This window comes from Xiphias gladius, chromosome 14 (genome assembly GCF_016859285.1).
Source record: "Xiphias gladius isolate SHS-SW01 ecotype Sanya breed wild chromosome 14, ASM1685928v1, whole genome shotgun sequence".
Classification (NCBI taxonomy): domain Eukaryota; kingdom Metazoa; phylum Chordata; class Actinopteri; order Istiophoriformes; family Xiphiidae; genus Xiphias; species Xiphias gladius.
The window spans coordinates 11,984,132-12,056,220 of NC_053413.1; the positions used below are offsets into that span (position 1 = coordinate 11,984,132).

Consider the following 72,089-nt stretch of genomic DNA (forward strand, 5'->3'; position numbering starts at 1 on the left):
ACCGCCCCATAGGCCCTCGCTGTACGCTGCATGATGCGATTGGCCGGTCGGTCCCCAAGCGAAATCGTGATCTCCCTCCTGGCTAATTGGGTCTTTGTGATTGCGCAGTCTGTCGTGGCGCTGGGGGAGAATGAAACGTGAAAACGGTATTATGGTGGATGGGGGAAGAGTGGCAGGTCGAAGCAGGGAGATCATTTTTGGCATCTCAAAGCACCAGATGCTCTTCCTGGGTCCATTATGATGCCTTACAGGGGATCGAGATGGTTTCGGCATAGCAACTGTGAAGACACAAAGCGAGATGGAGACCAGCCCGAGATGAGGAATCACACAAACAAATACATACAAATGCAGGCACACCATACACTTACACATGCACTCACACATACAGTGCCCTGTTTAAAACAGTCTACTTGAAACCAGCCAAACAGTTGCTATTAAGTGTTCTTTGTTGGTCTTTTTCAACAGAGCTTATCAGAACCTACCTTTGTATATGTTAAACAGGAACTAAACAAAGTGGAGCACGTAACTGTTTCACCTTTTGTTGTTAAAATGTACATCATGAATGGGGAAAAAAAACAATGGATCAATGGAAATGAAAGTATTTGCTTCTTCAAGCTGTGCTTCCATCGAGAGTGATTGTTCACCAGAGTCTTTGAGAGAGGGAGAGTGTAGGAGGACAAGTCATGAGTCTGCTCTTTGGTAGCTCCACCACACTTCTACACAAGGCCGTAGTCCTGCACCTTCCTGTGTTCTTCTAGGGTTAGCCTAGTTGAGAGACGGCGGTGGAACACTGAAGCTCCTTATCCTCATCTTATTAGGCTCAAAATATCTGACAGAGTGTAATGAAATAGCCCTGATCAGTCATTGGGTTTCTCCTCCATCCCTCAACAGCCATCAACAGGTGGCGCTGTCGTCACACTCTTCAGTGTTAACGCTCCTCAGGACAAAGAGCTTCCCACAACCTCAGCTGCCATGAAGGCACCTAAATTCAAGCTTTATTGGGAAATCGTGACACTTTCGGGTTTTGAAATTCATGCGACAGCCTGCATGATTTTTGGAAAAACGCGATGGTGTGACGTTAATGACCGCATGCCTGCTGGCGTCCTTAAGGGCAATCACCTCTAAATGTCACCTCTGACGTGCGACACCGACTGTCTAATGGACGGTGAATTGATTAACTGTATCCTCCATTATTTACCTTAGATCAGTGGTTTCAAAGTGGGGTCCTAGCTGGTCCTGTCGGGGGTCGTTCAGGGGAGACCATCAGCGACTCCCTGGAAAATCAAGGAACAATCTCGCGATTATTTTATCAAATTAAAGTTACTACAGTCAGATATATACAGGAAAGTGTTTAACAGTGTCCCCTGTTTTAATCACTAGAGCCTACGAAAAAGTCTACAAAATTATATCCACTATTTCCAAATTTCCCTTCACGATAATATTAACCATATAAAACACAAATATGACTCTAGAGGAGACACATTGACGCTGACATGGACCATATGAATGTGTGTCATTTTCCTGATGCCATTTGAATTACCATTAAGAGAAGCATCTGAGTGGAAGAGACCGCCCCAGTGTCCGCTGCTGCATCCAACTCGTTTTCACACTTGGGTTCATTCACACACACTTTTCCCATCGGGATGGAGCCGCTTCAGCCAGCGCGCAGAGCCAAAGGGGGGAACGCACGCTGCCACGCTGCACACATGGCTGCAAATTTATGGCGAATATTTTACACCTTCATTTGGATAATAACACTGGCTTCAAGTTCGAGGACGAGGATTTATCCACCAAACGAAGGTAAGTACGGAGGGAATGGTCTCGAGCTGTGCGACACATACGGGTTTTCCGCTCGTGGACGCTGGGAGAGGTACCGGTGCGTGCGCTCCGTGCGCGTCCTAGGATGGGAAAGAGCAGGTCGAATATACATGAAACTTCGGCAGAACAAAAGTTGGATTTCGGGAAAAATGTCCACAGTTGCTGTTATTTCTCCTGCTTTCACGCAGAGTTGTGCCAACAGGGACTTCGGCTGCACAACCTCTCTTTCTGGTGCTGACACGAAAATCTCGTTTCTTGGATATTTTCACATGACACGGCCACTGTAGCGCACAGTGTAGTGTTACAGTTTTAGTGTGAAAGACGTATGTTTTATTCATGTGTAGTTCAACCTCTAAACTCTACTTTTTGGTTGTTTCTTGATGCATGAATCAGATTTGACGCCTTTAAATCAAAGTGGGATTTCGAAATTACATAGACTCTATCCAATATTATGTAATAGAAACGACAATAATTAATACAAGTAATTATAGACTATAGCCAATTAACTGAGGTAGACCTCCTGCTAATTCCAATTGTCCCAATCCTAGTGGTCATTTTTCTAACTGCTAAAGAATTTAATTTTTTAAATTTTTATCGAAACACTGTTTTCCCTTAAACCACCTATGTGTGCATTTTAGTGACCCTGCTGGATACCAGGACAGTGCCAGGAGAGCTGAAATGGGCAGCCAGTCCTTCAGAGGGAGGGGTGAGTGGGAGCCTTTTCTTTTTACTTTACAGATACACTGTTTACAACCTGTTCTCTCTTGAAAACACACTATGTCTTTCTTTCTCCCTCCTTCTCTCTCTCTCTCTCTCTCTCTCTCTCACACACACACACACACACACACACACACACACACACACACACACACACACACACACACACACACACACTTGCACACACTTGGTCTGGAAACTGTAAATAATCATCCAACAGATTATTAAATGTGCTGTTTTTCACCGAGCCTAAGTGCTAATATGAGAGGGCTGGCATTGTGTTTGGCACAAGAAAAAGCATAAACCAGCTTGGTGGTGGGTGTTATTTTTTAAGGATTTTTACTACCATGAAGTTGGCGGAATTAATCCTGGAAAATATCTATTTAATGTCATCTCCTCTCATCTTTTTGTACTTTTTATTGATGGTACATTGCGATCTGCCATCTATATGTCCTCTCTTCCTCTCTCTCCTTCTCTCTCTCTCTCTCTCTCTCTCTCCCATTTGCTTTGTGTCTCCCTCACCTCTTTGTTGGTTTAAGAGTTATTGGTGAACTTGACTCTTATTTCTTTAGTCACCATGCTCTCATTCTTTCACGAGCTGCTTGATTGACGGGGTCCTGGTCTGCACGCACTGAGCTTTTGATTACAGGCACCCCCCACCTTCCGCATCCCTTAGCTACACACACACATATACACAAAACACCATTTCAGTATGGCTGAGGCAAGTGCAAAGCGCTTTTTCCCTCTGACAGCTGTGATTTCTGTCTGCTGACAAAGACTCCAAAGGAGACCAAACATGGAGACATCATACCCCACGACAGCTTTTTTACAGCTTTCTTCCCCAATACATGCATACCCTACGAAGACACCCACATATAATAAACACGCAACAACACAAAGTACACAAAGACAAAACCATGTGCTCATGGGACTTGAGCATGCATACATGCTCTTTTATTCACATATTGTACATAGAGGCCACAGTTACACTAAAGAGCTGGACCAGTGCTGGATTTTTGAGGCCGACATTATGAGAGGGTTTGATATTAGAGAATACTAAAAATGTTATAATGATATATCAGCCAAAATATATTATTGAACTTTATTGTCAAATATGGCATTAAGACGTTAAATTTTCAACAAATTAAAATTTATTAGAAAAATAGTGAGAATAATACAAGAAACCTACATAATACATTTGAAGTAAGAGAAATTAAGGTGAAATGTACATTAAAATGAAGCTTATAAAATATTTACTGCATTAGAATGACTTTTTGCATTTTTGCCAACATACACAGCCATACAATTATATGAATATATCTGTTTATAAACCAATATCAGTCAATAAGACTGGCCATGACGACATATTGATCAGGCACAATTAGACACACCCCCCCCACCACCACCACCACACACACACACACACACACACACATTCTGACATTGTCTGACTCTCCCTCTCTTTTTTTCTCTTCCGACACGGCGCATTTAGTGTGTATAGAGCTCTCACTAGTAGGGAGAGAGCGGATTATTATTCAGTGGCAATAAAAAGCCAATTTGGAATTGGGAGGCTCAGCGGTCATTTGAAGGGTCACAGTACAAGGCAAATAGTCAGCTGTATTGAGATGGATGGTGCAGTGAAGGTTGAGCCAGTTCCACTTGTATGAAAATGTCCCTGTAAAAAACTTCAGAGTCGCAACAAATCTGATCAATGTCCACTGCAGAATATTGATGCATGAACAAATGTTAGCCTGTGAGGTTTCAAATGATAGCAGTGAAATAGAGGATGCTCCTCGGCACCTGAAATGTGTTTGAACTTGTTTTATTATATTTATGAGGACAAAAAAATGTTTTTCCCAAAGTGTTTAATAAATGAACAAGATGAATCCTACACAGTGAGCATGTTTTTTCTAGTGACTTCTGACAGAGTATTTTTGTGTTCAGGCTTGTGCATTCAAGGGCTAAAGACTAGAGTTTGGTGATGAAGTTTAGGTTTGGTCAAACTTTGCGTCACGTTATCAGTTTCAGTTCCTGCCAGTACAGTATGAAAATCAGCTTTTAGAGACTTTAACCTCGCTGTAATCATCCCAATAAACATTTTGTCAGCTTTATTTTTGACATTAATACATTATCATCTGCAGCTGCCACCAAGGACCCTCTTTGTTGGTGCATTCAAGTACTTGTTACAAACTCTGACATCTGAAACCTGCGTGTCAGCAAACTTTAAAAATACAAGACACATCCATAGTCCCATTTACCTTTTCATAATATATTTGTGTATCTGTATTGTTCCCCAGTTTCATTTTCTGTAAGCATAATTTGAAAGCATTGCTACTTGGCATCTGAATATAAGAAAAAGTTTTGAAAACCTTCTTTCAACAGCTCTACCACATGACAAGTTCACAACTTTGGCAATTAATGTTCACTGATTAATGATCACTTTAATGGAGCATCTGTTTCTTCATATACAAGTTGATTTTCTTACTGTTGGCAAAAACTGAAAGCAGTGGATGCCTGGGAAGTAGGACTGAAATCTAAATATTTATGGAATGTGTTGTAAATTGGTGGCCGGTAATCCTGAGTGTACACAAATGAACCAAAACATACAAAAGTGCAGTCATTATATGTCCTCCCAAGTGTAATAATACAGTTGTATGTGTGTTTGTTTGCAGTGGGAGGAGGTGAGTATTATGGATGAGAAGAACATCCCCATCAGAACATACCAGGTGTGTAACGTCCTAGAGCCCAATCAAAACAACTGGCTGAGGACAGACTGGATCCCTCGTTCCGGCGCTCAGCGGGTCTATGTTGAAGTCAAGTTCACACTGAGAGACTGTAACAGCCTACCAGGGGTCACTGGCACCTGCAAGGTACAGGAAAAATGTATAATTATACTAATACTGTCTTGGCAGAGCATAATGGCGACTGTACGGTTTGGAAGCAGTGGAGAGTTCAAAAAAAATTTGACTTTTAAAGGCTGGACTTTTTTTAACCTGCTAACTTTTATGCTAATTAGTCAATGGACAGACTGCTGCTAATGGAGCTTTATTATATATTACAGCTGCTGGTTATTCAAGTACAATCCCCTCTTTGACTCATTATCATATTAAGAGAAAAGATGAGCCCTGATGATGATAAATGGACACTTCAGTCTTTCTTTTGTTTTGTTTTTTCTATCTCTTTTGTCTTGTAGGAGACATTCAATCTGTACTACCATGAGTCAAATGAAGACAGAGAGAGCTACATCAAAGAGAGCAGTTTCATTAAGGTGGACACTGTGGCAGCAGACGAGAGCTTCACCCAGGTAACACTAAACAACTGAGTCAGGCTTTGAGTTCTTTATCCTCCCTCATACACTCACTTTAATTTGCTCTTATGTTGAAAATAAAGTCCCCTGGCACTTAGCTCTAATTTTTAAATTCATTTTACAAGCATTTTTATCTTAGATGTCCATTTCACCAGCCCAGGAATTTTGGCAAGGAGCTTTTGCTTAGTCCTTACTAAAATTACTTCTGGTTTGATCATTGTATGCATTAAAGCTTATTTTACCATTGAAATCAACAGAAGTCAAAATGAATGAGAGCTAAATTCTGAAAATGTGAAGATCAGCCATGGTTCAGTAGCATCTCCCACTTTAGGTTAAACGGGCAAATTAAATTAATAAAAGCTGACACACTTTACTGCACATTTCATTAATGTAGCTCCTTTCTCTTTCCATCCAGGTGGACGTTGGAGACCGCATCATGAAACTGAACACTGAGGTGCGAGACGTAAAGGTCACGACCCGGAAGGGCTTCTACTTGGCCTTTCAGGATGTTGGCGCCTGCATTGCTTTAGTTTCTGTCAGGGTTTTCTACAAAACCTGCCCACTCACCATCCGCAACCTGGCAACTTTTCCTGACACCGTTACCGGGGCTGATACATCCTCCTTAGTGGAAGTCAGGGGATCTTGTGTCAACCAATCAGAAGAGAGAGAAGAGCCTAAAATGTACTGCGGAGCAGATGGAGAGTGGTTAGTTCCTATTGGTGGATGTCTCTGCAACCCAGGATATGAAGAGACGGGGGGGGCATGTAAAGGTAAGTGATGCAACAGCAATACTTGACCATGATTTGTTGTTTGTTTTTATGATGGTCTCTCTCATCTGTTTTGGACTCCTTCTATAAGTTTTCCACTCCCCTTGTATCGCCACTTCAAAGTCCCATGTCTCTATGAGTAAAGAGGGACTCTCACATGTTTGGCAGCTGGTAATGGCAGAGTTTAAATATATAGTATGTTGTGCAATGCCACGGCAAAATTTATTGATGTACATGTTTTCTCCACCCATTACCGAATGACAGTAAATTGTTTCAGAACATTGTCCAGTACAATTGTTGTTTGGACATGGGTGGGCAATACATGACTACAATGCAAAATGCAATCCATTACAGCAGAATTGAATTGTTAAACATATTTGAAGGGAATTGGCAAAGTCAGACACCTTATAGGAATAGTTAAACATTTTATGAAATTTGCTTATTCACTCTCTGGCCAAGAGTTGGATTAGTTTAATATGACTTGGAGCCAGGAGATGATTAGCTTAGTTTAGCTTAGAACAAAGACTGGAAACAAGGGGGAAATGGACTAGCCTTGCTCTGTCCAAAGGTAACAAAATCCAACTACCTGCACCTTTAAAGCTCACTAAGTAACACATTATATTGCTCCACTCGTTGCAACCTCATGGTGATGACAAGCCTCCAGAAAGTTACTGCGCCCAGTCAAGAAATAGTCAAACACACCCTCATAAAACCACAATATTTTTACATTTAGATTTTTTTGGGAATGTGTTAGTTAGAGATTTTTAGAGTACTGGTAAGTGGAATTTGTTACCTTCTGACAGAGCAAGGCTAGCTGTCCCAGTCTTTGCGCTAAGCTAAACTAACCGTCTCTAGGCTGCAGCCTGATTTTTAAAGGACAGTCATTATAATTGTATGGGTGATTTTTTCATCTAACTCTTGCGAGGAATCAAATAAATGCATTTCCCAAAATGCTGACCTATTACTTTGAAATATTCAGCTGTATTGGTTGTAGGAGAAAGCAGTAACATTTGTTAAATTGTTAGTCGGATAACTGGAAGACATTTTATTGTTGAGTCTGCAATGTGAGCTTCTTTCGAATAGTCACTCAATATCACTGTGTTTGAGTATACCATTATGTCATGTATCGTTTAAATATTCAATATCCTTCATCCATTCAGTTTATTCATTATCTTCTCTGTAAACAGAGTTTTAAGTCTTTGTGCTAACACAGTCTTTTTAGTATCAGTAGAAGCTCTCAGGTCTCAGTGTGAGATGTGCTGACATAACAACAGCCATCTGGACAAAAAAGTCTTTCTATCACTTACGAACTGGTCTGAACGTTACGGTAACAAATATGCAAGCTGTTCACATGTCTCACCAACATACATGTGGCGTAGATGACATGTAATTTTTGGAAGTGGCTGTTTTAAACTTTTTAATTTTGCGTGTGTATAAGAAAGTGGGGTGAACGGGGAACAACAGACTTGGTGGAGACACTTTTACAATGTGGCTTCATTCCCTCTATTTAGTCACATACACAACAGACAAACAACATGTTCACTCACACACACGCACATATGCAGATGGACAGAAACCAATAGAGAGACAGGGGAACGCGACTCACTGATCTGCTCCCTCGGTTTTATTTATGAAGCCTCTCCCAGCAGGCTAATTGTATAACAAACAGACCCATAATTCAAAGAGAAAAGAAGAGATCCTGAGAGAGAGAAAGACAGAGAGATGGAAATAAAGAGAGGGATGCAGTTGGTGCCAGTTGGCGATAAAAAGAGAAAAAAACAGTAGCCAAAATTCTCGATGTGACAAACGTTCTCTAAAACCTTCACCCCGCTTGCCCCGTTTGTTCCTTCTGAAAAGAGGAGGAGGTTTGCGGGGTGGTCCCTGGGGCCTGAAAGATGTTCCTCCTCAACTAGATTTAGGAGAGACCCTTGACTCTGTTGAACATCCAGCAGATGTGAAGTGCCATCTATCTATCTGCAGTTCTCTTCTCCGTCTCCCTGCTCTCACTGCCTGTCAGGTTGTTGGCCGGGCTCAGCTGTCTTTGTGGAAATCCATCAAAGTCTGGATGAATACCGAATGCTGCTCAGCGAAAACTCTGACCCTGCAGTATTGGATAGACGCTTCTCCCATTTTAAGTTTGAAATTTCGCAGAGAAAAAGAGAAGGGGGAAGGCAGAGCAGGATGGAGGGTAAAAGCATATAGATTTGTGAGGAGATGTAGATGATCTGTCTCTCTTCCCTTCACCAAGGTCAAATGGTTTCCTGAACTTCTAGACTCACATGTTCAGTCAGTATACCAGAATTACACTGACAGACAGACAGGCAAACTGAGTGAACATAGCTTGGACAGAGACACCTGTCATTACAGGCTGCATTGATTCAGAACAATAAATGCAGACAAAAAGGGAATCATTTACTCTCACTTTATGGACCCAATAGTTTAAAGGAATAATGCACCATTTTGGGGAAATGCGCTCATCCTTTTTACTTGATGAGAGTTAGCTGAAAAGAGTCAAGGAAGTGACTGCTCATAGCCACGTAATAGTACCCCCCCCCTTGTAACACCAAAACGTATCATTTTTAGTCTTTGGTTTTCATAGAGATTAAACAAACAAGATGTAACACGTTTATTGGTAAATTTTTGAGGTTCTGGTTGGTGGATTTTGTTCCCTTTACACAGAGCCAGTCTAGCTGTCGACCCCTGTTTCAAGTCTTTGTGCTAAGCCAAGATAATAATCTCGTGGTTCCAGCTTCATATTTAATGCACAGATATGAGAATGTGATCAATCTTATTATCTAAGTCACAAAAAATGTCAAACTACTTCTTTAATCCTTCAAAATACCTCAATTTATATTAAAGATTCACAAACAAATCCAGACTTGTATAGAGGCTAAATCATAGAAATTGTTCATTCATCCTTGTGTGTTGTGTAAAATCTTTTCAGATGTCCACCTGTTATATAAAGCATGTCTCCTTAGTTAGATTGAGCATTTATTCATTTAACTTTTTTTCGTTTTTCTCAGATCTTTGGTGCAATAACCACAATTTGCTTCTGCAGGAATACTTTTGCATTGTTAATGCGTTTTAACATCCCAAAAACTCCTGTTGAATTGAACTAAAACAAGAGGAGACTTAGCTAAAGCGGTGAAATGTGAAAAGTTCATTTTCATTGTTGACACAGAGTAATGAGGATGGAAAGGATGAGAGGAGAAGCTCTGGAGAGGAAGAAGGGATTAGTTGCTGAATGGGGCGAGAGGGGGTTGAAAGAGGGCCACTGACAGCAGAAGGCATCAATGCAGAGCTGCCCCCTCCCCTGTTGGGGGTTCGTCATCGGGTGCAAAGGAGACGAGTAGAGAAACACAAGAGAGAGGGAACTCCCCCTCTTTTCTAAAGCCCTGGTTAAGACCGAGGTCATGACTGAGCCTGATGAAGACGTCAAAAACTCTGACTGACAGCCACACACACATATAGAGCAAGAGTTTAGCTGCAGAGTGCAGGGTCATGACCGAGGTAGATGAAGACGTCAAAAGTTTGACAGCTGCGATCCGTCTGGGAGGATCGCAAACGATGGAGGAGAGACAAGAGGCGAGCAGAGAAGAAAGAACAGAGAGAATTTGAAATGTGAGCGGCTGGAGAGGCGGAATGACAGAGGAACCTTCCACTTTTTGTTTGACTGCCTTTCCACTGGCCTCTTTTTTCTGTCGTCTGATTCTGCTCTATTTTGCTCACTGCCTGGGAGGGTTGGAATGTTTCTCTGTGTGTGTTCCCTCCGTCCAGAGAGATTTCATGGCTATGCTTCTTTCCAACACACCTGCAGTGTCTTGTCAGCAGTAGAAAGCATTTGGACGAGAGTGATGAAAAGAGGGAGAAGAGAGAGGCAGAAGGAAAGACAGCCACACTGAAAGTGAGATGACAGAAAGAAAGAGGGAGGGGATGATAGAAAGAGTGCGTAATCGCCGTATTCAGTCCCTCTAATTATTGCATCGCATTTCTGGATTCTGGACATGTTGGATTGCTGATTAAATGTGTGTGTGTGTGTGTGTGTGTGTGTGTGTGCACGAGCGTGCAAGTGTGTGTACTGTATCTCCAATTTTCTGCCTAACAAAGCCCTCCCTCCCATATACTCACAGCTTGGAGGACTGCCCTGGAATGCCTAGGGAAGAGTGTGGTGGCGCAAACAGAGAGGGAGGAAGAGTGCGCGTGTATGTGTGTGTGTATATGTGTATGTATGGCAGGTGACAAAGCAGGCAAAGACAGTGGAATGGTACAGGTGATTTTCTGAAGCAAACCAACCCCAGGTGGCAGTGTTGGGGGTGGGGGTTTGCATTCCACCATCACAATCAAAGAGTGTGTGAGCTATTGTCTCCCTCTCCAGGTTCTGCTTAATGTAGAGGAGGTTTGCCAGCTCCACCACGCCGTCGGTAGCTCTCTGGCATCGGAACAAGCTCAGCTCTCCCTCTCTGTCTCTCTGTCTTGCTCCCATTTTTCCTCCTTTCTCTTCTCCAACTCTTCTCCCTGATTCTCGGTCAGAAGTGGGGGTGCTGTTACTGGTGGCGGGGGTGATCCGAGTGTGATGGGGAGGGGGGCGGGGGTATTGTTGTAGGGCCCCTTTCACATGCTAATGTTTGCACTGTTGGCTTTGAGCAGGCGGACACACACTCACACACACACACACACACACACACACACACACACACACACACAGACACACACACATGTTTCTCTTCAAATCATCAGTTTTTGTGATTATTTAAATACAGAAAAACTTAAAGCAGTGGCTTCCAATGAGCACATTCTTAAGTTTTTAAATGCAAGCTCAGATGTAAGTTACTGTTTGAGATGGATTTGGCACTAAACTACATGGGAGTGTCAGTATGATTTTTGTGGGAGGCAGGCAATTCTCCTCAGTGAAGACATACAGTAAGAAAAGATAAGAATCACATCTTCTCTCCAGCATTTCTGTGGGTTTTAATTAACAGGGCATGACCCCTGTGATTAATAGTGTCCCGCCTTCTCGTGTGACAGTCTATCAATCTGTCCATCCATCCATCAATCTGTCCCTCCCTCCATCCATCACGGAGACAGGTGTCAGACTGTAGCTGTCAGGGGTACTTCCTTCCATCTACACCCCTCTGCAGGGAAGGAACAAGGGATTACAGGTAACACGGGGTCAAGGAGAATACACACACACACACGCACACACACACACGCATGCATACAGTGTGACGACAAGGCTCTTAGTTGGATTTGCAATGAGCTCCATTTGCATTTTAGGTAGCAGAAGAATGCATATGCAAATGCCGACAGTGCTGATAGTAATCAAAGGGCACCTTCCTCTCCGTGTCTCTACCTCCTCCTCACTCTGTCTTTTTCTCTCTTTATCTCACGCTCCTTGTCAGTCTTTTTCTCTCGCTGTCTCTCCCAGTCAACCTTCCCCATCCTTTTAGACTCTCTGTCACTTTCTCTCACTTGTCTCAAAACAGCTGAACAGCTTATTACAGTGCATTTATTGTCCTCCTAACAGGCAGAATGTGAACATGCCAATAGACAGCCACATATATCTATCCAAGGTTTCACCTTATCTTATCAGTATGTATGTTTGTGTCCATGTCCCCCCAGGTTACTGGTCAAGCTCAGGCTCTTGCACGGCCCTCAGTAGCGTAGGGTTAATGTCGGGTTAATGACACTCTCATGAGCTCTTATTCCAGGTCAGCACCCCCCGATCGAAAACCAGTGCTAAAAAAGACACAAAAGGCTATGAACGACAGAGAGAACAGAGACATGAGAGGGAACTGAAGGAAGTTTATGGCCTCAAATACTTGCTCCTTTCTTTCTTTCTGTCTTTCTTTCTTTATTTCTTTACCTCAATCTGTCTTCTGTGTTGGAGACAAGGATAGAGGATTGGGTGGGACAGAGACAAAGGCAGTGTGCTACCCCCCGGCAGAGTCTTGTTGAGCCCTGTAATCAACATCTAAATCCTTAGCAAGTCAAATACTTTTCCCTCTCTTTCTCGTCCATGGCTGACTCACCTACTTTCATGATTAAAACAAAGGAATGTAAAGAACAGCAGGAGAATGATAATACTGTTTTTTGTCTTGCGTTTGATGATATCAACTGACACAATATAATGACTCATTCACGAGATGAAAGTCACTCTAATCAGCTGTAAATGTGTTGAAATTTACAGGTTAGGACCACAGGTTGCAGTCAGTGTGGTCTCATTTGAACTGGTGTCAATATCGAGCTATAAACGCTGCTAGCCAAGTTTCAAAGCTTCCCTCAAGGTTTGACACTTGGAGAGGAGAGGGATATATGGAGATACAGCAAGAATGAGCAGAGACACAAAGCCATGTAAGAGGAGGTTGAGGAGGAAGTGCACAGGGAGCAAATGAGAGAGTTTGTGAAAAATGTGAAAGGGAGGGCAAGTGAGTGTGTGAAAGAGCATATCTATGGAGGCTCACGCAGATGGGGCAGGATGGTCGGTGCGAGTAGATTACAGAGGAGACCTCCTCTCTCTCATCTACTAATGAGAGTGTCATAAAGCATACTGACACACTTGAACACACACACATCTACACACACACATCATTCCCACATTCCTATCCACTCCCACTGGGATGTCTTCATCTCCCTTGGAAATGTGAAAGGGTTGGAAAAAAAGGGAGGGGGCCGGGACGGAAGACAGGATTGAGGAAGGAAAATGAATAGGGTGTGATGATGAAAAAGAAGGTGCTGAAAAATAACTGCAGTTGAAACAAATGAAGGATTTCCTTCTGAAATTAAAAGAGAGAAAAAAATGGCTCTAACCAGCCACGCTTTGCCATCGCTTTTGCTTCACCGGTGGATGTCAAGCAGTATAATTATGCACTCATCTAGTGTATTGTTGCTCTGTCAATGCATGAACTCCTTGGTATAGAGAGAGAAGATTTTTTCTCGCTCGACTCCCCCTGTCTCTCCCTCAACCTCTCTCCTTCACTGTTTCTCCTTTTTCATATATTTAAATGTCAATTATATTTGTGTGGGCTGCCGGCACTGTGGAGTTTTGATGTATTCAGTTCTAGCCTTTCTGGTTTCTGTGTTTGTGAGTGGGAGCTGATCAGTAAGTGTTCTTTTAGGTGTTTTCTTTCTTTTCTCATCAAGATCAAAGTTAAAAGAAGTCAAAGTGCTCCTCCTCCTTATGCTATATCTATTTCTCTTTCTAGATTTGTCATTATAATTGTTTGTCTTTGGATCCAGATGCTGTACAAGGGGGAAAAAAACTCCATGTTAGTTAACTTGTTGTCTGGGCTCTCTACACAATCAATACAGGAGACAACAAAGACTGTATCAAGGGTCAGGGGTCAACTGACCTAAAGTCAATGTTGTGTACACTGCTTGCAACCCACATCAGGGTAGACTTTAACTGAGATAAACTCACTAATAATGTGAACTTTTTAAAGGTACCCTGTAGAGTGTTTCTCACCAAAATGCATTGCATGTATTCTTTGGGCTTAATGAATGTGTTAAATGCATTTCCCTCCTCATAAAATATTAGCAAAGCCTAAATTTTGGAATATTTTGGAATATTCTCATTGTTTCATCAATGGGACAACATGAACCCAGAAATATGCATCATGTCACCTCACATACTCACCCTTTTCTTGATTAATAGGTTGTTTGCTCTATAAAATGTAAGAAAACATTTTTTTTTTTTAAAATAGCTTATTTGTCCAATCAGCAGCCCAAAACCCCAAGATATTCACTTTAGCATCCCAGTAGAATAAGAAAACAAACAAACGTTTACATTTTTTAAGCTGTAACCAACAGATTTTCTGGCATTTTTGCTCAATAAATTACTTTAATTAATTATCAAAAATGCTAAATAATGCTTGGTTGATCAAATAATCAATCAATCAACTAATAGTTTCAGTTTAGCAAACCTAGTAGTAGAGCACAAAATACACCATTAGTGGTTGGAAACTCCACAGCACCCCTTTTAAATGGAGTTCTGTGTTCTGTTAACATATTGTCATTTCATTTTAGAAGTTCTTTTAGTGTCTTTCATAAAGTTTGTGGCAGTGTGACCTGTTTATATCGACTTTTATTTATGAGGGTGTACATGGATAAACAATAGAGCAGAGTTTTAAATCTGTCCGTCTCTTTGTCTCTGTCTCTTTGCAGCCTGTTCTGTTGGTTTCTACAAGGCCAAGTCTTCAGATGCAGGATGCTCCAAGTGTCCCCCACACAGCCACTCACTCAGTGACGGGGCAACTGTCTGTGACTGCCACTCTGGATTCTTCCGTGCCAACAGCGACCCCCCTTCCATGGCCTGTACTCGTAAGAACACACACACACACACACACACACACACACACACACACACACACACACACACACACACACACACACACACACACACACACACACACACACACATACATACTAGTAAGACAATGCATAAGTGAAAACACAGACAATATGTGTGTGTGCATTGCTTGCAAAAAGGAAAAAGCACACTCATTGTTTCCCAAACTCTCTCTATCTCTACCAAACAGAGGGAGACACAAACTTGTCTGAATGCCACCCTGTTTCATGATCCCATTACTTATGACTAAGCCACCATCTACATCCTGTCTGGGAGTGATAACTAAAGAAATTGAGAAGTGAATAAATGTCCTCTCTCTCTCTCTCTCTCTCTCTCTCTCTCTCTCTCTCTCTCTCTCTCTCTCTCTCTTAGTCTGTGAGTAGGTTCTGTGTGACAGAGTTGAAGACCTAGGTCTGTGTGTCATAAACTTAATTATGCCTATATACAGCACATGGTTTCCTTGGCCTGGGAAAAATGAAAACACACACACACACACACACACACACACACACACACACACACACACACACACACACACACACACACACACACACACACACACACACACACGGTTTTTCAGACACATACAAAACAGAAATGCCACAGAACCCATCAAAAACATCCCTGAACAGTATGGTTTTCAGTCTAATGCCAGATGTCTACATTTCAATCAGTGCCAACAACTCACTATGCCCTCCACCCCCTACTTCTCCCTCCCTTGTGTGTAGTATAGACTGTATAGTATATGTGGTTGGTTTTATTCGCTCTCAAGTGTATGCTTGTCTCCTCCTCAGAGCCACCTTCAGCTCCGCAACAGCTCATCTCAGTTGTGAATGAGACCTCGGTGGTCCTGGAGTGGGCCCCCCCTCGCCGGCTGGGAGGACGAAGTGACACCAGCTACAGCCTGGAGTGTTTCATCTGTCAAACAGGGAGTCAAACAGGCAGCCACAGTCAGACTGACGGTAAAGCCCTCCCCAGGAATCGCAGCGTCTCCCACATTGAAGCTCAGCGCAGTGGCTTTGGGATGCAGTCAGACCAGGGGATTGTTGGATCTGAAGTCCAGTCAGGGAGAGGTGTTTTACAGAGCAGACCAGTACCTGAAGATTACCCGAGACTTGGCTCTGGCTCCATCTCCATCTCTCAGCTCTGCCTGCCTTGCAGCTCCGATGTGCTCTTCTCTCCCGGCCAAACCGGCCTGAAGACCACCAGGGTGGTGGTTAGCGAGCTGAGGGCCCACTCGCACTATACCTTCATCGTCCAAGCGCGCAACGGGGTCTCCCAAGACAGCGGTGCAGGGGCAGCTCAGAGTGTGTCTGTCACTGTTACCACCAACCAAGCTGGTGAGAAGGAGTGTTTGCGTGTGATAAATGTGTTTGTCAGATTGTTGACTGTTGCAGTAACACAAAATCTGCTTATAAATGTTCTCCGTAAGTGGGTCAGCACAAAACAAAGTGCTGCTCAGTGCATGTGGGTCCACGGGGAAGGAAGGCCCCATGAGTAATGTTCAAAACTGTGGAAGCATGATATGAACATGCTCTGTATGTAGTTATACTGAATATGTGCATTATGAAGGTAGTATCCAGTCGAAAACACTTCAGTACTGCAAAACAGCTACTGCTGATGCTTTTTTGCATTAAAAAATAGTATGTAAATGTATATGGAATACACTTATTTTGCTATAATGCCTTGATGATTAAAATCACTGTCTGATGTGTCTGTAACTCTGACCCTAACCCAACCCTAACACTAAAATATGGTCAAGGAAAAGCTTGTAAAAGGCAATTCATTTTCAAGTTGCTTTTATGGAGTTTCGAATACATTTGATGTAGAAAAATGAACTGAATTAGCTCTAAAAAGCAGTTTGGCATTTAAATATATTTGCTATAGATTTGCTTTCACTTTGTATTGATTATATAATACTACATTGGATTATAATAGAAGAGGACTAATGTTGAACAAACACACAGGGACACTAACAACATCATGTAACACAGCTACAAGACACTTTATTTGCTCTGTCTCAACAGAAAACTCTTGCTCTTACTATCACTGTCATAGTTGCAATCGTTATTACAGATAAATTAATTATAGGGGTGTTCTCAAGAGGATACCAGAAAGCAGTCTTGGAAATGTAAATCAACGACTTAAGTAAAAAAAGAGACAGAGCTGGTTGAAGGAGGGTAGATACAATGAAAAAGTCAATTACAACACAAAATTTCAAAATTGTTAACACGGCAGCCTCAGTGTATCATAGTGTGGGATTTTCCTTGTTTCAGCTCCTGACCACGGAAATGTATGGAAAATCACCCAGATTTTATGGAGTGTTTGATTTTAGTTGTGAAGGTGCCAGCTGGTGCGTGACGTTTCTTCACACGTGCTCTGCATTGGTTTTCAGCGTGCACTTTTCTTTTTTTGCGTGCTGTTACATTTCAACTGTCAGTGCTTTACGGACTTTACGGTGGCATTTAGAACCTGGCACACCTGCTTAGTCCCAGGTTTCCCTGGGGAAATAACTTACCTGTATGTGCACAGCATGAGAACGTGTCTGGGATGTATCACCACCATATGGCCCGATATCATGTGAACAGCCACAAAGGAGGACAAAGATCATAAAGGGATGGAAAATGGAGGGCTGTAAGAGGAGAGAGAGAGTGGAGAATGGGCCTTGTCTCTGTGGAATAGGCAGGAAAGAGATTTGGGTCAGTTCTCAGGTGCACTGGGTCAGTTTGATTGTTGACAAACAGGCACCATAAATACCTTTGGAACTACATGGAGGGCTGTGAAACGTTTATTGACCTTATCTGATAGGCAGCATCACAGAATATAAAGTATGTCATTCTGCAGAGTTACACTATTATGACTGAATTATCTCTTTTCATCTTTCTGCCCTTCTCAGCTCCCTCTCCGGTGTCATCCATCCAAGCCACTGATGTCACCAGGCACGGTTTGTCGTTGTCATGGCGACAGCCGGATCGACCCAACGGGGTCATCCTGGAATATGAGGTCAAGTTCTATGAAAAGGTGAGCCGCCCGCAGGTTAATGCAGCTCGGGAAGCTGCCTGGAATGTCAATATGTAAGCATGCCGTTTGTATTCCACTGATGGTGAAGATGGATTTGCAGTCGGGCACTGAAAAGAGACCCCTCTTTTTGTCCCGCCTAATCAGGATCAGAGAGAGAGGTCTTACCGCATAATGAGGACCTTCTCTCGCAGCGTCGATGTCACGGGTCTTAACCCCCTCACTGTGTACGTGTTTCACGTGCGTGCTCGTACAGCTGCCGGATACGGAGAGTTCAGTGCTCCATTTGAATTTTCCACCAATTCAGGTATTCTTACAATAATGGTCATTAGTTTTAGAGGATGTATTAAAGTTATAACTTGAAGAAGTTCTAACTTTCCTGTTGGTGACTTTTGTATCCTTCCTTGTTAAGATCCCTTCCCTCTGATTGGAGAAGGAGTTAACTCAGCCTTCCTGCTGCTGTCTGTCAGCGGGGTTGGAATTTTACTGCTGATATCTGCAGCTGTCTTCATCATTAGCCGCAGGTATACACACACACACACACACACACACACACACACACACACACACACACACATATATCTAAAAGCATCCGTGCAGGCGGGTGTGGTCCCCTACAGGTTTGTTAGGTCGGCTTGAGGTTTCCCATCAGTGCCTCACTAACGTCAACCTGTGTGCTGCCTCTACCTTAACTACTGCTTTTGACCAAACTGCCACAATGCACACAAACAACACACACAGTTCCCCTGCTATTGTGTGGCTAAATAATGTGTGTGTGTGTGTTACCTGGAGCTTTTAAAGGGGATTAGAGTGGAGACAGTGAAAATCCCTTTGTCCCTGGCTTGTCATTACTGTCTCTTCACCATTCCAGCTTTTGTGTCAGCTTCCACTGGCGTGCACACCCACACACACAAGCCCACAGACACCCAGATTCACACACACATGCTTACCCACAAAGGTGTTTTTGACAGTTTCTTTGTTTAATGGAAAACACCTTTTATCTTGTGCTACCTGAGGCATCGCCCCTCCTCCCTCTCTCCCTTAAATGCTTTCATCTGCTCACTCTGTGTTTTTTCCTGCAGCCCGTTGCTCTCCGTTCTCATTGTCATTGCTTTCTAATGCCGCAAATCCTAAAAAACCCAATGAATGCATAGGGCTACTGGAAAAGAAACACACCAAGTTAAAAACAATGTGACACGTTTGCCCTTTTGTCAGGTCACTTAACTTTAAAAAATTACAACAAAATCATGCGAGAAGTGAAAAGAAATAGTTACAGGAACGCTCTGACACACTCACTTGTCTTCTATGTCTGTGTGTTAAACGTCCATCATTTCTTCTGTCTCATTAGGAGGAGCAAGTACAGTAAAACAAAGCAGGACTCAGAGGAGGAGAAACATCTTAACCCAGGTAGACTGCACACACACATCTGTCTATCTGTAAGAAAAGACAGAGACAGATGGATGCTCTTTTCTTCCTTCTCGCCAATCCACCTGCACACATCTTATACTCATACTGCAAAAGACATTTACATAACATATGCAGCGGTTATACAGCTCAAATTTCTCACCCTCCTCTGCATCCCTCCTTCTTCTCCCTCGCTTCCTCTCCTCTCCTCTCCCACCTCTCCTCCATGGCAGGGGTCAAAATCTATGTGGATCCGTTCACCTATGAAGACCCCGATCAGGCCATCCACGAGTTTGCCAAGGAGATTGATGTTAGCAGTATTCACATTGAGAGAGTTATTGGCATGGGTAAGCCCGGCCTTAGTGCTTACACACACACACACGCACACACACACACACACACACACACACACACACAAACCCACACACACATGCTTACTTGGTGCTGACATTGCTGTTTTTCTCTGTGTGTGTAGGAGAGTTTGGGGAGGTGTGCAGTGGTCGGCTGCGTGTGCAGGGAAAGAGGGAGATTTACGTGGCCATCAAGAGTCTGAAGGCGGGATACTCTGACAAACAGAGGAGGGACTTCCTATCTGAGGCCTCCATCATGGGACAGTTTGACCATCCGAACATCATCAGGCTGGAGGGTGTCGTCACAAGATGTGAGCAGTAGTAGTAGTATTCGTATTGTAACTTAATGTGCAGGTTGTAATTCAGTGTAATATTTCTAACTCTTTACCTGTTTAGGCAAACCATTGATGATCATCACAGAATACATGGAAAATGGATCCCTGGATGCTTTTCTTCGTGTATGTGCAATTTATTATGCCGTCTTTTTCTGATACGAAACAAACATAAATCTAGTTTTGAGTGGCATTTTTTCAGTGTACTGAAAATGTCAAAAAAAATCACACATAAAATGCACTCACTCCTGACTACACAGATAGATGTAGGTGTCCATGTTAACCCGCTCTTCTGTCTCTTCTGTATTTTAAACACATCAGAAACATGACGGCCAGTTCACGGTGATCCAGCTGGTCGGCATGCTGCGAGGCATCGCCTCAGGTATGAAGTACCTGTCAGACATGAGCTATGTTCACAGAGACCTGGCAGCTCGAAACATCCTGGTCAACAGCAACCTGGTGTGTAAGGTGTCGGACTTTGGCCTGAGTCGGGTTCTGGAGGACGACCCAGAGGCTGCCTACACTACAAGGGTAAGGCACACACAGAATTAATATATACACATAAACTAGATGTGAGCATATACATGCAGCCTGCTGTGTTTGTGATAAACCTCCTGATTGCAAATTTATTATTCTTCATTACTTAAATTGAATATTTACATGCTGTTTATTGTCTATCACGTCTTTATTTCACATATTTTTTGTTAAACCAAAGTGAATCCATTATTCACTGAACCTGTATGACTTTTATTGCTGTTGTAGGAGGGCACTGGGACTTACCTTTCCCCTGGAGGGAAGATCCCCATCAGATGGACGGCCCCAGAGGCCATAGCCTACAGGAAGTTTACCACAGCAAGTGATGTGTGGAGTTACGGTATCGTCATGTGGGAGGTGGTTTCATACGGCGAGAGGCCCTACTGGGACATGAACAACCAGGATGTGAGTGATTTTTATATCATCTAACCTATTAAATGCCACACAGTCAAAAGAGTGAGCTACTTCCTGAAATTCTATGCGTATTTAAAGGTAAGTGTCAAATCAAACCACCGGCTCACCTCCATTATTAATATTAACAAAATCAAGCAAGTGAAAACCCAATTGATTGAACCCAAAATGGTCCATAGCTTCATAAAACTTGTGTGCACACATGTATGACTGGTCATGGTGGCACACATGCACTCTGTTGTGGAGATATGTCTATGAAATATTAGCAATGAAGATGATTGACACAATGTTATCAAAACTGAAAGGGAAGACGGTCAAAAATATTAAAATCTTGTAACAAAAAACATTTCTTGTCAAGTTCTCTGTCTAAACCCTGGTTAATAGCACAGTCCCCGGATGCACTGAAAGTAAGCAACATAAACATAATTTGTGTGCTCTGACTTTATAGAGAAGTCCATATTAAAATTCTTCTTCTGTACAGTACACAAATTGGACTTAAATGAACCCCATTTAAACAGATGAAGCAAATGACACAGGCAGCAGGTCTTTAGGATATTCTGAGAGAGGACTTCTGGAGAAAAATAAACTGTCCCTCGTGTGACGTACTGTATTCTGACCCAGTGTCTTTGACCTCTGCACCATTTTTAAAAAATGTAAATTTTTCCTTTAAATCATCCACAGAAAGGGCAACAAGCTAAGATTTTTTTTTCCACCAATCACAGGACATTTTTTTGAAGACAAATATTTAGACTTTTTTTTAAAAAATGATAAGAAATGCTGAGTGCTTCTTATCCTACAGCTAAGCACAGATATTTTAGAAATTTAGTGGTGATTTATTTCTGAAGAGCCTCTGAGAGACAAAAATCCGGTCTCAGAGCAAATTTGCAATCACTTTGCTATCAAAGCTTGTTAAGTTTGAGTAGGTCAAAGAGCCAGTCTGGTATATGGAAATTTTCAAACATGATTGATGTCATCTGCCAGACTTGTGCAGTCTAAGAAAAATAAGAGATAGGAGAAATTGTCTAGACATTCTATCCATCTTATTTACGCTTTTTTGCCATAGCTAATTATTCCATGTTGAGCCGCTCTTCTTCTTCTTCTTCTTTTTCATCGTATTTCGTTTAGTTCAAGTCAGAGTATTGACTTATCTCACGACTAACTACAGTTAATGCATCTTTAAACCTCATATTTACATGTAACTGCTCCGATGTGATCCAGTTACATACTAAGGCAAGTTTTGAGTATGAAGCATTTTCATATTAGATAAGTTTACCTAATATATGTTTTATTTCTGAGTGTGTTACTGATGTACAGTATAGGCCCACCCCTTCTATTTCACAGGAAATAGAAGAGGGGCTCACAGCTGCAAAAAATGAAAATTAATTGCAGATGTTGGTGAGACAGCTCTGGAAAGATCTTGGAAAACAACAAGAAAGTAATAAATCTTCGGGAAAAGGTTTTTTTCTTCTTGTTTAATTGGCAGTTGTGTTTTAGAGTAGCAGTTTGACTGACGTCCTTTGGCAGATTATTTTCATCATTTCTTGTACAAAACATGTATTATTCATGTACTAACTATACTGTGACAATAAGTATGTAGTGTGCACTATAAGTAGGTAGTATGGAACTGGGAAAAACTGCTATGTCAGCCAGATAAGTAACTACAAGCAAAAAGGTTGTCCGTGAGACCTGCCAAGTTCAGTTGTTAGTGCCAACATGCTAAACTAGGATAGTGTGCACTTTAAACATTATGGCTTCTAAACATCAGCATGTTAGCAATGTCATCGTGAGCATGATAGAATGCTGACATTAGCATTTAGCCCAAAGCACTACGTTGCCAAAGAACAGCCTCAAAGAGCCAGCGTGGCTGTGGACTCTTAGGCCTTGTTCATACCTGGCATTTACATGCGTCTTGGTCGATCTGATCACAAGTGGACGGCTCTAAGTAAAGGTGTGAATGCACCTAAGACGCATTGAGGATGCATTGCATCCAATCGCTCTGACCACATTTGGACGTGGTCTGGGCCGCATATGGCCACATTCTTTGAGCAGTGTGTACGCAATTGTGTCCTGGGCCACATTAGAAAAGGCCACCTGCTCAATTGATGTCCTCTGCTTTAGTGGATGTACGCACTCATTCGCTAACAAATACAAGTCAGACAAATTGCGTAAGCTGGCTTTGCTCACAATGTCTGAAAATTTTGAAAACCCCATAGAGATATATTACGAGTGCGGCAAGGAATAGACCCAGTCCGTGTGGTTTTGCTTTCTTCTTCTTCTTTTAATTTCCGGCAGACTAGGCATGGAAAGTGCATTACTGCCTAAGAACTGACATACTTAGAGCTGTCCACCTGTGATCAGATCACCCAAGACGCATGTTAATGGTATGAAGAGGGCCTTAGCCTTGCTTCTTGTTTTGTAATACTTGTGTAAACTCCTACCTTTGGATGCACCCTGATATAAAACCTCCACTTCTATCCATCCTGTAGGTGATTAAAGCGATTGAAGAGGGCTACCGCCTGCCTGCTCCTATGGACTGTCCTGTGGTGTTGCACCAGCTCATGTTAGACTGTTGGGAGAAGGAGCGAGCGGAGAGACCCACCTTTGGTCAGATACTCAACATGCTGGATAAACTCATCCGTAACCCCGGGACTCTGCGCAGGACAGGAGGGGACAGGTACATACTGTACACGTAAGCGCGGACATAAATAGTAATATACAGGGACAGATTCATGCATATCTATATATAGCCACAGTCATACTGCACTCACACCCACACCTACATGTTTTCAACCCCACTGGTAGGTTAACATATCCAGCGTTCATTCAGTTATTCAGATTTCACGCTTCTATTTGTGAACATTGCCATCACCAACCTGCTTTCTCTCCGTCTCTGTGTTTACAGACCCACACCCGCCATGCTTGAGTCAGGGGTGGGTTCAGAGGTGTGTGTATCAGTCATACCAGAGGTATGTGTGCCCGAGTGGTCGGTGTGTGAGTGGCTGCAGTCCATCGGGTTGGAGAGGTACAGAGACACTCTGGCAGCAGCAGGATACACCAGCCTTGACAGTCTACTGGCTATCACACCCCAGTAAGTGTACCCTCCTGTGAAAATGGATTAAACATGGATTCAACAGAATCTAATTTCTAACTCTACGCAAGAATCATACTCATAACTGGCAATGGAATTTCCCATCATGATTGTGAATATCTGACACAGAGAGGAAGAAATCTTACTTACTTTGTCCTCATTATGACACTGACACATAAGCTGTTTGTGAGTAAAAGGGTAAGAGATATACTGTGTTTGAAGTGCATTTTGAAAGTGGCATCCGGCACTCTAAAGGCTACAGTATGCTTAAAATCATCTACTGTGTAGTATGTAAGTGTCATCTAAAGGAAAGGTGATAAGCCTTCCATCATAGAGATGGGTGAGATGCAATAAAAGGTACAAATGGGGATAAAATGGTACACAATTTTGGACAGACTCAAGTTGAAGGAAATTCATGGTATTGCTCTCAGTTATACACACAAAGAGGGACAGAAGTAATTGTGTGAAGACTGAAAATAACAGAGCATGAGGAGAACTTCTTGAGAATGCTGCATATTTTTCTTATCTCTGCACACCTGGCCAGTGGCTGTGTAGGAGGGTCTGCACTGTATAATGCTGGTGCAATTTGAGTGCCCCATTTAGTGAGCAATGTGAGCAGCCCCACTTGATATTATGGTTATAGCTTAATTGGTAGACAGGGTTGGCTATTAATGGTCAGGCTGGTGGTTAAACAATGGTACAGATGTGTCGCTGAGCAGAAACTGAACCCCAAAAATCTGATGTGTGTGGATGGGGTAAGACCAAAGTCACTTTGGATGAAAGTGCTAAATGAATTTAATGTCGGTTTTATTTATTGGTTTTTGAATGTAATAGTTGGTTTTGTTGTTTTCAGCTTTTCATGTGTAAAAATCCCACCCTGCTGTATCCTGTAAGTGCTGCATGTTGTAGCTTTGTGTGTCTGAACATATATCTTTGTCTCTGCACTCACAGGGAGATGGACAGACTTGGAATAATCACAGCGTCCCACCAGGACATGCTAATTGCTGGTGTGCGGCAAGAAATGCTGTCTCAAATGCAGCACATGCAACACACAATGGTTCCAGTCTGAACCGCAGAACGGATACGAACCTATTTTGAGAAGAATTTCATTTACCTCATTCATGCACTTTAGAGGGACTTTTCACCAGTGGAAATACAAGGAGTGGATTAAAGTGAAAATACTAAGTGTGAAGAAGAGAAAGAGAGAAAAGCAGCACTTTTGTGAACTTCCATCCTGTGGAGTTTTCTGAAAAAAAAAATGAAAATAACATGATCTGGACGTGGCCACAGATAGCATTAAGCTACTGAGAGCTTAGACTGAAGCCTCATCCTCTTACCCAACTCTATTTTTCATTATTTTATTATCTGTTGTTGTGAAGGCTGACATGTAAGGCTGTGCATAAGCAGAGTGGCTTCCAACTATTTTTCTTTCGCTGCTTTGGGCTTGACTTGAATAAAATGTGTTTCGTGTTTGCTCGTATGTCTGCGTGAGTGTGGGTGTATGTGTGGGTGTGTGTGTGGTGGTGTGAGTAGCGTGAATCCACACAACATGGAAATTCCCTCGTCAAGACGTCAGCTATCTTTGAAAATTCTGAATATGCAAAGTTGACTGAGAGAGTGGGAGGGGCCGGACAGAATGTACCATTACAAGCTCTTACTAGTTGCATACTGAGAGATCATACTAACAAACTATGTGATTTGCTTGTTTTTTTATTCATTTTTTTTATTTTTACTGGTATGAATTATTGTTTCTGTTGAATTAAACATTTAGATTAGTATGTTGTCCATCTGTGTCTGTGTATATGTCTCTTGTTTAATGCTAAGAATTAACTACATGAAGCATTTTGTTTATTTATGGTCTTTTTTTATCTAGTTTGTACATTGTAAAATAGAAACACTGAGGATATATTGTAATGATTGCCATATTGCATTGCAATAAATGCCAAAACCTATCTATTTATGTAGGATTTATTCTTGATGAACAGAACATGTGTAACGTAATGTATTAAATCAACACTATATATTGTAATTAGGCAGACTATCAAATGGAGCCTGAAGCACTTTATGTTTATCATTTCTGAGTTTGGCAGAAGAAAGTGTCCTCTTGGAAAGTTGAGACTTAGTCAGAGGTGCCTGTAACAAGGAAAACAACTCAGGAAGAACACCCAGCTGAAATGCTACCAGTGTAATCACTCATAGTGTTGGGTTTGTGTGTGTGTGTGTGTGTGCGGAGAGAGGACAGACATTATGAGAGAAGAAAGAGTAGGAGAGAAAAATTGAGGGGAGAAAGAGAGCTTGAATTAAAAGGAGAGAAAATTAAGAGTGGGCTGTCAACGTGAGCATCTGTGTGGTATCATGTTTTTTGTCGGCTAAATTGGGCTGAGTTTGCAGCGCAAACTTGTCGAATCAGCAAACATCTGTCTCTCACTACACTACTACATCAAGTGTATACACACACACACACACACACACACACACACACACACACACACACACACACACACACACACATACAAACCAGAGAGCTGATTGGAGGAAGCCTTTGATACATAAAGGAAGAGAAGATATGATCTAGATTCTGGCAAAAATGTCAATGTTTTTCCAGCCTAATGAGAGTTGCCTGCACACACACGACAAGTGAACACACAGCACAAACACTGACGCACTCACATACCACCCCGTGCCTCATTCCCAATACATCCAAATCACACAAAGGCAAACAAAATGCTGATGGCGGTTAATGAGGCAGATGCCTCTGAGTAAGGGACAGAAAGAGGAAGAGAGACAGAGGGAAAGACTCAGCTTAGCTCGGGGGAATGAAACTGGCAGCTCCTGTCAAATAATGAGACGCTGACACCACATTTAGCAGGTAGCCTTTTGTGATGATGCATCACACGCTGAACTCTACTTGAAAAGTTATAGAATGACATCTGTTCCAGTAGAAAATAACTGTGTGCATATAGTGGGTAAAATAAATATTGACTGCTCCACAATGTGGTTTTTAGCCCCGCTGGCAGCATGCAGTTATGGATGACAGTGGTAGTGAGTCCACCACTGTGGTCCAGACTGAAATATCTCAACAGCTATTTGATGAATTGACATTGGTCCCCAGATGATGACTCATACTGACTTTGGTGATCCCCAGACTTGGCAGACTTAGCGCCACCATGATGTCAGCATTATTTGTTTTATAGTGTAATGTCTCAACAACTGTTGAATGTGATGTCAAAAACTCAACTTGTCCAATATTTTGGTTTATGATCTACAAAACCTGCAGACCTTCCCATCAGCCTCAGCTCTACTTTGTTTTGCTAATTAGCAAATGTAAGCAAGCAAAACTAAGATGGTGAATATTGTAAACACTACACCTGCTAAAAATGTTAGCATTGTCCTTGTGACACTTAGCATGACGACAATAGCATTTAGCCCAAATCACCACTGCCTATAGCCTCAAAGTGCTGCTAGCATGTAGACTCTTGAAAAAATTCACATAAGTACAAACAAAAGATACAAATACACATCCTGTAGTGTATTAAAGGAGTGTTTACCAAATATATGCCATGCCAGGCTTTGGTAAAAAGGTTGATTCAGTAATGGCAAAGTGCTCCTCTCTCTGATGCCCTCCCTTACAATTGTCTCAGCGGAGAGCAGCACATTTATTGCGTTCAGAGATTGGGTTATCATCCTTGACTTAGTGTCGCTGCATTCGCTGCCACAGAGCAAAGCCTGTAGGTGTTCCAAATTGTGAAAAAAAAGGGATCGATCATAAATAAAAGAAAGGAAACAGTTTAGGGCTGAATACACATTGACCAATGGTGGACTGAGCAGTAGTAATTTTATCCCTAAAAGGCACTCTTGTTATATTGAGGAGGGTAGATCAAATTAAATCTTTCTGTCTCCATGTCTCAGTGGGAGACGATTGTGGGTTTTTGTCCCCAGATAAGGGCGGGTATAGAGCCAGCTAATCCTGCCCACTCTTCCATGTGGGAGTGGCAGTGGGGTGTCTTTGCTGCGCGGCCAGCTGTAATCTAATGGGTGTGAGATTGGGCTTTATACACAAGCACGCTCACTCACACACAGCCGTAGACACACAACACAAGGTCTAGATTTGTTTCAGGATTAAAGGCATCACCTCAGTGACTGACATAATGCCACAGGCATTCCCACGGTAACTCTGATGAGCTTGTCTGTGTGTACGTGTGTGTATGTGAGGCTGTCTGTGTGTGTTGCTGCATAATTTTCTAGAGGCTGCTGAGGAGAAAATACATAGAGAAAAAGAAGCAGAAAGAGACCAAGGAAATGAGAAGAGAAGAATCTGTGCACACACACATACACACACCCACACTCAGTCCCACTAGAGAAGCAGCTGCCCAAGTTGGCAGGCCATGTCCCTCTCATTATGCTGGCCAGTCACTCGTGTCCCGGCTCTCTCTCCCCTGCTGCTGCTGGACAGGTAGCATCTGACACACATTAGCCTGCTATTAATGACTTCTGCTGCAGCCATTATCGCACATTTAGGGAGAAACATCCCCAGGGTGCCATTTTTGCAGTGACTTGCGTTACATATTTAAAACCATCCAATATTTTCCAAAGTTCTACAAGCAAAGCAATATTTTTGTAAAACACGACTTGGTTTCATTTCACTGAGAGGTCTTTCAGGGTTGCACTCCCACGGTTTGATCACTCTCTCGTTTCTCTTCTTCTTGTCATTTGTGTGTGATGGCACCTCAAACTAAGTCCGGGATTTCCGTGAGTTGCTCAGAGGAATGTGGGTGGGTTTGGCCCATGGACCTCCCACATCAGATTGATTGTTTACCCATGACCCCCAAGGGAATAGTACCGTGATTAACATTATTCCTACAAGTCTGTTCACAAACAACATGAATAAAATCTCAAGATCTCCAACATCAACAGCAGGTGTTCAAAAGCCTGTCTGTTCCTCGCAATCTTGCGATAGGCCCGTAGAATAGTATTGCTTACAAAGCTCATGGTCAGTCAACATTTTCCCCCTCATTTTTTCTCTTTCTGGAATTATGCTGTGGACACAGCGTCGGACACAGCATACAGACGATCACAGGGGGTCAGACATTCATCCCCTGGTTCCATGAATATCAGTGAGTGCACAGTAATCTCTTACTGTATTTCATGTCATAACTGAAATGAGTCTTAGAGTGTTGTTATCTTACTTTACAGATTATTTTAGTTAGTAACTTGTCATCATTAGACACAAATCAGGCACACACACTCACTGAGAGGTTATAACAAGAAACTAGTCTTCTATAGACATGTAAGCAAGTCTAATAAGGAAATATGAGAATATGAGTATTCAATAGAGACTCTTCTCATCAGATTTAAGTAAAAATGTCAAATTTGGTCTACTGTAGCAGTCTGAAAGACTGCAGAGACTCAGATCTCTGTGCCAGAGAGTGTGTGGAGTCTTTGATCAACACATTGAATCCCAAACTGCTAATTAATGCCATGGTATCTGGTAAAAAAATCAGTTTCATTAGAGTGATGGCAAAAAAAATAGCGTTCCGCAGGAGTCAGGTGGCATAAATTACTTACATACAAATTTAAAACATTCTTTAAGAAGCTACCTAATACATAAAACCTTTGGCTTATCTGAAATAAAATTAACGTGAAGCAATATTCACTGATTTTGTTCCCACTTGAGGCAGCAGAACAAGCTGTAAACACAGCTTATTGAAATAGTGAACATGTTAGCAGACAGTTGTCTATTCAGAGTAGCATTAGCATTCATTTGGAGTTGTGTAATGTCCACCTGATTAAAGTAAGTCCAACATTGACGCTCCTTTTAGCTTTGGTTTTGTCTCCACCAGCCCCTGAGCCAAATATCTGGCTTGTTTAGCTGCTGAATGCTCCACAGTGTTCACTAACTTTGTTTGTCTGCTGTTTGGTGGCGGGGCGGTAGTGTACAGTTGCTTATCAGAGCCTTTATGCTAAAAACATCTGCCTTTGGCAGCTGCAAACAAAGTTAATGAGAGCTGTGAGAGTGAACCAAAACAATTAAGCTGCAAGCTGTGAACAATGAGCTCGAAGATGGCAAAACGCGTCACAGAGCTGAGGGTAGCTGCAGAGTTGGGTGATAATTCGCTGTGGGTTTGTCACTAAAGGGGAAACCATTCATATTATAGGTAGTAATTTTACTTGCTCTAAATATAAAAACATTGATTAGTTCAGGTTTAAACATAGATTAATGGTTTGAATAGTACTTTGGCAAGTACTTTTTCCCATTTTTTGTAATGTGTTTATTTTTACACAAAGCATACTCTTGTCCCATACAATTCAGTAAAAAAAAAAAAAAAAAAGCAGACGCAAACATTATGGGAAATTACCAGCAAGAGGGAACCATCTACTCCAGAGCTTCATTAATATTTGTTTTAAGATCCAGTGGATGAGGGAATGATTGTTAGATTCTGTATAAGCAGAGCAGTGGGCCATTTTCAGAGTAAATCACCGACTCAGAGACATGGTACCACACAGAGAGAAATACCATTACTGGTGTTTGGGGTGAAACTCAATCCACTCTCACTGTGTATGCATGCATGTGCCTCTCTGTGTTGAGTGCATTCATCCATGTCATCCAATTTAAATATTTAGGCGAACCTCCACAGCTCTGCGAGCCTCCAGGTTTGATAAACCTCTACAAAAGCGCCAGGGCGCATTTATTTTCCATCCCTCCAGAACGTCAAGTTAGTGAAAGCCCCACAAGCAGGCGAGACACGGATTGAAATGAGAGATGGGTAGAGGGAAAAGGGAAAGTTTTGTCCTTCATCAGCCCTCCATTCCTCTATCCCTCTATCTCATTAAGGATGGATAGATGATCAATAGGAGAGAAGCAGTAGAAGGGGATTAGGATTAGAAATCGATGGCTTTGTTTTCTTCAGCCTGCCAAAGATAAACACTGCCTTAAGACACTGACAGCGCAACACAGAGACTTTCACAGCTTTTCATCTCTGTGTGAGAGGGCACGACATTCCGTGTGTGTGGACAGACAGACATCTGTTTGCAGCTTCTCATGCTGAGTTAAAAAGAGGCGCTTCGATCTCTCCACGAGATTGGGAGAATGGGGGATGGGCTCTGATCCAACTTAGTCGTAGTCTTCTACAGTGAGATGCAACAAGACTCTGTTGGTATTTTGCAGACTTTCGGCTCAGCAGTGTGTGGGAGGTGCAGGTTGTATGTATGACAGATCAGAGATTGACTGCTAGATCACACCAAGTCACCGTGTCAAGACTCTCTGAGAATAGCTGGAGATGACTGATGAGGAGGTAGTATCGTAATAGGCTCGCTGCAAAGAGATGTGATGCTCCTAAAAACCTGAGTGGGCTGTAAGGAGTGAGGCAAGGCATTCTGGGTAGGTGAGGCTTCACCTCCCACACAGAAATTCAAAAACATACCCCTGCTTTGATCTCTCTCCACTTTCTCTCTCTCTCTCTCACTACTCTTCCGTCTCTCTTCTTTTCACGTGCACACGCGCGTGCGCACGCACACACACACACTCAGCACACCCGCACCGTTTGTTGTGGCTTTCGCCCCTCTCTCCTCTGAAAGAACAAAGGCATTTGTTTATGTTTCTTGCAGATGAAAGCACAGCTTCGTGACGGCCCATTTCACCCCAGGTACAGAAGCTTTATAATCGTTCTTTAAATTCATTAAATCTTTTTCAAATGAGAACTTTTGAACTCTGTCTTTATGGTCATTTGTATTTATTGCTTCCTTAACTTCTATTGTCCTTTGTGTGTGTCTGTGTGTGTGTGTGTGTGTGTGTGTCTTTTTTATGATAATCATGATGATCATTTTCCTGTTAAAGTCACAGGTGTCTGATCCCTGCCCCAACCTGCCCTTGCAGAAAGCAGACGCAGACAGAGAAAGTCATTCATATCCATTATAGTTTCCAATCCGTCTGAAATGCATGAGTTTGGACATTGGAAGACAACTAGAGCAGCCTCAAGTGGATACTGGTAGAACATAAAAACTCCACTCAGAAAGGACCATGCAGGTCTGGTGCCACTAGGACACCCATATATCCCATTAGAGCTTAAAAAATAAGTCTGTTGATATTTTAGATTTTGGTTAATGTCAGCAAATCCCATTAAAAGACTAAAACCACCAATTTGTTAGCCTCTCAATACTTTTTATCACTTATTTATCCAGTATATAGCTCTCAGCCCTAAGCCTTTTGTATCTACTCTGGCTAAATCTTTAAAAAGGAGTTAAAAAAACATTTGCTTTTGGTTAAAAAATTGGCAAAATATTTTTTTTAAATAGCTGGGCACCGTAGTTTTTTGGCAAACATCATTCTAAGAGGAGTAAATAGTGTATTTGTTGGGTACTATTTTTACCTGTGGATTACTACATATTTGGTATCTAGAGTTATGGCAGCAGGACGGTGTATGTGTGGGATCGATTCAAAATAAACTACAGTTGTAACGAAGGAACATGTCAGCCAGTGTAACTGCGTTAATAATGTGTTTTTAATAGTTCCGGACAACAACGGAGATCTATAGAAGAATAAGCTTTAATGAGTCTTGACCTTAGTCAGTCAGTTGCACCACAGGACTGGTGAAGGAATATCATCCTGGCTGAAAATCAAGGAGGCAGGAGAAGGAGCAAAAAAGGATTATGTACGCACTGTACGTCTGTGTGTGTGTCAGACGTAGAAGGACAAAGAGAAAGGGGAAAAGCAAGGAGAGGGACAATTTCATTTCAGGACAATTGGGGAGGTGGCTGCTGATCCTTGTCCATCACACATTCCATCATGGCCCGACATGGCTGACTTGTCACCCTGAGTGACATTCACAACGTGGGATTACACATTAAGGACACACATATACGTGGCAATGCGTGTGTACCCACACACGAATGTGCACACACGAAACACACACTGCAATGTCTTCTTAGGTGGTCCTTTGACCACAACACGTTTTCTCTCACTTGATTATATTTAATTGTATACGTTTTACTTCTGTTCTCCCTTTTCTGGGTCAGTGTGTGTATACATATATATATAGTGAGAGTCTGTATTACTGCAGATAGCCAGCTAAGATCCCAATGGGCTGTTGGTTAAGCCTTATTGATCCCTATGTTTTATTTCAATTTATTTTTAGCAGCAAAGCCTGTGCAGATAAAAAAAAATGTCAGCTCCAGTAAAGCAATCAAGATTTCGTATTATTATGTTTGTGTAAAATGTCACTGTGATGTAGAGGAATGAGGTATGAGGCTTTAAATATGAGCCCCTCTTTTATGATCAATCAAGAACACAATAAAATTAATAATGGCCTATAGTCAACTCATATACTGGAGGAGGTCTTTGTACAATTTAATTTTACAGTGCAACTCAGGAGTTTTGAATATTCAAGGAGACCAAAATAATGCATGGGATGCAAAGCCTGGAGAGGCAGGACTAAGAACTGTATTTTCTGAGACATTGTGGTGCCATCTACTGGACTAATTATGTAAATAACATTTGACAACCAAAATATATTCTCCTTGCAGCAGGTTTGTGAATCTGATCATTACAGGAAAACACTAAAGTCTACCAAAATTGATTTTTTTTTTTTTTTTTTACACAATATAATCTTTATTTTCTTTTAAACAGTGATCAGCTACAAACACTGTTGCCTACAAACAGGCAGGTTAACTTCAGCAGACTCAAATGATACAATGATAAGTTACAGCAGTGCTTACCGACACAGACAGGACATTTAAGTATGGTCAGCCTTGTTTCAGCAAGTATCACCCTGTATGGAAATAGAAAGATACTTTGCTCACTGAACGGTATAGAAAAGCTTAGTTTATTTAATGTGGTAATTTCTGATTTATCCAGCGTCATTACAGGCCGGGGTATCTCTGTTTTAATATTTCTAACACAGCCAACATGCTTATAACTGGTTCAGACTTTCATGGCTTTTAACAACAAATGAAAGTTACATCTTTTGACAATATGATAAATAGGCAGAAACAGAAAAATCTTACACTTACATGTCTCCCAATCACACATCATATGCATGCAAAGACATGCACACAGAGACACAAGGGTACGTACAGACTTACATGCATGTGCTTATGCACACACAATTTATCTACAATTTATAAAAGATAATTGACCATTTTTTCTCCTTTGCTCTCTCTTGATATCTGTTATAATCCTGAAAAGGTCTAACTGCATGGCTGCTATATTGTTTGAACTCTGCTTCAAAGATTTGGTATTTACGCACAATAAAATACTCTGTATGTTTATGATTTTATGTTTGTTTTTTTAATGATTACATGTGACCGAAATATTAAAAACAGTTATGAAAATTAGTTTGTCAATAAGGCATTTTGAGTACAACCATTCATTGTCAGATCAAAGTTTCTTGAGTGGACCACAAAACACCACTGGAAAGACATGACGCTGTGCTTACTGAGCACACAAAACATTAACTGTGTTCGAGTGTGTTTTCACACAATAACTGATGACAAAATAACAAAACATATACGATTTCAAAACACCTCAGCCACATGTACTTTGATAAAGTGCTAAAAAATAAAATCGTATACAGCTTTGACATGCCCCTAGTGAGAAATAAATGCATGAATAAACTCAAACTCAGTCAATCGATATCACGTATTGAATGTCCGTATTGCATAGCCAGATCTGGCACAGTGCAGCATGACTCATGAACACTAAAAACCTCCATAGCAGCCAGCAGGACTGCAAGAATACCTGCCTTAACAGCCACCAGAATCATTCCGTTTATTTCTCCACTTGATGCCAGTCAGATTGTCCATGAATTGATGACTTCATATTTATGATTTCTTGCATAAGATTTTTATAATTGTTTCTCTGTGCGTTCGTTTGAATATATGTGTGAGTGTTTGCATTCTTGTATACTTCATTGCTTCTAAAGTCATTCCTTTATTCTGCCACAGTTGGCAAAGCAAGCTTCCACATGCAGCTTGGGAAACCAGCATTAAATCTTCATAGAGTCCTGTGGGCTTTATTATTAAAACCTCGCAGCTTCTGTAAATGGAGATGGCCTCCAGTTCCACCCGTCACTGCTGTCTCCACTGTGAGTTACTGAGAGATAAACAGAGGCTTAATGCAAGAGATGAAAATAGAAACAAAGCAAACAAACATATCAACCCATCTCTGTTCTGTGCATTAACTGTAAATCATGAATGAACTGTACACTTACTGTCTCACTCTCCCCATCAGAGCCCCTTCTGGACTCCGAGCCGTAGTGCAGAGGAGAGTACACCCAGCTCCGATCCTCCTGATTCTGCTATTGTCAGATTTAACCCAGCAGAGGTCAGCAGCAGAAGAAAGAAGATGAGAGGAGAGGAATGAGACCTGAGATATTTTTATAAAGACATTTCCCAGACATTGAGTCGTATAAAGGTGACCTGTGCAATTTTACATGTTGGGGGCTCCAAAGGACCCCCAACTACACACAGTTTGCTCATGGTCAGTATGTGATTGCTTATTACTGATTTGAGGATGATTTGCTTTTTGTTTGTTATGTTTTAAATGATCACTTCTTGTATGTGGAGATGTGTCTGGGTGTCTACACTTTAAACTGCAATGTAATTTGGAGAAAAAAAAAACTCTACAGGGTAGAGACGAAATTCTGGCTAAGATGTGTTTAATTTTACTTAAAAGTCACTGAAATCATATTATTTCAATCATGTTGTTACTAAGACAGATGAAATCCTCAATAAACACACAACTTTCTCAGAAACTCATAACAGTTTTGGTTATTTTACATTAGAGATTTCTGTATTTCTATTTTTGTTCTAATTTTTCTCAGTGGTTTAGAGTGGGTGAGACTCAGTCGGACACAAGTGATGTAATGTGCCTGTGCATCAATAACATCTGATCAAACTATAGCCACACAGTCCAGATGAAGCAGGTCAGGTCAGTTTTTGACAGTAAAAAAAAAAAAAAAGTTATGTTACAGAGAAATCCTTAATATTTGAAACCTAGGGTTCAGGCGCTTTATAATGTGTCAAGTGTAGCTTTAATAAACTAGTGATTTTCACAGGGCATTATTTTTTGCCAAGAACCGACACATTGATTAGCTTGTCAGCTCGTCTGTGCTACCTAGGTGCTTGAGGGCAGAAGCTTGAGGGATCACTAAAAGCACAGACACAATGCAAGCGACAGTTAACTAACTGCAAGTCCAAGATCCTCAAAAATGTAATTTACTGTTTATGGAAATGTGTTACATACAGATGCATGCTCCCATTAAATGCACAAAATGCCACTGCAGAAGAAACAGTCTTTACATGTAGTACTTTTTTTTGTGTGCCAATTTTAACACTAAATAAGTCACGTGAGATAGTAGCTTTATCTTTAAGCACTTCTGATGATCCATAAACAGCTGTGCTTGTGACAGTCCCAGTGGAACAGCTACCAGCAATGCCATCGTATGTGGGAAAATCTCCTAGCACTGCAAATCACACTAACTACCTTGGTGGTGACTTACATTGTAGCTTGAGCTAGAGTTTAGCTTACGACGGCCAAGAACTGGAGAGTACACCCAATATCTGCCATCTGCATACTGATGGATGGACACACATACACACAGATGAACAAACAGATGCATATAATGTGTCAACAGGAAAATAAAGGGTATTGAATTAATTATTATACAACAAAGGAGAAATATGGGGGATGATGTGAAGCAGTTGTTACAGTGGCTAGAAAGACAAGAGAGTGAAAATGGGGTATGAATGCCATTATGTAAATCCATAGGCAAAAATTCCCAGAAAAGACAGAATTATGGAGAGCTGTGCATGACATTGACAGGCACATGAATGCAGATTGACAGATATAAATACATCATGCTGTACAGGAAGGATGACCCCAGTGATTTGCAATACATTCAAGAGCATGAACTATGAGTGGTGGCAGCCTCATGCTTCAGAAAAAAGCTTTTTGGGCAGCGGGAGGAACCTTATAGTACGTGCATACCGCAATACACACACCGTCCTGCCTCACCATCATAACTCTACCACACTGTCCTGACTGTGCCACTGCAAGAGACCCAGTAGATCAAAGAAACACAGAGGAAGAAAAATATCTTTACTCTCTGGAAGTGGACTCATCCATTAATGGTATAATTTAAATTAAATTTTATAAATTTTATTCTGTCTGTCTGGTAAGCTAATGGCAGTTCACCTTTCACCTGGTTCATAATCTGAATATGAATACACTCAGCAACAAAAAACAACAAAAGCACTAAAACAATACAATGAGAACTTACAAAGTAGATGTCTGACACCTGCACCTCCCCATCCAATGAGTTGTGGCTGCTGGACACAGACAGCTGATTGCATGAAGTACGTGGCGCCCGCTGTGGCACCTGGGGGCTCGGAGGGACAGAGGAGGGAGGTGTCGAGGGGAGATGGTGAGAAGAGCTCTGGGTGGAGGAGCAAGGAGATGCAGGGCAGATGGGAGTAAATGCTGAGGCAGGAGGGAGGGTGGTGGTGTTTGCTGAGGTGGCAAATCTGGATTGTGCGGCTGAATGAGGGACTGGAGGAGAAAGACTGGAAGACTGAGCGTCCGTGGGAGAGGTGAGGGGTTTGGTTGATGGAGGGATGGATGAAGAAAGTGTGGAGGATGACTGCCCGGCTGACTGAGCAGCGGAGGAGGAAGAAACAAAAGCGGGAGGAAGGGTAGAGGAGGAATATGCTGAGGATGGACTAGCAGAGGGAGGGCTGGATGAAGCAAAGACACGGGGCTGATGATCAGGTGACAGATGGCTGGGAGAGGTCATTTCTGTCATCTGTGTGAGCTCCGTGCTCTTTGGGATTTTACTGTATGAGGCAATACAAAGAGCAGTGTTAAAATACTGTTACACAGGCAGCTATGGACATTATCCTAGTATTTTCATCCTGTATATGTATGCACCTGAGCTCCACCTCCACTGTTATGGTGTCCTGCTTTTCCCCATGAACCTCAACTATCTCTTTTTGTGACCTGAAAGTATATGAAAGAACACAGTGTGTGAAAAGCGCCGAATACATATGAGAAGTAGTAAACAAAGTCTGATTAGTGAAATCACACCCTGCCTTAAGGTAGATTTTCTTGACAGAATATTGTCATTGTACTAATCGGTTATGACACTGCATATTCCTGCAAGAATTCTCACCTGACCACACTCGGTGAATGCATTTGTCTCCTGTAGCGTGGGTGCTCTGGTGTATCGAAGGGCGTGGTGGGTAAGGAGTTGTTAGAGGAAAGCGTGGTAGCAATAGACGCTGTGGTAGCATCTTCAAATGACGGAGGAGTGCAGGGTGGTTCTCTCCCTGAGTGGCGTAATTATGTAACAGATCGTGAGCCATGTGAAAAGAGAGATGAAAATGTACAGGAAAGAAAATAATTTACAGAGCTCAACTGCTTTAACGAAAACCTGCATACTAAAAGTAAACATGTAGCACACCCTGCATATGTCCTTCAACTCAACTATATACTTTTGTATTCAAGGTAGCAAAATAAGGATGCCACCTACTTCTCTTTCTTTATTTACTGTAGCACTATTATTTATGGTGTGGCTGTGTGCATCTCACATTATGGTTTCCTAACGTGTTTATCTATGCACATCTAGTCTCGGTTTGTTTGAGTTTTACTTTGACTCTGTTACTACTGCTGTTATTCTGTTGCTGCACTTTTACTTCTCCACAGGGATCAATAAAGGTTCACTTCATTTCATTTAAAGAGAAAATGGAGCGTTCGACTGCAGACAATTGAAGCCAATAGTGTGACAAGTTCAGAAAGACACACTTTACTTTATTTTCTACTATTTTATTCAAGCAGCATTAACATGTTGCTTGGACATTTCCTCACTACTTTCGATGAGGGCAGCTAGCCTTGAAACACTGACAAAGGTGAGAACCACCGTGTCAAAACAATCGCAGACTATTGAATTCCGGTGTTGTTTGAAATTAAGCAGCCCATTTTCACTTGGAAAGCAATCTGAACCTCGTGTGTAACATGTTTCTGCCTATATCACCTCGTGTCATATCATGACTTTATATCACTGTGGACTAACAGAGTTTACAAGAAGTCTTACCATTGTCCTCTAGCATTGGGAAGCTGCGAGCTCCTCGTAGGTTCTCCAAGTTTTCCAGGTTTTCCTGCCTCTCGTCACTCAATGATGGACGCTGCCCAGCTGAACCAGTCCCGGCACTGGACTTGGACATAGAGAGAGCCCCTCGGCCCCTCTTAGATGGAGAGGATCGCAATGCTGTGAAAGCAGGGGATACTTTACTTGTACTCTCATTCCAAAAATAAAATGTCCAAATAATTAATATAGAGGAAAACTGAATAACTCCGTATTGGCATTGTTGTCATCCAACATAACAAAATAGAAAAGTATATGGTTGAGGCACGTTTGTGGACTCACAGCAGCTCTTCTTGAAGACAATGGTGCTACAGAATTTGTAGAACCTCTCAGCATAGAAACCAGGTCTGTGAACTGAAACTGTGTCCTGTGTGTGTGTGTGTGTGTGTGTGTGTGTGTGTGTGTGTGTGTGTGTGTGTGTGTGTGTGTGTGTGTGTGTGTGTGTGTGTGTGTGTGTGTGTGTGTGTGTGTGTGTGTGTTGGGAGGGGCAGCAATGAAAAAAAGGAGACCGGGTCAAGGCAATTTTAATGATATTGCACTTTTCATTGACAGTGGCAATCAAGGTACTTTACCTATTACATAAAAGACAGACATGGTAACAAAAATAGGGCAAAAAATAATAATTGATATGGTTTGGTAAGATTTGTTTTGCTTGGATACAGACTATTACGCAACAATTGTGTGAAAGCTACTCACCCCATCATGGATAAGGGACTTCCAAGAGTGCTCCAGCTTCTTAATCAGTCTGTGAGGCAAGACAATTAAATAATTAAGCTCATTCAGTGACTTACTGTGGTTACCTGGCAACTCAGAGCTAAATCAGAGGCTGCAGTCCCACATGAAATGTTGATGTGTATTTTAAGATCTGTTTTAAAAGACTTGATTTCATGTTAGGCGCCTCACACCTCTGTATGTCCATACTTCACAGTCCACAGTTCTGTTTCTCCTTCATTTCTATATATTGTATTTATTTTGTATTTATTTAATGACAGTATGACTTGTCTGAGATTCCTTTTTCTCTTGTAATATTCCTTGCAGACACATCAATCCTGCATTACTATCAGCCTAAACTTAACCAAATATGAGATCATGATTAGAGAACTGGTAGCCACTCAGACAAACTCTTGTGCTTTGTGTATCTTTTTAAATTAAAACCTAATCTCTCATTAAGGAGGATGCAACTTTAGGTTTACTTAAGAATATAAACTTTTAGAAGCATTTAGAAGACATCTGACATTGTGGGAACTCTGAAAGCTCTGTTTACCAACATTTTTCAATTTGATGTATTCATTTACTGATATAACATAGTACAACTGTAAAGTATCTTTAACCTCTGAATTTTTTTGTTGCCCACCTGTAGGACTGCAAAATATCAATGATCCCAATGAACAGCAGGAGGCGCTCTCCTTTACCACCAACAGCTGGAATACCACCCATACTACAGAAGGAGAGGAACACATTACCATCATTTGAACAATTTAACGATGATAAGGAAAAACGTCATGAAATGCTGACTTACGTGTCATCATGGTCCAGCGTATCCCTGCATGTGGAGCCTCCCTGTATAGACTCCATGGCAGTGGAATACAAGGCTCTCTGGGCTGCAGGCTTCTTTTCATCCCCACCGCCTGCAGTTGAGCCCTGGGACTGATACTCTCTCTCTGCTTGGGTCTTGTTGTGGATCCCAAGCAGCAAACTGTAGTCCATAATCTTAAAACTCTCCAGAACCTAAAATGAAATGCGCAGGAACAAGATATTTCATTCCCCGAGCTTCCAAGAAAATTAAAACATCTTTTATGTATAGATTTAATTTTACAGCCACGGGCATGTACATTAAAAATATATAAGCTACATAATTTATTCTTCTATTCTACCTTTTAATTGTTCTATAATTTATCTACTAATATATGAGAATAGTTAATATTTTCTGTGTGGTTGGCTGTGTTGCTCTGTTAAAATAAAATAAAAAAGAATGAAAAAAATAAGTTAATCTACTTTTACAAAACACTGTTCATCAGACTCCGTCTTCTCTCTCTCACCAGGCAGTCTCTTTGCAACGTTTTGACCAGAGCTGTGTATGTGTCCTGGTCCAGAGTGAGGCCTTCAGGAACATCACTCAGAAAGTCCAGGTCTTTAAAAGTGGGTTTTGACTTCTCGCATTCCTTTTTGGAAGCGCGCCTCTTGTATGTAGAGCCCTTGAGGTCAAACTTGAGGTGCATGCGTACAGAGCGTGGTAAAATATTGTTCATCACAACAACTCTAATGTTCTTCCCCCCACTCTGGACGCAGTAGAGGCCAAAAAACTTTGGCAGCAAAGTCCGGGGGTTCTGGTTCAAGTTCTGGAGAGGGGTGCGGTCAGTAGACATAGGAAAAGAGACGGGGAGAAATAAAGAATTGTTACTTGGTAAGAAACGTGTAGTCTATATGGTTTGGCCTCAGGACCATGCACCTGCCACACAGCGTGACCCATCCACAGGCCTCAGAACTGTGAGGCTCTGCTGTGTGCATGCTTAACCTGTTAAAGAGTGCTTAGCCCAGGTCAAAGTCAGGTACAACCTCTCCCCTCTTATCTATTACAAAGCCACCTGCTGGCGTCAATGCTGACGCCACCAACACAGTGGGGTAGGATAAAGAGGATAGAAATGAGCACAAGTTTCAGGTGCTGCGTTGCTTTTAAGCATGTGCTCATGTGCACAAACAACCTACACCCAAATCTTTGAATAGACATATTATTGCAAAACCTATGGCAAGCTTTTTAATAAGCTAATTCCTCCCAGGTGCAGAATGGTAATTTAGAAGACATTTGCTGTAGATAAAATGGAAAAGAAATCTAAAATGACTAGTTTTCCAAACTTAATTTCGACTAAAAAATAACAGTATGTGATTGAAATGATTCTAATGAGTGAAAGGCTCCGTTTGACTTACCATATAGTACCCAGGAAGGAGTTTTTGTAGAAACTCAGCCTCTTTGTGCTGGACAGTTTTGATGATAAACTCATCATCACGGGTTACATAGAATATGGAGCCACTAGCTCCTGGATTTGTCAACTCGATCAGTGGCTCATTACATAGAGAATACTAGACAGAGCAGAGACACAGAGGAACAAACATAGATTAGAATTTAAAACTTAACTTGCTTTAAGTCAGACAATTTGACCAAAAAGTGTAAAACAGCCATAAAAACAGAATTTATTCATTTTTTAAGCAACTTTGTTAAGATTGCTTTTCTTGTTTTGAAGGAATAATCTGTGCCTCTGGCAAATGAGGGCGTTGAAAATATCATTAAATGTCATTCGTGAAAAGTTTGTTTTACCCGAGTTTGTAATTTCATCTTAAGTTTAACACTTCATCGGTGCTGCAGGGCTGCACTGTTCATGTTGGATACAATAGAGCCAACCAAAGGACTAATATATCTACCCACTCATATGGTATTGCTCATCAGCAGCAGAAAGGGAACTGTTCTAAAAGTGCAAGGGCATACACACTGCTGAGTAAAAAAAAAGTGTTCTGGGTGTAGGTGGGAAGAAATACACATCGAGAATATTATTGTGTCAACTGCACTACAGTACGACATATTATTACTAACCCCAGTGAGGTTACTAAGTTCACTGTGGTAATGCTGATTTCACTCACTTCGTACTGGTGCTGAAGATGGTGCGGACTATCAGGAATTATGTTTAACTAAAGTGATCAGTATTAAACTGCACACGTGGCAGCCCAACATAAACAGTCCAGTAGCATCAGTGGGCTTAAATTTAAGTGGATGTCTTACAGCCCTTAAGACTTTGTAAATAAGAGACATAATATGACTTGCTTTTTGTTAATTTGTCAAATCCTGTTATTCAATTTTCTATGGCTTAGTTGACACAATGCAATTATACAGGTACTCCACAACTCAACCACCAACATAAACACATGCAGACAAAAACACAAACTACTCTGACTGTCTGCTGCCACTACTTGGAGTTTAAAAAAGACAGCTTTAGTCGACTAATCTCCCACTGGCACGAGTAGAATGTGAGCTTAAACATGCAGCTGAGTACACTGTATGTCACTGCATGTGTGTCTGTGTGTGTGTGTGTGTGTGTGTGTGTGCATGTGCGTGTGTGGGTGTGTGTGTGTGTGTGTGTGTGTGTGTGGGGCGGGGGGCACATTTTTTCCAAAATATGTGGAAATACAGAAATATGCGACATTCATTTTCATGTTTGTGCGTGCATGGTTTTCTTTTAATGTGTGTGTGCGTTTAATGATCATCCTCACATCAACAGAAGTCTGATGTGACAGGGAACACGTTTTCTTTGATAACTCCATTGTGAATGGATATTGCAGTTTTCAGTTATTGTCTTGCTTTTATTATGGCTTTGTTAATAATTAATTAATCAGTGTTTTTCAACCAAATATACATAAAAAATTTAACATAATTTCCATTAACATATTTTTCTAACTTTCTTTCTCTTTCTCTTTGTTGGTCACTTGTGCAACATTAGAACAGGGTGTTCTGAGGCAGACAATCATGGGTGGTGTGCATTTGCATTATTGCTAATACTGTATGTAACAGCAAACATTTCCCCTGCACAGCACATTATAAGGCATTCAGATACTCTTGATGCATCACGAGTCATCAGAGAAAATAAATATCCCACCAGGTAGTCATCTGGTCGGATCCCAAACAGCTCTCGGAAGTAGCGGAAGGCCACGGGAGCATAGGTTTTAAACCTGAAGTCTGGGAAGTGGTGGGCTGGCGTGAGGTTGCTGCCTTCACTGTGTGGAGCAAGGTGGTTCCATTAGGATGAGTAAAAAAGATGAAAGATTGTATAAGATACTTCCCACACACATATGCTCTTAAATACAAAATACACTCATACAAAAGCACCTGGGGAAGAAGATGCTTTCGACCACATAGAAGTCCTGCATCAGCACATCTCTCTCAGGCTTGGAGCTGAGGTTGCCAACAGTATATCCAATACCCAGTTGGATGGCCCCTTTCAAGGCAGAGGAAGTGGTCTGGAGGTGGAGAACAGTAAAAAGAATAAAACCATAAGGTGTGGGTGGAAAGTAGCTGATGAAATCGTGACACCAAGTTAAACCTACACATAGTATTTAAGATAAAAAAAGACAAAGACAAAAAGCAAGAACGATGAAGAGGAAAGATCTACCTTCTTGTATGTTGTCTCTCCAGAGGCATCTATCCTCCTGTGGCCAATCTTTTTCTCATGGGCTGGGCCCGCTCCAAACGGGGACGGCATCTGTCACAAGGAAAGAACAGGGAGTGCAAATGTATACGTGATATAGCTACTGCATATATTCCATATTATCCAATCAGAGGTCATATGCAGCAAACCAATACAGATGAAAGAAGGGAAAGAGAGGAAGAAAGTGACAGAGACGTGTGTATAATGTGAAGTAGCTTCTCACCTCTGTTATCTGAGCCTTCTTGCCTGAATCTGTGGACAGAAAAAGAGAGAGAAGGCGCATGAGAAATAGGTTGAGAAATATCCACAGTGGTATATTATTTAGCGTGATTTAGCAACTAATTATGCCACTTTTGCCTGGAGCCTTGCACTGGGGTTGGTGTTTGTTACCAGGATGAAATAGGTCTAAGGACTACCCACCATTCTGAAGACAAACATAAAAACTGTAGATAATTCCCTATGATCTTATAAATAAACGTATAATGTGCAATCATTAAGGTGTAATATCTGATCCATAAATGATCATCTAAATATCTTAAAATACACAGAAAAGTGGAAATTTGAACATATATATTTCCATGCCAACTGGAAAAGCTCCAGAGCAGCTACTAATGGACCTTGTGTTGACATTATTTTATCAACATCCAGATCCACATCCCTTAGCGCATTCTAATTTTATTTTATTGTTTATTTAAAAGGAAGTATGCACAATACTTTTATTGCACCATATTCAACTAAAAGCTATTTCCACAACTTTGATACAAATTTAACTTCATCAACCATGTTCCACGTAAACTGATGGTTAACTCACCAGCAGCAGAGTTCAAGGCCTACAGGTTACCAAATGTTTGATAATCCAGAGAGAAAAAAAGACATGCAGAAAAAATCCTGGCTAAACAAGAATCTGACATTCAGCGGTCAGACCACTGCAGTGTGCAGTCAGTTTTGTCTATTCCTGGATCGCTGAGATTTGTACAGATAAGGTCAAAAAACTATATTGGATTGACTTCCTCCCTAATCTGAGTGCTGTCATTGGCTGAGGTCGCCAGATCACACCACTGACCAATCACACACGAGGATTAAGAGGAATCTTTCCAACTGACATGAAGGACACAAAGGGACTGTGCCTGAATGTGTCTGTGTATTGAAGAGGATGAGTAAGCAGGAAGGAAGGAAGGAAGTGAATGGGAAAAGAAAGAGTTCACAGTACTCCACAGTACTACATTCTACTTGGTTTCCATCACGATGCTGAATTTCAGATCATGTGAGGGTGAAGATTAAGTGAAGACAGAGCTGACAGAGCAGGGATAATGAATCTTTAAGCCATGTTAAAGCAAACAGCACACACTGTAGCATATGTTGCTATCGCTAAGGCATGACAAAATACGATAGTTCAGTAGATGCAAACAAAATGCAAGAATTATACAATCTGAACGGTCAAAATTCAAATTTGAATGCAGTATTTTTTTTTTTTTTTAAATCCTGACAACGGTGAGGTAGTATAGTCATGTATATGTGTACCTTGACCCCTTAGCTGCTTTACATGGCAACTGCATTAATAACAAGACTAAATCGACAGCCAGTGAGGCTGTACTTATGCACAGCAATGCTTTGACTCAAATGCTAAGGCTAACATGCTCACAGTGACAATGTCAACGTGCTGAGGATTAGCAGGTATAATGTTAACCATGTTCACCACCTTAGTTTGGTATTTTAGAATGCTAAAATTTGTTAATTAGCACAAACACAAAGTACAGATGAGGCTGATGGGAATGTCATCACTTTTGCAGGTATTTGGTCATAAAACAAAGTAACAGACAAATTCAAATGTTGACCTGATGGTGGCACTAGATGAAAAGTCAGAGGACAACCGAAGTTATTACAGTTCAGCCTGAGGGGGGGCCTGACTGTGTGTAACAAAGTCCATGGCAATCCATCCAGTGGTTGTTGAGATAAGTCGGTCTGCACCAAAGTGCTGGACTGACTGACCAACAGTTAAACCAACATCGTCATCCCTAAAACCATGCCACTAGCATGGCAAAAAAAATTAACAGGTAAAAGGGAAAACGGGCCAAAATACATCAAGTAAAATCATGTTTACCAAATTCAGCATTCAACTGCATGAACATAAATGAGTGGCTCTTCATACACTAAATTCATTGATTTCTTTGTGCCCTTTGGGCCCTTTTGTGCAGTGACAGGATGCACACGGCTGCCCACACCTGTAACCAGATTATCGCCGCATGAAAGCCTGTAAGGCAGAACACTGACGAGGAGTATCCTGGGGCGGGCGCAGACACAAAGAGTCTGTGAGATTAGGGTCATGCCAGAATAACGTGCCACTGAGCTGCGAGCAACAAACAGGACAAACTCACTGCAGCATTTCTGGTTATTATGTGAGGAACAGGCAACCTGTAAAACGATGTCTTTCGAAGGGCTAGAGTTAAAAGACTAAGGAAATGTACATCTACTGAGAGCTCACTTATGATGGATATTCTTGTAGTGTAATGTTTTGAGTCTATATTCAGAGAAGTATGCCTTAAGGCCTATGTGTGTCATAGTAAAGAGGATTAGATCTCTCCCTTATCAGCTGAGAAAATGTTGGCCTGTTGCTATGACCTTAATGTGACTCTAAACACAGGAGTAGGCTTTGAAGCCCTGAAGCTCTCTGCATGCAAGTATAATCTGGTGGATTTAATAATAATCGTCTGTACAAAAACATCCAATGTTACTGTGTATACATGAGCATGCAAATGCGAAGACAACTTGTTGGACCTGCTAAACTGATGAGGACCACGTCTGCTTTCTTACTTTCTGCACATATTTGCACATGAAAATCAAACTTGTCGTGCATATCATGTCGTATTTGTAGCCATAGCATCCACAGCGATGCCTCAAACTGATACCCACAAGAGATTAGTGTGTTGTTTACGTTATAACGCCATATCAGATTATGTAAGGCACTCCAGATTTAGCTAGGAAGAGGAAGAGAGTGATGGTACGAGTTATGAAGACAGACAGAGGTTGAGGAGAGGAACAAAATGACACCTGAGAGAACACAGTGTTTACTACAGTGGATGCTAAGCAGATCATCATGTGTAGGTGTCATACAAAGATATAGCTCCTGCATACACTTTACATACAAGCAACTGTGTGTGTGTGTGTGTGCGTTTGCAAGCACCTCATTCAGCTAGAATGTAGCATTCATCCCTCAGCAGCCTGAATTTGTCAGGTTTTGTGGGACGGTGCGTATACATCTCATTGCACACCTTCTGTTTGTGCCAGCCTGCAGTGAGCCACAGACACTATGGGCCATTTACAACGGAGCAGCAGTGATGTGAATCCTGACACTGTTACCTAACCCAGCAACTCATTATTCATTTCCGAAGCTTAGGCTCCTCTTACTACCATTTTCTGTATCAGCCTTGGAGGTAAATAAATCTTTTTTTTTTCTGCAGTTTAGTCTTTTGGGTCAACGTGCCTAGCTACCTTCACGCGACTGCGGGGTAGGGTGCTGCCCACTTAGTGCCAGATTCCCATCCCCGGTGCATCCGGGTTTGAAAGCCCAGCACGGTGATGGGACCATTTGAGAATCTGTCGGTCTAACGCCAACTGAAAGACATACGAACCGGTGTCCTCCAGGTCGAGCTGTATACTGAGGCCGGCGGCCAGTGCCTCGCTCGTCCTGCCGTCCATCTCCCGGACGGCTCCTGAGGACGACGCGCAGCCTTGTCCTTCCTCAAAGAGAACCAGATGCGGCGGAGTGCGCTTCCAGATGATCTAGAAATCCCGTCATTTCGCCCTCGTCGACATTTACTGCTACAATTAAAGACTAACAAAACACCAGGGACGTATATGTGTCGCTGTATATGGCTAAACGCGGCGACACGTTCACAGCCAGCGGTGCCGATCCAGCTCTGCCGCCGCTGCGCGTCATCAGCCTCACGCAACGGCTGACGCACGTGCCGCTGCAGCATCATCCCGCTCGGCTCGCGAGGGACCGTTTAACCGATGAACCGTTAGAGCGTCGGCACACAACGCCGAGCCCCACAGGACAGAGACTAACTCCCTGAAAAAATAAAAAATGGTCGAAAACTTATTAAAATAAAAATAGCCATGATGAAAAAAAAAAAAAAACCTCACTACCACAAAGTCAGATAAGTGGAAATCATGATTTAAGTTTAACCTATGGCATCATTTTTCATCCATTTTTTTGTTTGTTTGCCTGGTGGACATGGCTCCCTCAGTGTAGCAGTAGGATAAAGTCAAGGTAAACTCACAACTTACACCTTGGTGTGGCCTACTGTCATGCAAGGGGCAAGAAATACGTCGTGATTTCGGAGGTGAATGTCTCGTTAATAGCCGTCTTCTGAGTTCATTTTAATCACCACCGAATAATCGGCCAAACATGGGCCATTTCTTTTTACTATTACCTGTTAGTTATTTAATCAGGTGTATGAACACAAGATAGTCTTTATGGTAATAAATGTTTATCATGTGAATCCTGTGAACTAAAGAGGTAAATCACTGTGCACGTGCTCACAACAGCAGCAGAGGTGCGACTACTGCAGCACTAAGAGGAGTGTCCGTGTGCCCCGGATCTGATCTAACGATGTACCTTTTTTTTTTTTTTTTAAAAGGAATCAATCCTATTTACACAATTATCAACACTCAAAACTTAGCATCGGTGGTATTGATACTTTGGGAATCGATCCACCCATCCATACTTTCCTGTTCAATTGGTAGACTTCTGATTTTAATTAAGACCTATTAATTGCTTGGGTAACAATATCAAATTCAATGTCAGAAATATGAAGATTCTCTACACGCAAGCATGTATAGAGAATAAAGTTTCCAATTATGGATAGGGTTTAAATTGACCAGTTCGAGGTAATTTTTTATTTCCCCTGCATAGTTCTTTCCAGGAAATTTTCAGAGACTTTTTTGTGATATTATGGACCCATAAAATAAAGCTTTAGGACATACTGTAAATAAATTAAAAACACTGATTAAATTACGCTTTTGGATAATTTTACAAGTCAAACTTAAAATGGAATAAAGTGGGATACCTGGTACTTTGGGGGTAATGTTGAAACAATGTAATTATGACTATAAAATTACATTACTAGTTTGTAGAAGAAGAAAAAAATACTGAAAAACATTTCTAACTTTAAACTAATCTTAATGTAGTTCAAATTGTGCAATGTAAAGCCTTGCATCATCAGTTTTAAAACATCGAAACAAATACGTTATTACAATAAACAATGTAATATTCAAATATTATAATATGTATTCAACAGACCACTATAACTAATTACTGTGACTCAGGCCGGGTTATTTTAACAAGTGCTATTAAATTGACAAATCAGTGCCCAAGACAGCATTTATTTTCCAGCTTTAAGTCATGGTACAATGAAGGGCCCTTTGATAAGTTAAGTGCAAACAATATTATCAGTAGCATTACAAAAAACTCTCAAATTTATGGCATCCTATGTCCTTACATAAAACTGACATTGACACATGCAAACTTTTCACTTAACATTCAGAGAGAAGTAGATGCTATTTTTATTAGAAAAAGGAACAACTTTTCTGAGGTTGAAGTAAGATGTCACGTGTCTCTACTTTGCATAACTAGTGGATGCCCTCTCATATGGTCTTACAGGGTTTGGTGTGAGTGAGCTCTGGTGGTTAGTTGCACGCTGGGGATCATCAGGCCTGCCCAGCCCAATGTTGGGTTTAAAGACAGGCCGTCACTGGTCCAGAGACACACACGCACCAAATACCCTGAAGTCCATGGGAGAGGTCAGGAGTTACACAAATACATAGGAGACAGTCTCATTAAAGGTATGTGGGCAGGTCTTTCTCCACCACCTGCAAAGAGAAACAAGTAGAAATTTTACTATGACAGAGATGATGTCAGGTGAATGGCACCATTGCACCCCCATGGACAGAGATGAATTATTCATTACAAAACTGAATACAATATGGATACATATTTGATCAATGGATTATTAATTATCAGTTCATATATCTTTTCAATTCTCCTTCTCCTAATGTTGTCTTTCGTCATATATAAATAATAAACTCTGACAAACCTAATGCAACAAATGGACTGAATAAATTCCTACAGGTTGAGATTAATAAAAGGATTAACTAAATCAAAATAGCAGGAAACTATTATACTGTATACACAAACATTATATGAAAGGTGTCGCATTTCACAGCATGCAAAGAAATTTTACTTTTTAAAAAAAAAAATAAAAAATAAAAAAAAAAAAATATATATATATATATATATATATATATATATATATATATATATATATATAAATAAAAAAATAAATAAATAAATAAATAAATAAATAAATAAATAAAACCCCACCACAGTAAGTGCCACTTACGCTGGGATCATCTGTTGGGCCGTATCGCTTCACCACTTGTCCTTCTCTATTTATAAGAAACTGTTGAGGAATAAGACATCAAAATATTAACACAAACATGGATTTTCACGCAATTGTGGCAAGAAAATTAAGCAAAATTTACTGAAATGCTTCTTTAAAAAAGGCATAGTACGAACTATATTAGAAAATTACCTTTGTGAAGTTCCACTTGATGCTACTGTAGAGTGAGAGGGAGAAAAAAAAGTTATTACAACACAACCTGGAGCCAGTGACACCAAGACTGCTTTTTCATCCTTCATGGGGCACAGACTGTGTAGTCTGCTTGAATTCAAGTTGGTTGCAATGGATTTCAATAGTGAACAGTTTGTATTGGAGAAAATTATGAAATCATTAATTAGAATATTTTTCTCAACCCACTCCTGCCACACAATCCGCCCTTTCGCTATCTTTTCATTTGCTCAGTATAGAACACTCATTTTCACCCAAGTATGGCTAAATGCAAAGTTTCAGTGTCAGTCCTTAAACGTGTGTGCCCCCCGCTTTTCATACACAAACATCACCTTTCAAGTCTATATGGATTGTTTGATACTCAAACTAAATCAACATGACAAGATGTCATCAAAAATGCAGGTTTGACAGTCATTCGGACACAGTTGACACGTAGTTCATCAAGTAATTAAATTACTCAAATGCCCTCAGCACTAGCTCACTGACAACTGTATTCATGAGATGATCATGGCACCATGTCCCCACACACTGAGATGAAATAGAAGAGGAATTAAAGCCATAATTTTGAGTAAGTCCAAGGGTGTAAAATCTTTTTTTTCCCCTTTACCTATGTTGCTTTTCTTGCAGGATGACATGCATGAATCTAATTGCAACTCCCAGACTTTTTAAAATATAAATTTCTCATACATAACTATACGTTACACGGAGGAAGCACATCATCTAAGAAATGGGGTCTAATACAAAATGCCAATGAATAAAAATGATGTACTGAGACAAAACTCATTCATGATAAAGAGCATGGGTTCTAAGCAGTTATTATCAACTCCTGTTCCAACAAAAGGGTATTACTCATTTTGTGTACACAATGTCAAACTTTTTGTTAAGTAAACAGAAAGTCAGGACAATAACTCACTTTCCGAAGGTTCCCTTGCCTTTGGGCTGTGCTTTCATCCACTTCCACAGAGGGTGAGCATTGTCCCCATTCACCTCAATCTTACTGAAGAGATCAAACTCAGCGTTGTAACCTTTAGCAAACTCTTTAATATCTGCCTCAGTCCCTGGTTCCTGGATGACACATGATAAAAATCCAAGTAAGAAAATTGGAAATTTAAGTTTTGCAACTGAGCTAATAAAGCTTTAAGCGGTATGAATACAACTATCTAGGAATGTATCTAAATTGTGCAAGAATCCAGCTTGCTTGCTTGTTTTAACTGAATGGCACAAAAATGAATAATCATTTAAATTACTTCCATCCTGCCAGAAAACAGTATTCAAAAATAACAATGAGAGTAAGTTCATGTGTTACATTAACTGCAACAGTGACAATTTTCTTGTGATACAGCACAAAATAAAGAAAATACAAAACAAAAGCTGTATTGTCATCAGGTTATGTTTGTTACCTGTCCTCCAAACTGGTTGCATGGGAAGGCCAGGATGCGTAAACCTTTCTCAGCATAGGAGACGTGCATTCCCGCTAGCTGAGTGTAGTTTACTCTGGTCTTTCCTCATTTAGAGGCTACATTTACAATAATGCACACATACCCTCTGGCAGGAAAACAAAACAAACAAACACAAAAAAAAAAAACGAGTTTCAACTGAGAAAACAACAGTGCAAACTACTACTGTCAAGTTTGTAAAGTTTATGCACGACAACTGCAACAAGTATTCAACTCTATACAAATCATTAATTCCTTAGCCTGTGTTAGAGCATAAGGATACATTATATTATGTTATGTTATACACACACATTACCTGTATTTCTCGAGAGCCACCTCATTGCCATCAATGTCCTTGGCAGAGAACTCGTAGATGGACTTAGCACTCTGCCAGTCTCCCACCTGAGCACACTGCATAGAGGTGACGAATGAAAATTGGATATAGTTGAGTGTGTGTCATTGAGTAAGACAGCTGAAGACAAAGGTTTCTCGGGGCTAAAGTCCATGAAAGCAAACCAAAGGGCAAACTTTAGTTCAAGCCTAAGAATTACGCAAGATGAATCAGACAAATTGGAGGAAAGGCAATGACGTTAACCACTTCTCTTAAATCAGTGCACTTTAGCCCAATTGAGACATAATTCATGTCCCTATCCTTGAATTGCATACAGAACAAGTTTAGGCTGGAAAACACAGTAAAGCGGCCTGCTCGCATGTCTGTCTGTCTCACCCAAAAACTGGAAACAACAGCAGACCAAAAACAAATATCAAACTGATATAATGGCATTCACGTTAAATAGCGGGGTTAACCGCCGCAATTACCGAATTTGATAAAAATCCGGAATTAGGGGACTATAAAAACCGTGAATCTCTTCCTGGTATGACATTAAATTACACCACCCATTTTGTAGATTATCACCACGGATCGTTGGCGGTTTTAACGGCATCTTCGACCCACATATCAATGTTAGCGCCCCAGCACAAACCAATAACACCAGTCCGGCTAGCTTAACAGAAAATACGATATGTTTGAGTTCAACTTGTGAGAATTGGCAGCTGAGTCTATCTGAAGGGGTAGCCGTTCACCAAACTCCATCTCATCTAATTGACGGCCAAATGCTGACATTTTGCTTCGGGTCTTTACGAGGAAGCTAGGGGTACTGGTTACATCAGCATCCGACCCACTAGCCCGTCTCGCCGTATTTAAAAATAGACGCCCTAAGTCTGCCCTGGCGTTACACGTTGCTAAGTATTTAGGCAGCAGCGGCGGATACACTAATGTTTAGACCACAGCCAACATGAATAGGAAAACGTGTATTTCGTTGCCCTAGTGTACCTACCATGCTTCTCTGTACTCCTCTGCTTCCGACGAGACCTAACAGCACTGTCCGCCTCAAGAGCTGCATGGCCGCCACAAGACGCCCGTTTTCACGTGACCTGTAGCCCCACCCACTGAGGCTCACTGCACCTGCTCAGTGACTGCTCTCCCGCTCTAGTTTTCATAAACAAGTTGAATTTATTTTAATTTTCCCCCACATGTCAGTTCAAGCTTTTCATTTGAACACTTACATTTAAACTTGCAATAGGTTGTTGTTTTTTTTTTCTTTTGCCACCTGCACAACATTGGCGTTTCATAACCTTTCAAGTAACTGTGGTAAAGTTGTAAGCAAACGGTCGCTTATTTACACATCCAGCGGTTTCAAAACAGCATCATCCTTCATTTGTGTTGTGTTTACGTCTGCCTGTGTAAGTCCACTCTCCCAACTCCCCTACCGACCCAGGGAAATATGTAGCTCTCTAGCTGCACCGCTACGCTCACCAGCTAGTCCCTACCTGTGTCTGTCTGCTGTTTGGTGCTGAGCAGGCAGTGTACAGTGGGGCTTTGGAGCCCTTTCGTTGCCTCCCTCAGCCGAAAGTGAGAACAGCGAGAGTGAACCAAAACAGTGAAGTTGTGAGCCGGATAGCTAAAGAAAAATCCTGCTGAACCTCGCTGTAAAGCCCCGTAAAGCCGAGGGGAGCTGCAGAATCAGGAGACATTTCTCTCTAGGTTCATCACCATCAGTGACCCCTGTCACGTTGTCACATGGTTTTAATATTCTCATTTGATACAATGTTATTATAAAAATATTATTTATAGCTGCTTTTAAGATCCCCTCCAGGCATGTTTCTGTGACATATAAAATACTCTGCTCTGAAAAGCCATTTGTGTCTGATCGGGTTTTTCCTCAAATAATTCGGCTGCTTTGTTAAAAATTCTCGAAATTACATCAGTTCCTTCTCCTGTGTTAAAAAAGCCTGAGTTTCTGAATATTCAGATGGCTTTCATTTCAAAAGAAACAAGATGTTTCCTTTCACTGAAAGGTCCATCTCAGTGTATGTGCGCTGAATGTTTCAAGTTTCCACATCAAACTTGTGTTAATTGCCAACTGGACCATGACTGGCTTCCAAACTTGGTGCGAGGTCGCAAAAACATCCTTGTACGTGTTTTTCAGATTTCAGGTGAGCACAGAGAAATTTTCCTTTTTCGGCAGATGAGTGTGAAAACCGCCTTCTAGTGTCAAACTCTGCACATACATCATTCTCCACGGTAAAGGTCAAACATCTAAGAGCCAAACACATTTTTGAATGGATTGGTACTTTATACTTTCCTTGTTTTAGTTTTAGATATTAAAATTTTACTTTACACTTTTACAAAGTAATTTCACAGAATCCATGTCATTTCAACATTCAGTTTTTTTTTCCAGTTTCTTTTTTCTTTTTAACATTTAATTGTAGCTGCATTTTCCTAAGTAGTACAGTTTAAAAACATTTTAGTTACCATTTTTTCTTTTAATTTTCCATGTTCCCTTTGAATTTTGTTTAAAAAAAAATAAATAAATTAGAAAAAAAAAAAAAAATATATATATATATATATATATATCCTCCATACTTGCAGGCAGCACAAGAAGCAGTAAGCAAATCTTTGACATATTATCAACTTATAAAGTTGCTAAACTAGAGTAAGAAAGAGTTAAAATAACATACAGCAAAATATGCATTGAATGTAATAAAAAGAGGATAAATTGCATACGTTAGGTGAAGTCAAAGTAATCCTACTATCGTGGCCAAAAGAAAGAAGGGCTTTGTCTGCTGATCAGCCTGAGCTCAAGGCAAATTCTTTGAAGCAGTTTTCCCCATAGATGAACATCTTACAAAAGACTCACATTAAGAAAAAAAAAACATATTAAAGCTATAAATCTACTATTGGCTCTCACTCTTAAATCTCATCAGTGGATAAGAATGTAATTTTTTAAACAAATATGCTAACTGGCCTTTGTATTCTTCAAAGTAAAAAACTGTACTAGAGGGCTAACAGCCAATACCAAAAGCCTGAAACTCTGAACTAGTATCAAAGAAGGAGAACGCAAAGCAGATACCAACATACACGAGAAGAATAATCTATCACACTACTAACAAAAGGCCTATGTTTATGACAATGACAGGATTTCTTCCTTTTTATAGTAGCCTAGTGAGGTGAGGTTTGTGCTCACTCACTCACTAGGGACGACCCATATGGTAAGATTACTTGGGGAATATGACATTTGACTTCCTGTCTAAACATGTTTCTGCAATGGGAAAGTGTCCGCTACCTTGGAAACAAGGCACAGCAGTGTTTTCTGGGTAGAGAGGGAGGCTGTGTGTAGGGCTGGCTTAAACCACTTTAGGGCTAACAACACTGAGCTCTTACTGCACACTCCTGAAACAGAGGCTGGGAGGGAGGGACGTAACACTATATTGAATGTCTTTATTCTCTGTGTTTACTGGGAACTGAGTGTACAAAATCTATGGAATATAAGGTAACAATATATATTCTAACCCTCGCTACTGCAATGACCAAGTTCACCCTGGTGGGTCAGGTTCAAGGTTCAGCTTTATTGTCATTATTCAATATTATTCATTTGAGGGTCTTCCACACAACACACAAATAAACTGGTCAAATATTTTAAACTCGAATAGAATTAAACAATAAAATAGAACAAAGTAGAATATAAAGGATAGCAGTGAAAGAAGAGAGAAAAAGAGACTATATTGTATCTAGAGAGACAATATGTGCAATATTACTGTGATGTACAAGTTATATGGCATAGATATAGATACAGTGCCATACACATTTGAGATGGAAGTGGGAATGAGGGTAGGTCAAAGGGAGTGGTGTGATGATGTGCACAACAACAGAACAGAATAGTTAGTGAAAATGTTGGTTCATATTACACACGCACTGTACATAAGCATGTTAAAATGAAATAAAATCTCTTATCTCATTTGAAAGAAGTCAAGATCCTATTGACTACTGGATATCTCTAAACTTACTCAGCAGGTTTACCCAGGGAAAAAAAAAGAGGATACTTAATTTTAAAAACCAATAACGGTTGATTTTTGACCTCCACAAATGGAACAGAAGTGGTATGTAAAGTACAAATCAAGAAACTATAATGGTTCGTTAGTTTTACTGCCTTTTTCCAGTTGCTTTGGCATATGTGCAACAAAATCAAACAATAAGAAAGAGGGCAGTTCAGTATCAGCTGGAAATCAGTGATCAAAGCGGTAGTTTCATTTGTTTCCAACAGAGGGCACTATCTAACTGTAGGAAAGTTTTCTGTGTAGAGTTCATAGGCTCCCTATCTTTGGACAGAACATGAAATTTATGTTGAGAAAGAAGGAGGAGATTGGGATTCTGTGCAGATTGAACGCAGTTTTATTGATACTATGTCAGATGTTCAGTTTACTGCATTTAATAACTCTAACCTAATGCATAAATATGTAAATGCTAATAGGGATTAGCTGATCCCTGCATCTTTTATGGCTCATATTTACCAAGATCTGTGTTATGGTTGAGCTTTTATAGAGAGCTGATTTTTGAAGAGATGATAGTAACAGAAGTTAAACCAGTCTGAGGATTTGGGCATGCTTTCCTCTTATACACAAGTTAATTCAAAACAATTGCATCCCCTCCTTTTTACCGTACTTAAATTAGGCCAAGGACTTATTCCCTTTCACGTCCTTGGGACATTGCTTTGAAATAGACTCTAGTGGCTTGACGTGAGACTGGTGCCACAATTAAAGTCCCCATGAAACATTTTGCTTCTTTAATTGGATGTATTCCCTTTTGAAACTGGATATTGGAGTGGGACATAACACACAAAGGAATCGCTCAAAAGTGTAAACCAACAGGTCATCCGCTAGAGAGAAAAGTTAATGGTTCATTTATTGGTTGGGATTTTTACTTTGCAATACTGGTGCATTCCGAGTTAAGGCAACATTAAATGCACATACTGGTATCCACAGAATGTCCCTTGTCATTTCTTCAGAGTCTCACATTTACCATTCAAAGTTAAATACACATTTCTGTCTACACTTATTAAGGCTAATGTTTTGCTGACAGCATTATAATATGTTTATAAAATACAACACATCAGATTTTGTCAAGGATATAACTATAAAGTCCTTAACTTATTTCCATTGTCGTCCCCTTTGTTAACACATTTAAAGAAACTTTAACATGAATGAGACAGGATTTAAATGTATGATATTAAGAAACATTAGAAAATAGGAGCTAAAAAAAAAAAAATGAAATCTGAAACATCCCCCACTCCAAAAAAAAAACCAAAACAAAATCACATCATGAAAGACAACAGTTGTATGACATAACTCAAGATGCAAATAACAATCTTATAAAAAAAAAACATAATAAGATATCCTCTGTGTATTCGAGAATGCTATGTAGCGGTCATTGTTCAGTCTTTGTCACATTGAATCAAAACATTATGTCAGATCACCTTCATGAAACTATTCTAAAACATGGCATTTTATTCACTGCTGGTTTCTAAGCTACAAGTTTGGTGGCATGCCAGTCCGACACGTCATCTATCTCTATTACACTGACGACACATGAGTGGAAAAGGTCTACCTACATTTCTAATTAAATATGACTTAGAATGACCCACAAGGATGAGATGACGCTATGACTCCCATGGGTTTGCTCAATACCATTTTACATGTGATTAGGCCCCATCACCACTGACTGAGGTTTATAAAAAGTAAGTGTTTTGACCAAAGCGACATGCCGTACTGCACCGCACTGGTGGGTTGTCTGCCCTCTAACACGTACACTTGCATACTGACATGCACAGTAAGCATGTCTGGGTAATGTGGGGGTCATGTCTTCTGAGGAAGAGGCTTTTAATTAAGGTAGTACAGAACATGGAATCTGCCACAGGTTTCCGCCTGAAAACAGAGAGTTTAAAGCCAATAATTAAACAGCTATATATACATATAACCACTTAAAACTGCCGTCAAAGAGGTTCTATTGTAAAAGACATCAGTGCAATCAGTGCAGCGTATCTATGTGTGGAGTAGTGGGTGGTAGATGCTGTAATTAGTTACTGTTCTGCCTGTACTGTCAAGGTGTATGCGCATGATATAATAGCGAAGGTTTGTGTTTTTCCTACTTACCTTTGCTAAAATTAATTATTGTATAATAACCTCACATGCACTGTAAAGAACAAGTCTTCAGTTATTAATAATACATTGTGTAATTGAGAACATTTATGTAAAATGCATCATGTGAGGCTGGACAAATGTTAAAATGTATCCCCACCTGTTGCACACACACACACACACACACACAAACACACACACACACACACACAAACACACACACACACACACACACACACACACACACACACAAGCACACAAGCACACACAAATGCAGCTTTAATTAAAATGATGAGGATAATAAGGTCACAAGATGACATTTCAAACTGCTGTATGACACACGTATGTCATCTGAAATTCTGTAAAACAGGCTTCATATCACTTGAAAACATGACGAAAAAAGGTTTACTTGTCTGCCTGCTTACTTTACCACAGCTTACCAGCTGCAATTTAATGAAATGCTCCCATCTGAGGCAGCACTGGGCAGCATGCCAACAGCTGTTACAGGTAAAATATTCAAACATCACTTCATGGAAGATGCAGGCAAGTGCGTGGAAAAGTGAGAAAAGTGTGTGAGTGAACAAATTTAGGACATGATGAAATAATTATGGCACACTTTCTGCATAAGTTTATGACAAAAAACATGAGAAGACAAAACACAAAACACCACAATTTTCTTCACGTTGACCAAGTAAACAAACAAACAGACACAGCGATGTAAAAATTTAGGGTTGAGAGTATGCATATTTTTGTTTCATCCAACTCTGTATAGGACATGGTTAGCTCTGATCTATTCCACTGAAAAATAACTGCACATATATCATGCTTTAATGAATGTTTGGGATGTTTTCTGAACAGCACAAAGCAGCTTTATTGTTGTCATTTTTTCTTTCATCACAGAGTTATGCTGGGTCATACATCAGAGAGCCAGTTAACCCCGCCTAAATGATGAGATATCATATTTGTGGAAAAGAGGGCCATAATGAATAGGAAGAGACTGAAAACACAGAAAAACAAACAAGTTTCATATTAAAAGAAAAAAACAGTTGCCTAGAAACAACCCCTGCTAAACCTGACTCCCCCTACCATCACCCCAACCCCCCTATGACACACACACACACACACACACACACACACGCACACACATATACACAGAGAAATGCGTACCAAGGGAGATAGGATCAGATGCTTCAAGAAAAGTTAGGGTTATTTCTCACTGTTCCTAAGCAACAAGTTTGCTGCTTTCTTGCCTTTGCCATCTCTGTCGGCTCCACCGGAGAATAATAGTCAGAGACAGAAATTAAGTTGACCTCAAAACTTTAACAGTTTCTCAGAAGTTTCCTTTATATTTTAAAGTAGAGTTAAAATTGGTATCACCTGGGCTGGCGGACTGGGAATTAAAAAGGAATAGTGAGAGGATTTAGTTTTTTCTTTCAATTCAAGATAACCATCCTTTGTGACATAGTCAAATTCTCTTGATTATGTTAGAGTAGCAAATTATTTGAATTGTTCATTACTTATATACAGATAATTCATTTTATATGAAATGTTCAGGTATTTACTGTAGAGTTGTTGAAAGTGAATCAATGCAACAATAATGGATGCAAGCTAATGTTCCTACATCAACAATTCAATACATTTAATAAACTGTCAGCACACCATTTAAATGTTATATTATACGTGCAGTGATGGCAATTAAAGATGTGAGGAGCCTACATATGCTTGCTATCATATCCCTGCGCCTTGAGAGGCATATGGATGTTCTTGTAATTGTTATCCAGCTATGCATGTTGCACTCACATCAAAAATCACATTAAGACCATGCTGAAAAGGACCACCGATCTGAACACCTGCACCTACACCACGCCACATTCTGGCACTTATTAAAATATGTAACAAAAGGCGTGTAATGAAAACAGATGGCAACCTATATTTGCATTGGCAGAGAATCTTTTACATTTAACCCTCACACTCTGAGGGGCTTGGTTGGCAAGGCAACAGATTCTGCAGTCTGTTTCCCATGACTGCATCTCAATATTCCAGATCAGCCTTCTTATCCCTCCATCTTCCTTGAGAGAACACAAGTAAGACCAGGCAGGCATGCCATGTGTTGAAACCTTCAGTGTTATGCTGACAGGCAATTGGCAGCCTGCTCACTACATCCTATACCCATACCTCTCAAATCCATCCCCAGGATAAATTTAATACCGACAGTTTTAGCTGCCACTGCTGAACCTGCTTGTAACCATCTCAGCCTTAAATAAATCAAATATTTTATTTGAGATTAGGTAGAAACCTCACCTTACTTTCCAAGTGATAAGCTCCTATACTCCTCAAACATATCTTCCCAAAGATTTTGTCTCCTAAACCCTTATTCGAAATAATCAGTGGAGTGAAAATAGGTTCTCTTACACAAGAAATGTTTAAATTTGCATTCGTATATCATAGGTGGTTTTGAATTTTTATGATAAACTGAAGGATTAAGTATTTCTTTATGGGTTGGGAAAATTCTCCTACTTCTTAAGCTAAATATCAATTTAAAAACCAATTGGATTGCCTGAAAAATGCAGGACTGTTTTATCAGCTCATGTCGGAGGACTGAGACATTTTGCATCTATCACACTGCTAATGTAACCCAAACTTTAGAAAAGTCACAGAAATTAGAACATTAATGATTAAGGAGGGGATGCAATTAATGATCTGGCAATCTGGTGATTTTTTTTCCCTACTTCGGATCAACCCTGACTGCCTTACCCACAGAACGTGGTGGACTGTAACACATAACCATCTACTTTTTAAATATTGCACACACTGAAGTCACAAATCAGATAGAAAATGCAAAAAATATGAAACTGCTAAAACTTTTCATGGGGTAATTATTAGACCAAACAGGTCAGAAAGGTCAAAAAGATAAAAAATGTTCTACAAATTCATTAGTTGTGATGGCAGATCTTTGTGGAAGAATAAAAGTCAGTGCAGAACTTTGTGAATCTGTGCTACATGGCAGAATAGCAATAATAACAGACTTTCAGCAACAGCATGCCTGGAGTTTGCACAAAGACAGTAAAAAAGTCTTTCGCAGCAGACAAAGGATTTTGTGGTCTGATAAAACATGAAGTGAACTCTCAGCTGTAATTGAAAGTGCTATATCTGGAAGAAAGCAGGCACAACTCATTAACCATTTAACATGATCCCCGCTGTGAGGCAGTGAGGTGGCAGCATCATGCTGGGAAAGAGCTGGTGTTGAGCTGCAGGGACTGGGACAATTCAGTACGAGGTACAAAACAAAGGGAATATGAGAAAAATATTAAAGAGAATCTGATTCAGAGGGAAAAAGATTTGACTGGTTTGGCACTTTGTTGTCCAACAACACTTGATCCTGACAACAGCGTTCCAAAGTGCCATTATTTCTGTTTAATAATGCAGTTTTTGTGCTGATGCTTGTACCAAAATGGTAAATCAGTGGTATTTTTTAAATGACCAAACTAGGGCCCTGACTTGAAGGAACAGTTCAACAATTTTGGAAATGTGATTTTTCATTTTCTTATCTTGAAAAGATTGATACGACGCTCATGTCCATATGCAAAGTATGAGTCAGGAGGTGATTAGCTTAGCTTAGCATAAAGAACTGGATGCAAGGTGGAACAGCTTGCCTGGCTCTCTCCAAAGTTAATAAATAATGCTTATTACCACTGCTAAAAATCATCAATTGACATGTATTTTCCTTGTTTAATTCATACACATTCCAAAATGTAAAAAAAAAAGGATTACATGCTGAAACTTCTTGGCCACTAGCAGCGGGGTACAGTGAGTTCCTGGAGTCTCTGCTGGTTGCCTGGCAACCTCACAGTGGCAACAAGACACTAGGAATTCGCTACGCCCAACCAAGAAATAGTTCCAGATTTGTGTACGAATTAATCAAAGGATATACAGCGTGTTGATTAGAAAGCTTTAGACGTGTTTGTAGGCATTTTATTGAACTTTTGAGGGAGCCAGGCTAGCTCTTTCGCCCTGCTTCCAGTCTTTACGCTAAGCTAGGCTAAGGGCCTACTATAGCTCCATCATTTGCGCACAGACATTGCAGTGGTATTGATCCTCTCCTCTAACTCAGCAAGAAAAATATCAAAATATCAAACAATTTCTTTGAATCCTATGAAAATACATGGCATTAAGTGAAAATATAGTATAAGTTATGGGGAGGTGTGGATTTTGTAATGGGTGTAAGAGTGGGTGGGGATAAAGAAGGAAGGTATAAAGCACAGGAGAAAACAACCCAAATACAAAATGCAGACATGTATTTGCAAAAACTCTAAACCAATAATGACTATCAGATGTGGTACTTGCATCTTTTATCTTCAGTTCGTTTGCATATATTTTGGAATAAAGGTTTTTTCATCACAGGGTATATATTGTATGTGATGTTGACAAAAATCATGATCTGTTTTAATTTCAGGAAACGGCCATGACAATTAGAAAAGTCAAGATGCTTGAGTATTTCAGGAGGCACTCTACTTGTACCTGAGCGACAGGTATGGAATTTCTAGAAGGCCATGTTGAAACAGATAACGTTTCACAATGTCCATGGCCACTTTTTAACTGTTATGTAGTGAAACAGACCCATGTGACAGGGCAGTAATGTCAAATGTACACCTTTTTGACTTTACCAATCAAAATGGTGAAACACTTTTACCAAAGTGTTTTCTTTTTCTTTACCAACATAAAAGATTCCTTTTCGTGAGCCTGATGAGGTTTTTGACAAAATTTTAAACAGACACCAACTGCACTGTCTTGGAACAAGCCGAATGAGTGTTGTTTCATTCTCATTACGTTTTGCCGTAATTCTCGTTATTACCTTTGGCAAAGGTGAAGGCAGGGCTGGCACTAGTAGACACCAAAACGGCTGGAACAAGCTGCAGCAGAATAGTAGCTCTGCTACAGCTTTTTATAGAAAATTGACTTGAAGGAACAGAGGCTGCATCTATTTCCTACAAGTCAGTGAATAGACAGTGAATAAATATGGCTACTCATCAAAGGTTTTGTAGTCCAAAGAGATACAGTCTTTAAAAAGTGGTTCGAAGAGAGAGAGAGGACATGAGTCATATCAGATAAACAATGGAGAAGGTGCCTCTGCTGGAAATGTACTTGTTAAGATTCATGTCATTTTAGACTATTAAGATTCGTGATGTGCTGCTGGCTATCGCCGCACAGCACCTCTGCTCTAGACATGCTTTCAAAAGGGGGATGAGTGCATCAGCAACATCACAAAGGGGAGAGTAATAGACCTGTGTTCACCTGCTGCCTCACAGCAAGACTGACTTCTGCAGCTGCCTTTAAAAGTGGCATTTTTCTTTCCTGTCCATTTATGACTTATTATTGCAACTTGTCTTTTTTATCTCTTTTCTCTGAATCCGTCTTTTTTTACCCCCTATCCCCTTCCCGCCTTCTGTCTCTGCAGCCCACAAATTGCTGTGTTTCCTGTCTTTCCCTCAAGCAAATTAGTTGATTTTTCTCTGTAATGGTTCCTCCTCACCTGTACAAAAGTTGTACACACAAGTGAAAAAACACATGCCCAGAAAATAGCTTAATTAGCCTTTGTGCAGGGGACTGCTGCAACATGCCTGTGTGTGCGTGTTTGTTTGTTCCATGAGTTTATCTCACCCTGTAAAAATGTGATATAACGTTGTGATATCCTGTTATGTTTCCATCTCTTTAAAAAAAACGTGGCTATGGTGTGGATATTTATAAGAAGTGTATAACACATTTATCTAATTTAGTGCTTCCTGTTTTTTTATTTGTTATTTATGCCTACAGGCATACATAAAACAGCATTAGTATGGACATCAGACGATATAGCTGATGAATGTTATATGTTATGTAAATTCCACAACTCATCCTCTCTACAATCTTCTGAGACCTTTCTAGATATTACTACAGGAATTAACTTAGTAAATATCAAAAAATCCTTGAGGCCCTTTCATCTCACACGAACCCGTGACTTTTATCATTTTGTGGCTTAAAGATCCTCTAGCTCCTTTATGCAGAAAAGATTTCTCCGCTGTAATGGGAAGACATAAAAAAGCCATAAACCTGGTAGCAACTGCATGCAATGCAGTGATGGACTGCATAATTATGTAGGTAGCTAATTACAAAATCAATTTGCTGTGCATTAAGAAAATTGTACTGGTTTTGAGCTTAAAATTAAAAAAGTTTTTAGCTATTTTAAATCTTTTTGCCATGTGTTAAACTAAACTGGAGACTAGGCAGGGGATCACTATGTGGGTCAAATGTGGAATATCCATCCATCCATCCATTAGCAATATTGAGGGTCACAGGGGGGCTGGAGCCAATCCCAGCTGACATTGGACCAGAGGCAGGGTACACCCTGAACAGGTTGCCAGTCTATCACAGAGCTGACATACAGAGACAAACAACCCTTCATGCTCACATTCACACCTATGGGGAATTTTAGCGTCGCCAATTAACATAACCCGCATGTCTTTGGGTTCGGGAGGACGCTGGAGTACTGGAGAATGTATATTAAATTTATTTATTAGCTGTGTGTTGCTTCCATGAGTTTTCCTCTCAGCAGACTGGAAGATAAAATAACTGCAGTACATGTACCTCTGGTTGAGTAAAAAGTATCTTTTTTCTTCTGTTCAAAGTTTGCTGTTACAGCATCATTGTCATCACAAAGAATCTGATATGTGAGAGACTGAAGTAATGCATGAACTCCATTATTCAAAAAAAGACAGGATCTCAATTCTCCATTTCAGTGATCACAATGACACAATATTTCTGTTTTCTTCACACCTTTATATATCAAATGAGATACATGTTTCTTCCTCCTGTCAACAGCTCAGGTTAGATTGAAATGAGGACTACTGTGGAAGCTGTTAGACCCATGCCACCATGAGACATGAGTAATTACACACTCCTGTGGCTATGAAGCGTAACCAAATGAGGAACTGTCCACAACTGACATTATATAAAAGACTTGGGTGTACAGATGGAGCTCTTTGACAGGTGGAGATGTCAGGTTTGAACAGACACATTAGATATGGTTGAAGGAATTGTGATGCCTCAGTTTCAGTTCAGTAGGCTGCATATGGACATGACATTTCCTTGTTGCTTTAGTAACAGAGAAAGAAAACGTATCCCACCCTTCTCCTCTGGATTAAATATCCCTATGTTTCTCCATCTGGTTTCGCTCTGTGTACACAAAAGGCATGTGTAAAAAACAGCATGTACTATATATGTTATATACTAACGTGTATTTTATTCAGTAATCTTTTTGTGGTTAGCACTGAAGAAGCTATGTGGGTGGTTGTCACCAATTAAGTCCATCCTTTATTGGCTGATGAGACTGTAACAATAACAGGTCCTTTGAATCACACTCTTGAATTTCTAAGCTTTCTTACATACTTTTAATCTGTAACAAGGAGTTCATTATCATTTTTATTCATATCAAAAAACATTTAAGAAAAGCATCCAATGTGTAGGTTTTTCTGGTGGTAGATGATTTTGACTGAAGATTACTTTTAATATAATCCATTAAAAACACAACAATGGCTTTCTAATGACATCCAAATTTGGCACCTGTAGGCTATCCATCTAACTGGAGGCTGATATTTCTCCAACTGTAGCTTGTGGGAGTGTTAAAAACATAAATAAACGCAGGCTCTGTGGTGTTAAATGTGGCCTGTTACTGTCTTGACAGCTTAGGTCTTCCTTCATTTCAAACACCTTCACCACTAGGTTGGCATTGTGAGCAACTTTGCTTGGGCCAAGAAATATAATTGGCAAAGACAACAATGATGTTAAACTCATATGAACAACTTCTAACAGGATAGCAGGGGCCATGCTGGTCATATTTACCAAGTGTATAGGTTTGTTTTAAGTCACAAATGATGGTTATGCAATGGTGATTCATGTACATGTAAGAACAAATTTAATGTGAATGAGTAAGTGCATATAACAAGCCAGAAAGCCAGTAATACAATCTAACAACCAAAGCCAGGCTGTTGGTTAGGTTTTGTCAAGTATGTCTAAGTTTATCTTGAGTTCATTGTTCTCCAAAGTCTTTCACCTCTGCTGACCTTCAGCGCTTATCTTACAATAAGACAGATGTCACATTTCTCACAGTTACATCACATACCCTGTTGTTACAAGATGGCCACTTGTGTTTTTAATGTGGCCTGTCAAGTGAGATGGTTCAGAAGGTTTTAACACACAGGCTTTTCTAAACACACATCAAACAAAACTGTAACTTTCTGTGCGTTGTTTTCTGGTGGGAAGAGGATGAAATTATTTTCCAACCTCAATACTTGGAAAGTCCACCAACCAATGAAAAATGAAATGAGTGAGCTTTTCCTTAATGGAAAAATACAAACTATGTGCGTGATAAAGGTTAATAGCTGGCTGTTTAAAACCAACATTATTGGCAACCATTACAGGTAACTAGACAAGATAACTGACTGTTGAATAAGCCCCGGCCACCATACTTGCTGTTGCTACACCTCTCAAGCTTTCCCTTCTCACACATAACAATTTGCGTGGTTCACAGTGATAATGGTAAAAGATCTACCTCTCCAAATTCATAGTAATTTTTGAAACAATTTTTGAAACAAATGGGTCACGGATTTCAGATGGAGGTAGACAAAAGAAGTAGGCTTCTCTTTTCTAGCTGGCCGATACCGATTTGGTAGCTGTAGATAGCTTGCTAATTAAGCTAACGTTAGCTCCGTGAATTGGTTGTAACACTGTCTATGGGTTATGTTTAAATGTTTCCAACTGACTTACTTTAAAATGAGAATCTTGTAAGAGGGGTCTTAAATGTGCACTTGATGACTACATACAATACATGACAATGTCTAATACACTGACACTAAAGCTGCATGTCCGAAAAAGTTAGCATCATGACCAGCTGATGATCCGCGTGGAGTACATGGAAATATAGATGGGTTTTCCATTTACAAATAATTGAAGATGCACGTGCAGCATTAGGGTAGAAAACACCTTTCCACTAGGTCATTAAATTTGTCATTTTCACTATTTATAAATAAAGCAGTCTGCTGGAAACCTGTGAAATTACTATTTGGATCTGAATTTGTATGTAACACATATCCTTGCGTTGCATACCTTTTTTTTTTTAACCACATGCCACCTTTGAAAGACAACCTTGTCATGGCTGCTGACATGATACATATCCCAGTGAGAAACAGCAGCTAGTAGCAGTGATAATGCCATACGAGGCTATTCAAAAAGTTAGCTCCACAGGTGGAGACACATGACCTTTGTGTGTTCAAAAAATCAACTGACAGCACAGGTTAAACTAAGAAGTATAACATTAGCAAAAAAACAACAACAACATTGTCATGCTGTTTGCCTGCTGCACAAGTTTAAAGTGTCACTACACAATCTGATTCAACCATAGATGTGGTCTCTGGTCTCTCTCTTCACACACAAATCGGCTGAGATAAAATGTTGTAAAATGGCACATGCACATGTCACATCTACGAGCTGTCGTACTTTAAAAGTGCTGTTTATTCCTGCAGTTTCAGTGTAAAAACATCCACAGGCTTCGTAAAATCCAGAGCTCTAACCAGATCACTGGAACTAGGTTTTTTTTTTCTTTTCTTGCTTTTTTGCAATTAATGCAGTTTTAGGCACAAAAACAACTTTTAATTTTGTCATAAGCTCTCAGTCGTTTTGGGACATTTTCTGCCCCCTGCGTGCGCACACATCTCCCTGATGACGTGGCACGGAAAACTTTAGGAACAGAAGTGTTCTTGTATTGCAACAGAGAGAATTAATCATTTCACTATAAATAAAAATCAGAAGTATATGGGAAATATAAGATCAGACTGTTAATTAATTGAAAATCCTGTTTGGCTGCTTAGTTTACAAAATGGACAAGCACACAGTTTCAATTTTTGCTTCTGCTTTACTTTTGTACTACTGTAGCTAGTAAGCCAGACATGCTAATGATTGCAGATTGCAGTTCAATCCATTCCTTTCACCTTTGCTTCTTTTTTTGGCTTTTAGGGCTACATGAAAAGCAGTGGTGGAAAGTAAATTTACTCAATAACTGTACCTATAAATACACTTGTAAGGTACTTGTACTTTACTTGAGTATTTCCATTTTTTGCTACTTTATAAATCTACTGTACTACATATCAGAGGAAATAATATTAAACTTTTTACTCCACTACTGTTATTTTATAGTTGTAGTTACTCATTACTTTGAAGATGAAGCGTTTAAATACAGAAACACTGAATAATCTAATACATTGTGTAAAATTAAAAAAGTTACTCCCAGCTTGTTTGGCTTGTGAGCCCGGACAAAAAAAAAGCAGATGGGGCCCCTTGTCATATAAGGCGGTGCCTGGTTACGGGTAATAAGCTATGAGGGAACAATCGCTGTTCGGGGGGTTCAAGGGGTTTAATGAACGATCAATTGGGAAGTACCCCAGCTAGTAAAAAAATGAAACTAACAGAACCCTCAAAAGGATAAGCGCCATAGCTAATGGATCGATGGATGGAATATTCCATCATACAGATGTACATAGTATTAATATTCTGTTATGGACTAAACGAATAGTCACTGACAGCAGCTTTGAATCTGATCAGCCATGAACTTGAACTTGAAATTTCTAAAACAAAGCGCAGCACAGTGCAAATTATCTGCTATTCAGCTAAATTCTGTTCTTCACCTTATCAAACTACTCTGTCTTTTCAAATGTTTTGTTTTTGTTGTCAAGCCATATTCTGTTGATTTTCATCCAACCCATTATGAATTATATGGGTGGGTAAATACTAGACTGAAAATATGAATTCCCTGAAATTAAAACCCAGAATATGAAGAACAGCATGTCAACACAATGTCATCTTAACCAAACAGCACCCATGGTCATGACTCTTTTCTCCAACAACTAACTATGGATTTATGGTTCTGGAAAGCAGCACTCTATGTCTCCAGCTCTGCAGTTACCTTTTACCTTTCACTACCTCTGTGCCATATAATAAATACCAGCAATCATCACATTTACATGGTGAAGCAGGGCCATGGGCCATCCACATGTTGCTATTATAAAAGGCCGGTGAAAGCATTGTTCAGGACATAGTGAGTCCAGAGAGACTATGTAAGGGAGCCTAGAGGGGTCTCATTTCATTTAATTCTTCATATTAGCTGGGTACTTCACTCCTGCCATTTCCTCCTTCTCCCCCTAGGCTTTGTGTCTACACTGAGCAACCAATTCAGAGACAGCAGGATGTTTTTTTTTTTTCTGTTGCAGAGAGAGAATTAAAAATAGGCTACATGAAAAAATATTTTCCAGTGAAAAACAACAGCAGCAAAGAAACTGTGCAGAGCCACAGACGACCTGCTGTTCAAAGGCAGTGTGTTATCAGAGTTGTCAAAATCAAGTTAAAATCCTACAGTACCACCATTTTTATTCGTCTCTGACATAATTTGGCCCCGAATAAACTTGGTGTTATAACTCAGATTTTTTTACTTGGATGAAATCTTCTAACTCAACAGATATAGAAGTCAAACTTTCTTTCTCTCTTTGCTACTTACAGGAGATGATATGACTCCAGGACGAAAGAACAGAGCACACATCATGGAACAGTTTCAACAAGTATTGACATCTGTTGATTGTGGAAAAATCAAGCTTCTCTTGTCCCTGAGCCAATCAGTGTCTCTCATGATTCATTCATCGATTTATTTATATTGGTGATGAACCCAGGCTGCTGTGTTTATCTTCTTGTCAAAAATATACAGTGTACCATTTGGTTTTCCCTTCTTTTTTCTCTGTCTGTTTGACAGACACTGTTCATTGCCAGCATATTGTGTAAGGATTCATCATGCTGCCGTTGATGACAGATTTGACTGTCACACACTTGTCAAAATGCCAAGCAGTCACGAGGGATGGAGAGAACACATTCGCGCGCACACACACACACACACACACACACACACACAGACACACACGTATAAATGCAAGGGGAGGAGATCCAAAGCAGCCAAGTAACTATAGTATTTCAGCTTGTCTGTCAAATAGAAGTTCTTGATGGAAAGAAGCAAAAATCGAATAAAAATCCTTTTTGACATTTAAAAAGTACATTATAAGATAATTGAGTCAAAGTGGAGGAAAATCAGTAAGATTTTAGTAACTCTTTTAAAAGATATATTTTTTTTCCCTTTGACATATGTGACTTTGATTTACTTAAGGGCTGCAGAAATTTGGATATACACAGTAATGAACTGTCTACAACAAGACTTCTCAGAAGTTGTTAGTTCAGTTGGTCTTACTGTTAATTTGATAGACTAATATACATTTATTTTAGCCTGCATTGTGCATTTACTGTTGTTGATGCTTACAGTTTCACTTTAATAGCTGCGCTGATAAAGGTCAACCTCAGCCTAAGCTACAAAGATAAGAACTATAAGTCAGATTTGACTTGCAAAGGGCATCTGTTTTCCCTGATTTCCTGTCTTCTCTCTCTCCCTCTATCTCTTTTTTTGGGTGGGTCGGTATTCTGGGAGCCATTTAGTTCATTCAATTATTTTTTTTTGAGGGGACTTAATAAATAGTGAAATTGGCGTTTATTTTAATGAAGAGAAATAACAGCCTGAACAGATACACAATATGTTTGTGCAATAAATTACAATACATTCCTCCACATTTGAAGAGGTTCCTGTGTGAGAAAGTGGTAAAGCTGAATGCTACATATATATCATGGCTTACATCAATGCCCCATATGGGTGATCTGATGTAGTACTGTATAAACAGAGAACAACATATGTAATATATTTTCTGGTGGGTTCAGTTATTTCCTGCACAGTGGATGAGTAGAGTTTAATGTCTGTTTGTCAGCATTTTTACTGTGCTGTGACTGAATGATTATGATAAGAATCAGTGAAAGGGAAGCTAATGCATCTTAGTTATGCAAACTTTGTGTTCATTATGATTGTTTACTGTGCTTAGTTTGAACTGTGGATGAGGGTAAGTGTGGCAGAGAGGGGAAACTGTATGTATGAAGTTGTCCAACACACAAGATGTACAATCAGATGCCCTTCTCTAAAATGTAGGCTACACTGGCATGAAAAAGTTTGGGAACCCCTGGTCAAAA

General features: G+C 40.4%; 3 protein-coding genes across 7 annotated transcripts; 1 reads left to right on the plus strand and 2 right to left on the minus strand.

Annotated features, from left to right (window-relative positions):
* Positions 1 to 1,643: 1,643 nt before the first annotated feature.
* Positions 1,644 to 25,976, plus strand: LOC120798776 (ephrin type-A receptor 4-like). Of its 5 annotated transcripts, XM_040143406.1 has the most exons (21): positions 1,707 to 1,800; positions 2,457 to 2,524; positions 5,208 to 5,405; positions 5,729 to 5,839; positions 6,258 to 6,612; positions 14,770 to 14,925; positions 15,748 to 15,873; positions 16,057 to 16,293; positions 17,850 to 17,974; positions 18,119 to 18,278; positions 18,384 to 18,495; positions 19,320 to 19,378; positions 19,609 to 19,722; positions 19,851 to 20,036; positions 20,122 to 20,183; positions 20,379 to 20,588; positions 20,823 to 20,996; positions 23,489 to 23,676; positions 23,830 to 23,854; positions 23,969 to 24,090; positions 25,042 to 25,976. In XM_040143406.1, exons 1-21 carry the CDS (start codon positions 1,707 to 1,709, stop codon positions 25,157 to 25,159), a joined length of 3,000 nt encoding a protein of 999 aa, XP_039999340.1. In that variant the 3' UTR covers positions 25,160 to 25,976. The 5 variants fall into 5 exon arrangements, with proteins under 5 accessions (XP_039999335.1, XP_039999340.1, XP_039999337.1 ...); XM_040143403.1 differs by lacking the exon at positions 23,830 to 23,854 and having other exon boundaries at positions 15,748 to 15,897; positions 15,988 to 16,293; positions 20,820 to 20,996; positions 23,905 to 24,090; XM_040143404.1 differs by lacking the exon at positions 23,830 to 23,854 and having other exon boundaries at positions 15,748 to 15,888; positions 16,093 to 16,293; positions 23,905 to 24,090.
* A 6,839-nt stretch (positions 25,977 to 32,815) lies between these two features.
* On the minus strand, positions 32,816 to 48,112 carry LOC120798945 (phosphatidylinositol 4-phosphate 5-kinase type-1 gamma-like). Its single transcript, XM_040143739.1, has 18 exons — positions 48,046 to 48,112; positions 44,640 to 44,668; positions 44,381 to 44,470; positions 44,098 to 44,228; positions 43,868 to 43,985; positions 42,150 to 42,302; positions 41,264 to 41,563; positions 40,744 to 40,952; positions 40,579 to 40,662; positions 39,921 to 39,969; positions 39,507 to 39,591; positions 39,174 to 39,347; positions 38,253 to 38,409; positions 38,012 to 38,080; positions 37,365 to 37,917; positions 36,585 to 36,659; positions 35,295 to 35,381; positions 32,816 to 32,899 (listed from the first exon to the last, which is right to left on the minus strand). The coding sequence occupies exons 1-18, from the start codon at positions 48,110 to 48,112 to the stop codon at positions 32,816 to 32,818; spliced, it is 2,514 nt and encodes an 837-aa protein (XP_039999673.1).
* A 1,673-nt stretch (positions 48,113 to 49,785) lies between these two features.
* LOC120799459 (phospholipid hydroperoxide glutathione peroxidase-like) lies at positions 49,786 to 53,951 on the minus strand. Its single transcript, XM_040144689.1, has 7 exons — positions 53,819 to 53,951; positions 52,798 to 52,892; positions 52,446 to 52,590; positions 51,959 to 52,110; positions 51,010 to 51,034; positions 50,818 to 50,877; positions 49,786 to 50,287 (listed from the first exon to the last, which is right to left on the minus strand). Exons 1-7 carry the CDS (start codon positions 53,882 to 53,884, stop codon positions 50,255 to 50,257), a joined length of 576 nt encoding a protein of 191 aa, XP_040000623.1. The 5' UTR covers positions 53,885 to 53,951; the 3' UTR covers positions 49,786 to 50,254.
* Positions 53,952 to 72,089: the final 18,138 nt, after the last annotated feature.

Bases quoted from the DNA above. Each gene is read 5' to 3' on its own strand.
- LOC120798776 (XM_040143401.1), top strand. From the start codon at position 1,644: ATGGAGCCGCTTCAGCCAGCGCGCAGAGCCAAAGGGGGGAACGCACGC. The intron at 6,613-14,769 runs GTAAGTGATGCA...GTCTCTTTGCAG, and splicing joins GACGGGGGGGGCATGTAAAG to CCTGTTCTGTTGGTTTCTAC. The intron at 20,997-23,488 runs GTGAGTGATTTT...TCCATCCTGTAG, and splicing joins GGGACATGAACAACCAGGAT to GTGATTAAAGCGATTGAAGA.
- LOC120798945 (XM_040143739.1), bottom strand. From the start codon at position 48,112: ATGGACGGCAGGACGAGCGAGGCACTGGCCGCCGGCCTCAGTATACAG. The intron at 39,348-39,506 runs GTGAGTCCACAA...CTGCTTTCACAG, and splicing joins TGTCTTCAAGAAGAGCTGCT to CATTGCGATCCTCTCCATCT. The intron at 32,900-35,294 runs GTAAGTGTACAG...AATGTCACTCAG, and splicing joins CTGATGGGGAGAGTGAGACA to GGTGACAAGTCAGCCATGTC.